At 46.8% G+C, this 71,208-nt stretch overlaps 1 protein-coding gene and 3 long non-coding RNA genes across 5 annotated transcripts; all 4 read left to right on the top strand.

The window, feature by feature from the left end:
* Positions 1-43,394: 43,394 nt before the first annotated feature.
* On the top strand, positions 43,395-50,295 carry Mon1b (MON1 homolog B, secretory trafficking associated). 2 transcript variants are annotated; one of them, XM_048355080.1, is made up of 6 exons: positions 43,395-43,603; positions 43,860-43,999; positions 45,627-45,959; positions 46,191-47,010; positions 47,523-47,670; positions 50,002-50,295. In XM_048355080.1, the coding sequence occupies exons 2-6, from the start codon at positions 43,870-43,872 to the stop codon at positions 50,200-50,202; spliced, it is 1,632 nt and encodes a 543-aa protein (XP_048211037.1). In that variant the 5' UTR covers positions 43,395-43,603; positions 43,860-43,869; the 3' UTR covers positions 50,203-50,295. The 2 variants fall into 2 exon arrangements, with proteins under 2 accessions (XP_048211037.1, XP_048211036.1); XM_048355079.1 differs by having other exon boundaries at positions 43,395-43,658.
* Positions 50,296-56,587: 6,292 nt separating this feature from the next.
* LOC125358019 lies at positions 56,588-58,097 on the top strand. The gene is made up of 3 exons (XR_007212254.1): positions 56,588-56,635; positions 56,899-56,953; positions 58,010-58,097. It is a non-coding gene; the product is annotated as an uncharacterized LOC125358019 (long non-coding RNA).
* A 210-nt stretch (positions 58,098-58,307) lies between these two features.
* LOC125357861 lies at positions 58,308-59,196 on the top strand. The gene is made up of 3 exons (XR_007212244.1): positions 58,308-58,371; positions 58,916-58,985; positions 59,164-59,196. It is a non-coding gene; the product is annotated as an uncharacterized LOC125357861 (long non-coding RNA).
* On the top strand, positions 59,195-59,642 carry LOC125357860. The gene is made up of 3 exons (XR_007212243.1): positions 59,195-59,245; positions 59,348-59,380; positions 59,520-59,642. It is a non-coding gene; the product is annotated as an uncharacterized LOC125357860 (long non-coding RNA).
* The last annotated feature ends 11,566 nt before the right edge of the window (positions 59,643-71,208 follow it).

Raw genomic sequence — 71,208 nt, 5'->3', positions numbered from 1 at the left:
CATATGTGTTTAGAATCCATCCATGCCTATATTAGTGATTTTTTCCCTTCTTTTTGAAGTGTCTTGTCATATGAATGCACGTATTTTGCCAATTCATTCAGTCACCAATGAGATGTTTGGATTGTTCGTAATTCTTAGCTTTCGTGAACAATGCTACTGTTATTCATGCATACGTCTTTGTGTGAACACCTGTCTTTTTTTCCCTTATGTAGATTTTCAGAAAGTAAACTCAACAAACTAGGAAAAGAAAGAACTTGCCTGAACAAAATAAAGGCCATATGTGAAAAGCCAACAGCTAACATAGCCCTCATTGGTTAATATTTTTAAATGGAAGGTTTTCCTCTAAGATTATAAATAAGACAAAGATGCTCAGTCTCACCAAGTCTACTCAAATAGTAGTCCTTGCCAGAGCAATCAGACAAAAAAAATAAATCAATAAAAGGCATTCGAATCAGAAAGGAACACATAAAATCATCTCTGCGCACAGAGAGAAGACCAATAAGCAAATCCCACAGTTAACCCTTATTAAATCAACATGCAAAAAAGTAGTTGTGTTTCTATATGCTAGTCATCCAGCTATTTAAACTTACATCTATAGTAGAATCAAAAAATATAAAATACTTAACAATAAATTCAAGCCAGAGAGTGAGGCACTTCTACACTGAAAAGTTCTATTTGGTAGCAAAGCTGTATAAACAGAGTTGGGGGAGGGGGTGTCCAGATGATCATTCTAAGAACTAGAAGGAGAATTCTTCTCATGTTTGCCCTCAGTTCTTTGTTTTTCGTTTGGTTTTGGTTTTAGTCTTTTCCTCTTCCCATCAATTTTTGATGAACTTATGTTTTCTGGGTGCTCGTGGCATTAACTCATGTTTGCAAAACACCTGCCTTCTGCATTTTCTCACCAGAACAATAAAACATACTAGAAAACAGAAGCAGCTAAAAAAAAAACTAAAAAAAAAAACCAAAGCAATACTTCGGAAATGAAATTACAGGAATTTGCTACACTTGTCAGAGTACAATATTTATGTAAAGGTGAACCTAGAACTGCTTAATTGTAATTTTGAAAATACGGTTTCGGTACATTGCTTCCCATTTTAAGTAAGGGGTTTTTATGCAGGAGCGAAAATTCTGAGTGTCCGGCTCTCACAAATATAATTAGTTTCCAATTGTATGCAAGCAAGGCAAACAAACCCTTTACTAAAAATTAAAAACCTCCCCAAGATATGGAGGGAAAATACGGAGTCAACTGTTTTACAGATATTTTGATAAATTATTCTTCAGCAACACAGCGTGTGGCGTAACAGCTAGGCGTGTGAGAAAATTCACTTAAAGTGTAGGAATACGGAGCACTCTGAGACCTACACGGAGGCTCACTCTGATACGGTCTAGTCCATCTACTTAAGAGAACTCAACAATTATCCTTATTCACTCATAACATCATCTCTGTCCAGAGCTAGCTGCCTTCTTTCAAAGCAGTTAGAAGTGCTTCCAATTCTAGATTCACCACTGAGATGTGCTTTCACTCTATCGCCTGAAAACCCGCATAGGAAAATGGGCACTGGGCCATGGCTCATTAATCTCTCTGTCTCTGTCTCTGTCTCTCTCTCTCTCCCTCTCTCTCTCTGCCTCTCCTTCTCCATCTGTCTGTTTCACTGTCTCTTCTCAACCTCTCTCTATGTCTCTATGTCTATATCTCACAACCTGTGTCACTCTGTCTCACGATCTTTCTCAGTCTCACTGTCTCCTGTCATGATATCTCTCAATCTCTCTCCAATTATTTGGAAAGGAAAGAAGGGGGAACATCTAAACTAGTCATCAAATATTTAGTCCCTCCTTTGTTCATTATCCCCTCTTAAGCAAAACAACAACAAAAAATAAGAATAGCAAGAAGGAAACCTTTCTGCCTGCCATTCCACTGCCTTGCTCTTCAGTTCCAGCTTCAATGCAAATGTGCAGGTGCTCTTTGCCTGGCTGGGGGCCTTCAAAAGCAGCACTTTGAGTCGGCATCTTGCTTCATTTATCTACTTACTCAAAGCACTTATTAGGATGAGGGAAATAAGAGGTGGTGTTTCTTCTAGTAATAAGTACCTGGTAGCTCGGTCTCCTCCCAGGCCAGCCACCTAAAACCTTGAGTGGACATTCAAAGCTATTTTTTCTCTCTATGACAGCCGGATTCCTTCCCAGGAATCTAATTGAAAACTACAGGGTTGCTCCACAATGCCATTCTCTGAAATACCAGTGCCATGTCTGCTGGGTATTTTTTTAAGTCCATCTCAGGGGTAGTAGCACTAACCCTCATTTTGTAAGTGGAAGAAAAGTGGCCTAGAGCGGAGAAAGTAGATAGGCCACTCCACTGAAAACCATGTATCAGCCCGATCAATTTCCAGCTCCGTCAATTTCCAGTTCTCCATCCTCCAAGCCTAATTTTCCCACTGAATTCAAAAGGAAGCTAAAGGCTCTTCTTTTCTAGGACACAAAGAACACCATTCCTGGGCATGAATCTAAGCTAGATTCCTAAAGTGACTAGGATGGCAAAGGCCAAGGGACCTGAGGTGGAAAAGAAAGAAAAAAATAAATAAACATGAAAAAGATTTCTGCAAGGGGAAAAGACCCAAGATTCCTTCAATAGTTGCTTTGATCTGTGCAAAGTTTTGGATTCTTTCTAACAAAGGTTCTCTCTGTTGGCGTTACGTTAAGGCGGGTATGAATGGACACCCCGCCTTAGCCAATAACCATTGCATTTCTTTTTTTTTTTTTTTTTTTTTTTTTTTTGGCCAGTCCTGGGCCTTGGACTCCGGGCCTGAGCACTGTCCCTGGCTTCTTCCCGCTCAAGGCTAGCACTCCGCCACTTGAGCCACAGCGCCGCTTCTGGCCATTTTCTGTATATGTGGTGCTGGGGAATCGAACCTAGGGCCTCGTGTATCCGAGGCAGGCACTCTTGCCACTAGGCTATATCCCCAGCCCACCATTGCATTTCTTAATGTCATTGCCTTCCAAACTGTGGTTTAGAACTATACATAATGAGGTCCATGAAGGCATTCTTCAAATCCATGAGACTCTTATCTCCAGTTCACCAGCAAAGTGCCACAAGTGAAGGTGCAGCTCATAGTAGAGCACCAGCTTTGAATTTTAAAAAGCCAAGGGAGATCACAAGACCCTGCGTTCGAGCCAGTACTCGGACAGAAAGAAGAATTAATGAAGTTAAAGTATTCTTGAAAAATAGGTTGGTTACATTTTTATTGGAATTGGGTGAGTAAATTCTCAGGCTTTTATTTTTTATTGTTGCTGCTGCTCAGTTAAAAGAAGGAGGAGGAGAATTTGGAATCATGATAGTTTAGCAAAACACGGCATTCCAGTGTAGCCTCTGATTCTCAGGAGAACCAAAGGAATTGGGCGCAGAAAGAAGTCAGCGACGTAAGCAGCGCTTCTCTCGGTTTGTACTCCGCAAGCACATGGGCTAAAAACACTATTGATTATAGTCCCACTCTCCGAAAAAATGTCAGGGACATTTTACACTCGTCCTCTGAGGTAGTAAATACCAGGCCTGCCATTAAGCAGGATTGTGATAAGAGACACAGATAAAGGCATCCGCAAAGTGCACAGTGAGGAGTATTTGTGGAAAGGTCAGGCCGCAGCTGTAGCATATCAAAATGACCCTCTGTCTTGGACCTCTGTGGGGGTCCTACGAAGATTCCCCCCCCCATCCTGGGAGGAGCCACCTCCCCCACAGAGAGACCCCTTCCCCGCCAGCCAGGAGGCGCAGACTCCTGCTTCCTCCAGACCTTCCAGAAGCATCCTTTGACATATAACACAGGCCTCACCAGCAAAACAAGACAGCAACCACCCAAGTCCTTCTTTCTGTCCTTTCTTAGCTACAGCCCCTTAGTGGTCTACTTAGCCCCACCCCCTCCTCTAGTACAGTAATCCAAAACTCCTACTTGATTGGATTTCAGGTTTGGCCCTGAGAGTCCGTGGCTGTAGGAATTGTTAATATTCCTGGTACTCAGTGTTCCCCACCTGCCGAAAACCAGCAGGCCCACGTAGAAGGGCTGGTTCCCCTCCCAAAGGAAGAAGAAATCTGAAGTTACTTCTCATCTCTTGGGCTTGATTCACCAGCTACCCACCAGAATCAACAAGATGGCTGGGATCAGGCAAGGATACACTACTGTTGTGACCCAAGCGTAGATTCCTTTGTAATCCTACCAACTCAGAAGGCTGAGATCTGAGGACCAAGGCTCAAGGCCAGATCAACTAATAACAAGGTCCTGAGCCCCCAGTTGCTGGGGTATGTGAATAAGATCACCTAGGAGATGGCCAGGCACGAATGTCACAAAGTAGGGCCTTGCAGAGAGCTGGAGTATGGGTGAAAGCAATTGAAATGCAGAGCTGGGATTGAAATCCTGGCTCTGACTCCACACCCCAGCTCTTACCACTGGGTACGGCCCCATCCACAGCATGACAACAAGGACTCGTGTTCTTCGCTTAAGTTTGGAGTGGAGGCTGGGCACAGCAATCTAACTTACTGATGGGCTGCCCTAATGCCAGATCTTTCCTCTCCTGCATATCTCAACCTTACTAACAACACTGTGACACTAATAGCACTGTTGTCACCACTAAAAGGGATGTGCAGCTCAGAAAGGTTATCTACCACAGTACCAAGATCCAGGTTCTGTGCATCTGACCTTGACCCTTGTGCCCCTGACCTTGATCCTTGTGTTCCACAGGCCCGGTAAGCAGAGGCTGGGATCCACTTCCACAATCCTGCTTCTTGCTATTTAATGACCATCAAAAGTAATTCAAAATAAGATTTTTCCCAAATCTTAAAAAGCTTCAACAATAAATAATTTATGCAGATATAAAAAAACATCAAGTAAGCTCATTAATGGAAAAAAACCCCATAAAATTAAAAGTAACGTAAAAATGAATTCCAGTCTTGGGAACACCTTGGATAATACTAAAACGGGTGTTCTCACTGCCACCCCCAAATCTATATTTCTTTCCCCATGCCAACTCATGCATCAACTGATGAAGTACAACCTCCCATTTTCTACTCATTCCTTCAATCCATCAATCAGTCCATATATCAAAATATCCTCTGACCACCTATTACTATGTTCCAAACATTATTCTTGGGGCTGAGGATATAAGGTCTAACAGGGCGGCACTCCATCTATCAAGGAATTTATAGTCTACTAGGGAACGGTGGGGATAAATCAATAAGTCAATTGTTATAGTACAGCATAATATATTGCTATGTGTTAGGATAGGGTAGACTGGGAAGAAGAAGATAGGAAAGGATAGACTAGAATAAAGTAGGACAGGACATTTCAGTAGTGGCTGAAGGAAAACATTGAAAACCAGGAGAAAAGATGCAGAAGTGATTCCCATCAAGCAGTGGTACCCAATATCTTCTAGAGAGCATGCCTGGACTGAGTTCTTGTGGGTACGTGGAAATTCGATGGGAAGAGCAAGGATAAAGAGGCCAGCCTTGGGCCCAGCTGCCCTGTATCCAAATCTATCCTCCATTCTCTGCTTCCTTCCAACTGTTCCTAGTGCTGACCCCTTTAGACCAGTCACTTACTGGATGTTTTAGCCACTATCTCTGGTGACCCAGGGTTCTTCTTGGTTGTATGTGCGTGTGTGTGTGTGTGTGTGTGTGTCTGTGTCTGTGCTGGGCTTCTGGCTTGAACTGAGGGCCTGGGCACTGTCCCTGAGCTTTTTTGCTCACTGTTCGAGCTCTACCACTTGAGCCACAGCTCCACTTCCAGCTTTTTTGGTGGTAAATTGAAGATAGGAGTCTCGTGGACTTTCCTGCTTGGGCTAGCTTCAAACAGAAACCCTCTGATCCCAGGCTATACATCAAGTTTTATTTCATTATCAAAGAAAGCATTAAAACCATGTTCTTGGTTCTCACACTGATATTAAACTAACAAGGTGGATATTCCATCCTGTTCTGCTTCTTGTCATTGTCGAGCTGCTCCCCTTTCCTACCATCCTATTGAACTTGAATCGCATTAGCCAACCTGGCCCCAGCGATGCCACTTCTACGTCCATGGGACAAGTTCTACTGCCCTTGGGACAAGTTGGTCCTGTGTCGCCCTTTCTACAGTGATGACTGGAAAATTCCACCAACCCTCAAGAATTATCTTGCTCATCAGCCATCACCTCGGCCTGGATATGAGTGCCATTTCCTCGCTGGTGTCCTGGCTAGAAATGAGATTCCTTAAGGCAGACGTGCCCAGTATCTCAGTAAACACTGATGTGGTAATGAGACCAAAGTTCCTAAGCATACCTTCAGATATGACACAAGAATCTATTTGGATGGTTGAGCTACATTTAAGTGTGCCCGGTTTTCCCTTGTGAAGGGAAATTCCTCCTTCTTTGATGTGTTAAAAATTAACATAAAATATCAATAACATAATATTCCTGTAATATTTCTGTAAAAATTAAAAATAGAGCTAGAAATTTTCAATCGACATTTAACTTTCTGAGTAGCAACTGTCCATTTTTGGATCTTGCTCATACCCAATTCCTAACATCTACCAGAGTTTTGAGAAAAGTTGAACTTGTTCTCTCAATTTGGTCCGAATTAACAGTTATGCTGATTACATTCTCCTATTGAGGGTCCTGGTGTGTCTTTTCAATTAACTCTGATAGGTATTTCTAAGTACTTCTATTAATATTTTTGTGGTTTTCTTTCTATAAACCTCCTGGCTATATGTATACCCAAGAATTCGTGTCTCTGTTACTGTTCCAAATGGAATTTATTCTTCAATTTCTATTTTTAATATTACAGACATAAATTTATTTCAGATCTTTTGTTCAGTACATAAATTGTCTTTGTAATTTACACTATTCATTGTACACTTTGGGGGGGGCTTTTAACCCACACATTAGCGTGTCTTTGTCCTTTAATATTTACTATAAATGCTGTACTTTTGTTCACATTATATGAGCTACTGCTTTGAAGCTAAACACAGAATAAGGATGGACTCTACTTCTAGATTTTTTTATAAGAAATGGCCGTAGTGTTTTACCCTCTACTGTATTGTTTTCTGTTTGAGAAAATAGCATTTATTTATTTCAGTACTTTCCTTCTAATTCTTCTTTATAGTTATTCACAATAGCTCTGAATAGCTTTTCAGTATCTACTGATATCCTTTGCTTTGCTGATATAAAATATGGTGATAAAGTTCCTATTTCTAAAGTCCTTGTGTTACTGGAATTAATTCCATTTGCCGTATCATACAGTTCTGTAAATGGATATCTGGATCCAGACATCTAATAGTTTATTTGAAATATTTGCTTTTATATCTGTAATTGGAATCCATCTAATTTTCTCTTGTGGACTGTCTTCGTGCTACTTTATTCAATGAATTGAGGATATTTCATCTTTTCCTGAGGACTGGAATTATTTAAATAACATAAGAATTACATGATGTTTGAATTTAGATTAAACGCAGCAGTAAAGCTGTCTGAGCTGCCACAAATTTGGCTGTGGTTATTGGTCTGTTCAGACATTTCTTTCTCACATTTTGGGTCAAATTGAGGTATTTTTATGTTTTGATAATAAGTTATCTATTTCTGTAAGATTTTCTAAATCTATTGGCTTAAATATAAGTTCTTAAGCTTTTCTGTATTCAAAGATTATAACTCATCATGAAGATTGTGGAATCTCTCTCTGTCTCTGTCTCTGTCTCTCTCTCTCTTTCTCTCTCTCTCCCCCCCACAGAGATCTCCTATGTATCATAGAATATAATTTTAGTATGCCACAAAATTGTAAGTATTGTCTTAAATCATATATTTTTCTCCTTTGTATGAGAGAATCCAAGATGTGCACTCTAAGATAGACATGTCAGCTCCTCACATCATCAGAGTCCCAGACTTGATGGTGGTCATACCTTGCTCTAAGGTCCCTGCCTTCCATGACTGTGGTCTTTGTCACTCAAGTGTCTGTTGGAGCTCAAGTGAGGGATTCATGACCTGGCTGACAGCAGGTGTCAGGAAGGAGAAATAAAAGGATTACCTCACCAATGATGCAGCCCTCTTTCTTACTCTTCCCACAATTTCTAGGCCATCCTTTGTTTCATATCAGCTTCCATACCTTAGTTACAGAGCCAGAACTGGAAGCAAGGATGATTTTGGAATGTACTGAAGTATCTTTCCATAATGATGCCATTTCATGTGTGCTATCAAAAAAAATTCGGTTTTTGAATATCTGCTTTACATTTTCCATAGCCTCAGCCTTCATCAGAATTAATTTTCCTTTCTACTTTCCATTGACTTATTTTTACTTTTTTGATGGTGTTTGGTACTGAGCTTGAGCGAGAGCCTTGCATGTTGTCAAGAACACTCTTTGCCACTGAGCTACAACCACTAACCCCTTGGTTTATTTTGATAACAATTTTTCTTCAAGTTCTGCATTCAAATAGTTGATATATTTGGGCCTTTAAAAAATCTACAATGAAACATTTAACAATATAAATTTGAAATCTAGTGTTTCATAGGCTCCTTTATTTTTTTAGATTCCAGACCCCTACCAGTGGGGCAAGTGTTTATTGATCTGCCTAGAAGGAGCTGGAACTAAGAGCGTCGGATTTTAGGGTTTATGGTCTTTGAACATATATTCCCTGAGCTTGGTAGTTATTTGACATACTAAATATTTCTTCCCAAGCGCGTAGTCTCTCTCTATCATAAGTCACTTAACCAATTGCTTTTTGCCAGACATTTAGTAGTCTCCAATTCCTCAAGATTGTAAGTAATGCAGTATCTGCTTTCCTTATGATATATCTTTGTCCATCTGTGTAATTATTTTCTTGTAGAATTACTTTTTAAAAGTGGAATTGCCGTGTCAAAGGGCATGTGCACGTGCAACCAGCTACTTATTACAAAAACTCCTCATTAGTTTGGACTTGGCTTCCAAGTGTATTTTCTAGAAAACATACCATTTCTTTCTTTCCTGCATTTTTGGTGAGAGCAGGCTTGTATAAAGCTGGTGGAGAGAGCAGCGTGGCAGGGGCAATCAGAAATACAAAGCTATGATCTTCGATCAGGCTGGCCGTAGTGGAGGAGCCTGGACTGGATTGCTTCCAATGTGTGTGCAACTTGTGTCTACTTGGAGATAGAACATGAAGATATTAAAATGAAGTAAAAATACCTCTTTAAGGACGCATACTATACTATAATTCCATTCTGTAAAAAGAGAGAGTGAGGGCCTGGGGATATGGCCTCGTGGCAAGAGCGCTTGCCTCGTATACATGAGGCCCTGGGTTCAATTCCCCAGCACCACATATACAGAAAATGGCCAGAGGTGGCGCTGTGGCTCAAGTGGCAGAGTGCTAGCCTTGAGCAAAAGGGAGCCAGGGACAGTGTTCAGGCCCTGAGTCCAAGCCCTAGGACTGGCCAAAAAAAAACAAACAAAAAGAGAGAGTGAACTGTGCAAACATCAATGTGTATCCAAAATTAAATGCAAAGTCAAAGGAAGAGAATATATATACATATATATATATATATATGCAACCAGTGATTATCCCTGAGGAGGGAGGGAGACGGAGCCCATAAGAGCAAACCCATGGTAAAAGGTTAAATAGATCTACTGTATAAAGAGAGAATATGTGTTTCCTGAGGATATATTTTTACTTAGCTACTAAAGGAATTAACATGTGTATTAAGTAAAAATTAGACTCTAGGCATTCTACATTGTTTCTGGCATTCAATTGTTTAGTCATTTATGTAGAATGAGGTATTTGTATTTCAGTGTCTGGGCTAAAGGACTCAAACCACATCTTAATGCTCTGGCTTGGTAGATGCAACCTTACCATCTCCAACGTTAGAAAGACCTAAGCAAATACAGGGAGACCAAGGCTGACTGTCCCTACGGCTCCTCCAAAGAACCAAGAAATACTAACTGGCAGACAAGCCAGAATAGTCTGTTGTATCAACACACACATCTACCCATATAAACACACCCATACACACACGGACACCTATGTCCATGCAATTGTACATGCATGCATAGCTGCATGGCTGTAACTCTTCCCATGTCCGTTTTTGGGCAAACGAGGAAAAGGAATCCAATGACCAACGAAGGAAGGCATACAAACCAAGCAAAACTAAGGGTCTTTAGAAAGGAAACATAATGCGTGAGAAACCCATGCCTGATCTTCAAGCGAAAGGAATCTCTTCTGCTCAAGGTACGCAGCCTCCCTTCAGGTTTCTCAAGTGTAATTACCCAAGATGAATCTCAAAACGAATGCCCTCCAGTAAAAGAAGTTATTGTGGTGCAATATGAGATGTGATACAGAGCTAATTATAACAAATGCAAATGTGTCTTCAGGTTCTTGGAAGATTTTTTTTTCTTTTCTCAATATATCCTCAGATTGCAAAAATAAAATGAACCCTAGAGATTTTAATGAATTCCAAACTTAATCTGAAAGAGTATAAAGTTTGATGAATACACAGTTGTAAGAATTTATCGATAGCCAGGTGTGGTGGCTCATGTCTGTAATCCTAGCTCCTTGGGAGGTAAAGTAGGAGGACTGTAATCCAATTGGAGGCCAGCCCAAGCCCTCTCCCCTATCTAAAAAAAAAAAAAATTGAAGCAAAAGGTGTTGGAATGGTGGAATGCTTACTAAGCATGAGGCCCCGAGTTCAAACTCCAGTAATGTCTCCACCAGCCCCTCCCACACACACGTCAGATAAAAGTATTATCAATAGGTTTCAGCCACAGTCCTTTTGCCTGGAAAAGTAGCCAACCACAAGACTTGCCCGACTTTGGATACAAGAAGGGAGTTTAGACCACAGAATGAAGTTCACTGTTAAAATTGGCCAAGGACTTACTCTTCTACCATCATATGAGCTTTGACAACTCAAAGAAAGGCTTGCTATACCCTGAACTTGGTCTTGAGGAAGGAGATTATTCTTCTTCCAGCATGTCGAGCTATACAGATGGGTAAATTATTCAGCCAAAAGTTTTAATGACCCAGTAAAGATGACAGGTGGGCCAGTGTGAACCTGTAAGCATTCCTGAGAGATGTAGGCATAAAAAATAGTTTATACCTACTCACAGACATTTTTCTGTAGGTACCACTGAGTACTTAAGAGAGAGATGAAGAAGCCAGGCACCAGTGGCTGGCACCTCTAATCCTACCTACCCAGCAGGCACAGATCTGAGGATGGAGGTTTGAAGGCAGGCTGGGCAGGAAAGTCAGTGAGACTCTTATCTCCGGTGAACTACCCAAGAAAAAGCCGGAAGTGGAGCTGTGGGCTCAAAGTGATAGAGCATTAACCTTGAGCAGAAAACATTCGGGGACGGGGCCCAGAACTGGCACAAAGAAAGGGAGGGGCAGGGGACAGAAAGGTGTGAAGACTCACTCACCTCGATGCTGCTCTCTCTCTCCCCTATGGCACAAAACTCGTAAGCAGTTGTGAAAAAGGAAGCGAGAACTGTCAAATCCAGAACATTGGGGGAGCTCGCTCCCCTATTAACCCTTCTTTCTCATATGTTTTGATTTCCGCTTGTTTATAATCCCATATTAGTTTATCACCATTTGTTGTTCTACCTTTTATTAATTTTTGTGGTTATCCTTAAAATTACAAAACATATACTAGTAGAGCATACTTTTCAACGACTACAACCACCATCTCCTGAATTACATCCAGAGCTTACTAACGTTTAAATTTCATTCCCACTCTTGGGTGATTCTTGTTCTTTTTACTTTGGGTTGTAGTCCTATATTTATTTCAAACTTTACAATATTTGTCCTTGAGACTATTTTATCCTTTAAATGCCTATTTCTATCTGGGGTTACTTACTTTTAAACTTAGGAAACCTCACCTGCACAGCACCTTAGTATTTCTCAGAGAATAGGTAGATATGTCGGTGATCAATTCTCTTTCCTTATGATGGGAAATAGCTCTATATGATCTTCATTTTTGAAAATTATTTTTTTAGGGAATAACATTTTGAAGTTGTATTGTTTTCCTTTGGGGGCCTATAAATATTGCATCCAATTTCCTAACTGTGTGCTAGTGCTCGTATCCCAAGTCTGGTCCAGATCACCCATCTTTTGTCTTAAAAATATTGAAATGTGGCGTCTTGAATCAATATCTGTATTCTTCAATGTCTGTAATCTTATTTCCTATTTGCCTCTGAATCGCATCTTTCTCTCTTGAGCCACTTGAAGGCTTCCAGCAAGGTACTCAAGCCTGCTCTATGATAAGTGGCCTGAACTAGGGGTCCAAAAGGAAAAACAATTAGACTAGCATGAAATAATTTTCTCTGGGCTTATCTGCAGATTCCTCTGGGCTCATCTCTGTTTTTAACAATCCCTTTCAACCTGGCTTATAATTATGCAAGTACAGTACCTCCTAGAATCAGTTGGTCTTCCAAACCTAAACACGTTTATCTTTTTTCTAAATGTAATTTATCTGAAATGCCATGTTGCTGTGAGAAGTCTGTATTACTGCATAGACTTCTATTTTCTTCTTAAATAATGAAACACCCTAATGGAAAATATTCCCTCTAAATAAATTTTAATGAGCACTTATTTGCTCAAATTGTCCTTTCTCTGAATGGCAGAAATTTAATAGGAACTTGAAATTATCAGGAGCATTTTGTTCTAATGGGCATTGGGAATAAATCATGCAAAGTTGAATTATTTTCCTACATCTTCTTACACTGTAAGTGCTTCAGTTACAACTTCCTCCCAAATGCAAAGTGAATGTCAATGTTTTATCTCTCATCTATACAGGAGCGTGTCACTTCAGGAATCATGTCAAGGTGTAAGACATTGCTCGGGCTTGAAGTGAACAAGAAAGATCCCAAATTGCTGTAGACTTGCATACAACCCGGATGTGCCGCTCCGGGGACAATGCATGTGTCTACCACCGACTTTCTGTTCTTAAAAACTATGCATCGAATCATCTACTTCTGAGAAAAGAAAGAAAATGGGATATATTATCCTATATCCTGGGCAGGCTAGAGAATTGGAGCTTCATTGTGCTCACCAAGAATTAACATAGGGACAGATGGAGAATTTGAGTAAGTGCCTTTCCAGAGAGTTCGAGTCCTAGGAAAAAAAATTATGAGTCAGTGGAGTAAGAAGCCAGATTTGAGGGGTGCCCCCCACAGACTCCAGACCTCACGCTAATTGCTCCCCGGGACTTTCTCAGCTGCTGAAAGACTGCCAAAGGGAGCCATTGCCATTTCTGAGTCTTCTTTTTTTTTCTGCTTTATAATAGAAATGACACTGAGAGGGGCCATTTAGCTCCGTTCCAAGAATATAAGCTGCATATCTACTAGGAGCTTCTGAGTATTAAAAATCAACAACCATGCACCACACACACACACACACACACACACACACACACACACACACAGCATTTCCATCTTTCAAGGAGCTCTTCTCGGAAATGAGGAGCTAAAAACACCAGTGAGCAGATACTTCCTTTTAAAAATCCGGACAGTGTCAGCTCAGTGAGAGTAAAAACACACCACAGTCCCATTCTTCCTATGACTAGGAATCCTCTGGGCATGGCTAGAGAACTCAGGCTCTGGAACCCCAAGGTTCCAACAGAGGGGCTCTGACCAGGTCAATGAATGACCTAAAACCCTGTCTCCCTGTCCAAAAGAATGGGGAGAGGCCTCCCAGGGAGCAGGGACTCGGAGGGTGCTGCTACAGTCCCCCCACCACCATTTCCAGTTGCCTTTTCCCCCAGCGGGTCATTAACTTTCCACCCTCGGCCCCTTTCCTGGCTCAGGAATAGCTCGACTCACAGAAATGCCAAACTCAGATCTCAAGGAAGAGATGACGGAAGCTCGAGTGGTTTAGCAGGGGGAAGGGATACGGAAGAAAATTAGAAGGGCTTCCAATGAACTTGTAATCCCTAACGGTAACATGCTTTGGTCTAACAGTCATTTCTACTTTAAAAAAATAAAAGAAGGGCAAGATTTAATAGGTACAGTAGATAACTTACTCATTTAGAAGTTGACCTTCAGAGCAATCTGATGTTATCAGCAAAGCCACACCAATTTTACTACCAATTTTAAGATAAGGAAATTGGAGCGCTGAGAGTTTGTACGGCTTGACCCAGACGCATCGAGAATTGCTAGAAAAACACAGCTCAGGGTCAACCTTCAGTTCTGAATCATATTCATTTTTCAGCAGTTAGACTGCCTGCATAAATCTCACCCAAATAGGTCTGTCCTGGACATCTTATTCCCTATCAGTGTGTCCACTCAACAACTCCACTTCAGTGTCACTTAGGCCACTTTCACTAAGATGTTACCAAGAACTCTCCGCACACATCTTCTTCCCCTTCTCAAGACTTTCTGTCTAGCTTCAGATACCTCCAGATGTTCACACCAATAGCCCTGACGTCATCCTAACACCTTCCCTCCTCATCAATAGAGCATATTCTCCCACCTTGGTGAACCCCACTTGTTACATATCCTCTAACCCGGCTTCCACCATCCTGACTTAGCTACCCCCCTCTCTTCACTGGTTGTGATGGCCTCCCAGAATCCTTTTGATTCCCAGGGAATCATCCATCGTGTCTGTAGAATACAGACGTGTGTCTGTCACTTCCCTGACTAGATGCTTCCTCCTTGGTCCTCTCGGGAGAATCAAATCCTCTACATGTTGGCCAGGATCTGCCGTTCAGTCTCCATCCTCTCCAATGCTCTTTCAGTTCTAGCCAAATGTGGTCCCTCATCTGAACCTCTCCCTAGGAGCCTCTTTCTGGGCCATGTGTTCTTGCTGCTTAGTGTTCCTGCTCCCCACATCTTCCTGATGACATCTCCATTCCTCCATCCCTGTGGCAGGAAGAATAGTGGACTCTTCCCCAGAGACATCTTACATGCTCATCCCTGACATGTGTGGGTAGCCAGGGAAAATGTGGTGAGTTGATGGAGGATGCTGAGATGGGAAGGTGACCCTGGGTTATGGAGGTGGGCCCGATACAATTACAAGGGTCCTTGTCAAGGAAAGGAGACAATGGAGTGACCGCGGGATGTAATAATGGCAACAGAGGTTGGAATGTACACTGGGCAGCCCAGAGCCAGGAACCAAGGAATGCAGGCAGCCAACTTCGAATCTGTGAAAGATACAGCACGCAGTAGGCTCTTTCTCAAGGGCTACCCAAGAAAAACACAGCCATATCGACACATTCATTTTAGTTCCTCAAGATACATTTCTGGCTTCTGATCTCGGTGATGAATTTGCTTTGTGTCTTCAGCCACAATGTATAACGCTATTGGTTGACACCACAATAGGAAATTTATTTATTTTTCTCATCTTTTTTGAAACAAAACTGATTTTCCCTCGACAAATGAAAAGCCAAATTCATATAATTGCCTCTGCATACAGTCCTGTCATCTTCTATACTTGTAGACATTGTAGTTTAGTTTTAAATATGGGGAAAAAAACAGAGCTGCCTACATTTTTATTGGTTTCTTTTCTGAATTCTAGGAATACAGGTGATTTTTATTTGTGTTTGTGATATAGGCATACTTTTTTTCCCTAAATTCTCTATGATTGTATCTACTTTGTCATAAGGAGAAGAAAGGTAATGTTAAACAAAGTCTACAAATAGAGCCAGGAACCAGAGGCTCACTCTATAATCCTAGTAAGTCAGGAGGCTGACATTTGAGGTGTGCAGTTCAAAACCAACATAGGCAGCAGAGTCTGTGAGACCCTTATCCCCAACAAACTACCAAAAAGCCACAAGGAGAGCTGTAGCTCAAGTGGTAGAGCTGTAGCCTTGAGGGGGAAATATGCTCAGGAACAGCACCAGGCCTTGAGTTCAGCCCAGGGATGAATCAAGCAGCCAGTCAGTAAACCAATCAGTCAGGTGCTCCACACTGGCCCATGAGCTAGTAGGAAGATATTCCCAGAGCCGCGAGTGTCTTATAAAAGCAGTTATTCTCCAAGCTCTCCTGAGCCTTCACAAGATGGCATCCCCGTAGGGGAGAGAAGGAACCATTTAGTGTGCTCATCATCCCGCATTTCACCCTTAGACTGCGCTGTTTTCAGCTGTGGCTAGACAGCTGCGTGTTAGGCTGAGGTGGTTCTGAGCTCACTTTCTCTTCTTCCTTGCCCTTTCTTTTTCTCCTCTCCTTTTTTTTTTTCCTGTTGGTAAGATGATCTCTGCCGTCACAATCTGCCGAGCTGCGATCCCCTCCAGTCCCAGCGAGGAGCTGGGGGGATAATTAGCCTCTGTTGTACTCCCCTCGTCATTAGCAACTGATTGACTGGGAAAGCTTTACTCCAGGTAAAATCATTACCTGCCAGTGCGATGTGACTTTCCAGACAGGTTTTGCCTGCCCCAGAATACTTCTCTTTGATTAAGTCAATCAGCGTGCCACAGTCTTCTCTTCTGCAGTAGATTTCTCCGGGATAATCTGATCTGCTTTCTTAAGACTTAAGTCTCAAGGGAAAAAATATCCTGGGAATGGAGCCAGAACAAAGTCATAGCTGAAGCTGTATCCCAAGGAGAGGACGCATGGCTCCAGCTAGTAGATCTTGGAGCTGCCCACTGTAGTGGTTTTCAGGGCTTCTTGTGGTTTCATGATCTACTCTACGGTCTTGCGCATAAGCTACCCGACTCATTTTCTGTTCTCTGTCCATATAGCCCTCTGCATTATTATCCAGATTTTGTGAAGGCAGTCAAATGGCATACAAAGCACTTAAGGACTGATAGACACTGGCTGCAAAGGTCAGCACCAACATGAACAGGATAAGGAGATAAATGGGGTATCACATAGACACCTGCCTTGGCTCTGTTAACTTCAGTGGGCTGGCCTTGACCAGGTAGCTGAGGCTCAGTAGGGCCTGGAAGACCTCATCATACCCATGCCAGGGGCCTGAGCACTGGAAAATAGACATTCAAAGGAATGGGATGACTTGATTTCACCAAAACTTTCCCCCTTTGAAACACTACTATAGAGTCCTTCATGCTACAATGATATCAAGGGTTTTGGGTTTTTTTTTTTTAATTTTGTGCCACCTCTGAGTCATTTTTAAAGCACTCCTTAAATTTGATCCTCAAACTAACACCTATTTCCTCATGACTTGTGTATGCAACTTCAACTACCATTATCATAAGGCAGAATACAAGAAGTTTTGCCTGGCTTTCTGGCTGATGCAACGTGCATGCATGCTTTATTCTCAACACGTACCCAACTTTCCTCTTTACTTGAGGGTTTTGAAGATTTGGTCATTATCTCTCATTGATTTTAATTGTTTCTCAGGTTACCCTCTCTAGTATTTGACAATTGAACGTTAGAAGGGGTCAACTGAAGACTTAATCTAGGATTTGCAGCTGTGCGCAGTGAATGTGCTGTTGCTGAAACGTATGGCACTAGCAAAATAAGTTACCAAGAAATGTACAATTCCTTCATGAACCCTGTATCAGAAAGTCCTATCATTGCTAGGAAAGTCAGCGCCAATCCAGAGATGCAGAGTTAACACTCACAGAGCCAACTCTCTTGATATGTGTAACCCAAGGGTCAAATCAGATTTATTTACTCAAAAAAGGTATATTGGTTGTATGCTAACTCTTAAGCACTGAACTAGGATATTTTTTTCATTTTGAATTTGCAATTTTACAGATGAGGATGCCAAAATCCAAAAACACTTATGTTATCTGGATAAGGTATCCCAGCTAAGAAGTATCCAATAAGGGTTGACAGTCTTCCGATAGCTAAGTTCAGAGCCTCACTGCTTGCATGAGAACTTTTCTTGCATCGTGGCTACTGTGGCTGTTTCATAAAATTATTTTTTAGTGGAAACAAAATGAAGACTTAGTTTTAGCTTTCCTTTTTATGATTGTATATATTTTTTTCAAAGGCTTAGCTTTCAATAAGCATTCCACATTGCTTGGGTTTTACCTAAATGTTTATATTAAACAAGATTATTAGAGAATCTGAGCACTGATAGCTCATGCCTGTAAATCCTAACTCCTCAAGAGACTGAGATCTGAGGATTGCAGTTCAAAACCATCCCAGGCAGGAAAGTCAATGAGACGCTTATCTCGAATTATCTAGCAAAAAGCCAGACGTGGAGCTGTAACCTTTGAACACAAAAAGGTCAGGGACACACACACAGTACCCAGGCCCTGAGTTCAAGTCTCAGGAGCAGCACACACACACACACAAAATAAATAAAAATGTAAAGAAACATAACATGCCAACTTCTACTGTCAAACCTCAACCTCAGCCCCACCTGAGCCTCAGCCCCAAGCTGGCTGGCGCTGGGAAGGCAGCCTTCATCCTTGTTCTGCACAGATGCAGTGGGCGGGGCCCACTCTCTCCAGCTGCTTTCTTTGGCCTCTGGATGCAGTGACCAAGCACCTGCGATTAGTTGAACTACAGGACATTACGTTTTGCGGTTCTGTCCTAATAATGTCACAAGTGTGTTTATCCTGTTATAACATAGAGTCATGTTCCCAAAGAGCCATGGATTATTTTTTTTTTCCTCTCCAATACCAAGCGCTTCTGACTCCAGATAATGTTCCGGCATCAAGTTGTGAGGAAGATCCATTTGGGATATTGTATGTCAAATGCTGATTGAACTTAGCCTTACAAGTCCACTCCAGCTCTTTAAAAAAAAGTTTGTTTTCTACAATCACAGATTACAGGAAGGGACAAAGGGACAGGTTAAGACACTTTCGTAATGAAGGCTGGCATTTCACGTTCTTTTCTTATGCCCCGGACAGAATGAGTCCTCTCTCCTGCATTTCTTGGTGGTTTTATTAATTTTTTTTTATCACAATGATCCCACGAGCTAGATACTGTTATCTGCATTTTATAGATGAGGAATCTGAGCTCAAGAAACTAAACAGTTTACCACGAGGAGTTAGAATTCGGGCCTGAGGAAATTGGCTGAGCATCGTCTAACCCACCACAGCTAAACCTGTTCCCTGGAAGCCTCCAGCCTCACCTGGGTAGCCCTTAGGGTGCTTACATCACATAAAAGGCGGGGCATCTCCCCAAAGCCTGAAAGGCCTGGCCTCAAAAGAGAAGCTGGACCAGTCTCCATCTAACTCCCACAGACGTGAAGTGGGAATGAAGAATTTCCCAGGGGGCACTGGACCTAGTGCTTAAGTGATAAACATCCACATCAACTGGCTGCAAAATACGCAGACAGAGCAGGACATCAGAAATGGGAGCAGGCAGGAGAAAGAGCTGGTGAGGAGCTAGGGAAGAGGGGTGGTGGTGGGTTGGTTGGTCAGCGTGGTAGCTGAGGGACTGGCTCTGCAAGGCCAGCTCTCTGGCGCCCATTCCCCCACGTGCCTCCCTGTCATGCTTAGCAGAACTTGGAATGGCCCCTGAAGATGATGCCCTTCTCCAATCCTCCAAACTGACTACGATGGGTGGGGCAAAGGGGATTTGTGCAGGTGTCATTCAGTTACTCATGAGTTGATCCTAAAGTAGGGAGATTAGTTTGGATTTTCCAGGGGGATGTTCAAAACGTCTGATGCCCATGCGTAATCCCATGAGAGCACTAAGAAGCCTTCGCGGAAGAAGCTGGAGAGACGGGGTGAATGGGAAGAACGAGGGTCACTCTTGCTTCCTTGAGCATAGGGGAGCAGAGTTGAGAGCTGATAACCACTAAGAAGTTGGTTGGCCAATAAACCTAAATACGAGACCCATGGCAGGGGTCTCATAGTTGGGTCCCAAAGACCTTACAGATAATAATAGGATCATTTTTTATTCTTCTGGAAGAGGAACAAACATGAAGAAAGGCAGCCATCCAGGACTGAGGCTGATGTCAATGGGAAATCTTATGCTAGATTCTTATCCTTTACCCTTTTCAAATGTTAATTCAAAATAAATCGGGGCTGGGGATATAGCCTAGTGGCAAGAGTGCCTGCCTCGGATACACGAGGCCCTAGGTTCGATTCCCCAGCACCACATATACAGAAAACGGCCAGAAGGGGCGCTGTGGCTCAAGTGGCAGAGTGCTAGCCTTGAGCGGGAAGAAGCCAGGGACAGTGCTCAGGCCCTGAGTCCAAGGCCCAGGACTGGCCCCAAAAAAATAAATAAATAAATAAATAAATCAAAGATCATGGGAATTCCTAGAAGGAGAGATAGAGGGAACACTTCAAAAAATCTGGGCATAGGTAATAAAAGGCTACAGAATGGATGGGAAACTTTGCCTGCTATTCATCTAACAAATACATAAAGAACTCAAAACATTTAACACCAAAAGAGGAAGTAATCTGATCAACAAATGGGAATAAAGAGTTTTCAAATGGAGAAGTTCAAATGGGGGGAAAAAACAAACAAACATGAAAAGGGTTGACCATCAATAGGTAAAATGAAATCAGAATCTCACTCCAGTCAAAATGGCTAGCATTAAGAAAATGAGCACAACAAATGTTTCATTGTGGTATTTCCATGCACACTCACAACGTGCTTTGGTCATGTTCACCCCAAATGTGAGGATGCACTGTGAGTGGAATGGAAATTAGCCCAAGCAGTATGGAAATCGGCCTGAAGATTCCTCAAAAAAAAAAACAAAAAAATTAAAAATAGAACTTCAACATGATATAGCTGAATCACTTCTGGGTAAATGAACAAAAGAATCAAAGTCAGCATGCAGTAGCAGTGCCTACAATCCTCTATTTATCACAGCCAAGTTATACAATCAGCCTGGGTGTCCATCAACCAATGAGAAGATTTTTTTTTAATTGCAGCACAATGAAGTTACACAGTGATAAAGAAGAATAACATTATGCTATTTGCAGGAAAATGGATGAAGCTGGATATTGCCATGTGAAGTGAAATAAACCAGTCTCACGCAGGCAAGCAGCACATGTTTACTCTCATGGGTAGAATCTCTTGGAGATAAAAAGGGCATTAAAGACAATAAAAGATGGAGCCAGGCAGGGTGGCTCATGCCTATAATCCTAGCTACTCAGGAGGCTGAGATCTGAGGATCATAGTTCAAAGCCAGCCCAGGCAGGAAAGTCTGTAAGACTCTTATCTCCAATGAATCACCTGAAAACTGGAAGTGGAGCTGTGGCTCAAAGTGGTAGAGCCCTAGCCTTGAGCAAAAAAGCTCAGGGACAGCTCCCAGGCCTTGAGTTCAAGCCCCATGATGGACTAATAATAACAACAGCCACAACAATAATAATAAATAGTAGCGGAGGAGAGAAATACTAGGCATGTGGAAAGAAGAAAGGGGAAAGAGAGAACAAAGATAAGAAAGAGAGCTAGGAGGGCTGAGTCTGATCAAGGCACATCATATGCATGTATGGAATTGTCATCATGAAACCCTTGACTTTGTACAGCTAGTATACAGTAACAAAAAGGTGAAGCATAAAATTAAATAATGCCATCAAGAGACATGGTTGACTGGAGATGTTGAGGGCATTGCTGACGGTCCACAGCTCATTGTTTCACAGAAACACACACACACACACACACACACACACAGGAATACACTCTAACATAATGACAGAAACATATGTAAATACATACGTCCCTTAGGATCATCAGGTTTTGCCTACTGTATGCCAATGCATTTCTATATCCAGCGGCACCCTAGGTTTGCTCCAGGGATGGAGAAACATTTTCCTGCCAAGGGCCTTTTGGCTATTATACTATCACCCACAGGCCAGACAGAATGACTGATGGAAACGTGCGGGCATCAGGCAGCTGATGAGAGCCGGTGAGGACCACAGCCACCAGTCCCATCATGCAATGGGCCTTAACCGGCCCACAAGCAAAATGTCCACCACCCCTGGACCAGCACAGACACACGAGCCTTATGTCACCCTCCAGTGACAGCGGCTCTGATGCTACTGGACAATAGAAGATTTTCATTGGTGTTACAATTTATGGGACAACTTTCCAGTGTTAACGGGCTTGTCCTTGTGGGCCACATGGGTGTGTGTGAGTGGTTGCTTCCCTACAGGAACGAGCAAGGCCCATCGTGTGAGTTAGGTGTGAACACCGTGCTCTCTCCCCTCTTCTCCATGCAGCTCACGGCTCCATTACCTGGGTTACTCAGCATCTCTTGCGGATTGTCCATCAATGGGGATGGAAATCAATGAAAGAAAACTATTTCAACTCATGATCAACCAAGCTAAGACAGAATATTTGGGAAACGTTATTACCACTTTACCACTTTCAAAAATCAATCCTTCCAACAATTCTGTAAAAGGAAATCCACTGAGAGAGGGGAAAATCATTATATTCCTAGGGAAATCCCCAAATCTCAACTACCATTACACTAAGTAACCTTTATATATTGTTTACAAACTGAGTTAGTAAACCTCAGGACTCTCGGGATAAGCAGTCAATCACCTGGGAACCCGTGTCTTTTTTTTTTTCTTCAAATCAATGATGTAACAATGAGGATGGCGTAAAGGAGGGCACTTCTCCCTGATGCTGGTCCCAGCACCGGGGTGTACTGTAAATGTCCAGTGGTATGTCAGCCAGCCTACATTCTCTCAATAAGAACCAGTCCTCTTTGACTCCCTTTAAAAACTTCTTCATATTTTTTTAAAAGGAATATCTCCTGAGGGCTCAAGTAACTACTTTCTCTCCAAACCTCTACTCCTACATCACAGAATATCTCTGATGCTATTTCAGAACTTCCTGCTCTTGTTTGTATAGCATCTACTCTTATATTATCAGCAATAGTCTTCCTTATTCCTCTAGGAATACCAACTACAGTGAGCCTGCCTTAGTCGCAGATTTGTTATACATGGCTAGAAACTGATATAATAAAAAATGAATTGATTATACCTAAAGAAAACCCAAGACTGGAAGGATTCATTGCTGGATTGGACCAGACCTTTGAAGAACTCCTCAAACCAATGATCCTCAAACTATTCCAAAAACAGTTAAGGGAAGAAATGCTACCACACCCATTCTGTGAAGCCAGATTCCCATCCTGCATTTGTGGAAAATAAAACCAGTAGGGTGGCTGGGAATGTGGCGTAGGGGTAGAGTGCTTGCCTTGCATGCATGAAGCCTTGGGTTTGATTCCCCAGCACCACATACACAGAAAAAGCCAGAAGTGGCGCTGTGGCTCAAAGTGGTAGAGTGCTAGCCTTGAGCAAAAAGAAGCCAGGGACAGTGCTCAAGCCCTGAGTTCAAGCCCCAGGACTGGCAAAAAAAAAAAAAAAATAGGGTACTCCTCATGGTCACCTCATTCTTCAGTAGACTCTTCTTCATTTATGGGTCACTCTTGGGAACCTGCTCTCAAATTACCAGATTGCCACTGCACTCTTTCCTTCCTTCCCTTCCCTTCTCTTCCCCTCCCCTTCTCTTCCTTCCTTTTCCTTTTCCCTTCCTCCTTCTACTCTCCCCTCTCTTCTCCTCCCATCCCACTCTCTTTCCTATCGCCCTTCCTCTCTCCCTTCCTTCCTCCCTCCTTCTCTTCCTTCCTTCCTTCCTTTCTGCCTTCCTTCTTCCTTCCTTCCTGCTATTGGCATCAAATTCTCTTTCCCACTTCCTGCACCGGTGTCCTATATAAACAGCAATGCACCGAGAGCAAAAGAGATTGCTGCCCCCTGGAGACACCCATCTTTCATAACAGATGATCCTGGAGTATCTCTAGAAGGCCCAGGTACCTGTTCATCGGTAGAAAGATCCACAGCACAGCTTTCTCCCTTTAACTATCATACATGATTGTGAGGAAATGAATGGGATTGAAGTGATGAACTCGGGGATTTCTTTAGGGTTTCAATCTCTTGACACCTCTTTTTTTTTTCTCTTAAGTTTTGGGTTGCTTTATAAACCCTCAGGATTGTGTCACAGGTTACCCTCCTACACGGGGTGGGGGAGGGGGAGATGTGCAAAGGTGAAAGGGCAGTAAGGACAAGAAAGTTGGGTCCAGTGGCTTGCTTCCCTGACCTGCACCTGCTCACTTGCTGAGAGAAATGAGGAGTGCTAGCGCCCCCTGCAGGACAGAGCTCCAAGGGCTCAGGTAATTCAGAGTGACATTCAGAGCCACTTTTTTTTTTTTTTAATCAATCCTAAAAATAATTTTTTAAAGAAGTTTAAAAGTTCTCACAGCTGAGAAGCTGGAGATAATGTTCATTAAAAAGCAACTAAAGCAGTCTCTGCATTGTCAAAGAGCGATGTGACACCTGGAAAAATAGCATTCTGATCAGTCAGAGGAAAAGTAAAGCAAAACAAGTTCAAAGGAACAGGGACAAAAAGAAAAAAGGAAAAAAGAACAAGTCTTCTATCTCAAAAGACACAGATTTCTTCCCAAGGCTGAGAATGCTGAATTACAGCTCACTTTAAAAGCCCCTTGAAATTAACAGGTTGTAATACAAGCCCGGTTAGAACCTTATCTAAAAGTCACCACAAACAGCCCCATTGTGAAGGAAAAAACAAAACCAAACCACAGAAACCTCTAAACTATGCTATGGCCTAAGACAAAGAAATAGGAAGGTCCTTGTATAACAGTGTGTGAATTCTGTCCTGTGGCAGACAGAACAAACGACAGTAAATTGTGCAGGGCAATGGGGAGCTGGAGCTGAACTACAGAGCCAAGAAGAGCTGAGATCAAGCAAGCTAGAAGAATGAAAGGAGAGAGAGAGAGAGGAGTATTGCAAGGGGATGGAGAGAAATCAGAAAAAATAATGCTCAGGCTCTTCCCCATTCCCAACTCCACCACCCTGTCTACCATAGGGTAAACAGACTTCCTGGCCAGCTCTTAAGGAACTAGCTACAACTAGTTCCTTCTATAATTGTCCAGGAATCCTGCTTGGAGACACAGTGCTCATCTCAGCCTAGCTCTTGTCACAATATTTCCTTAAGCATTAAGGTAGGGTCAGCCTGACTCAGAGATCTTCCCAGTGGGCTACTAACGAGACGCTGAACCCCGTGTCACTAGGTCGTGTGAACGCATAAAGCGCAGCCTTGCTGTCATCACGGTGTTAATTCCATGTTACATAAATAAGTGAAAGTCATTAGTCGTGTACGTTCTTCTAACTACCTGACCTCGAGCGTGTTCCTTGAAGTCTCTGACCTCTTATACTTTTCCATAGAACAGATTCAAATATCTAGCATACGGCATTATTGTTGTGATCATTCGATAAGTTTTCCCAAATAAAGGATTTAGCCTGGGGTATGGTAACAGCTCTTAATAAGAGAGAAGGACTTATATACCTGACTGCCTTTTGTGATTAGATTCCAGAGGCAGAATTCTCCTTTGTTGTATATATTCCGCATATATATACACATATATAGTCCCATATATATTCCCATATATATTCCATACATATTCCTATATTCCAATATATTACATATATTCTAATAGATACTGGAATATACTCTAACATGTGGAATATATATTCCCATAGAGCATATATATTCTACGATATAGAATAACAGAGAATATATAGAATAGGGATAGAGAATGTATATATTCTAATGGGATATATATTCCATTTGTAGTTTGAGGTTGTCAAATACTCTCCACCGTGACCCGCCCCCCTGCCAGAACAGCCTAATAGGAAACATGCAATAGTAATGACACACATGAAATCATAAAATAGTAAGATACATGGAATACCTAATTGTCATTCAAGCCTTTTCTAAAACAGTTTTCAAGGTAGATGAGTTCCTCCTAATTGGTTCCGATAAAGAGGAGAATGAGATTAAGTGAAAGGGCTCTTGAGAGAGGCACCGATTTGGAGGCTGTGCGTGGCGCGAGCCGACACCAGGGCGTTCCCTGGTTCTCCGCGGTCACCCAGGCAAAGCGGCTGTCCCGGGAGACGCGCGGAGCCGCGGCCCCTCGGCAGCAGGTGCGCAGGCCCCGCTACGTGGATGTCTTCTGCCATCTAACGTTCAGTGTTGAGAAACACAGCCACCCATGTGAGCAGAAATGGCCTGCCCTGAGTCTAGGTGGGACTCTCACCGGCTCACCCTCTGCAGCAGGCTCCCCGGAAGGTCTCCCCGGAGGAGCCCTTGACCTGGCTGGGAGGTGACCCAAGGCCTGCCGCAGCCTGCTGCCGAGGCAGGGATTGCAGCTGCTCAGTCTCTGCACGGCCGCGGGCCAAGTCCCTTATCCAACCTGATTTCTCATCTCCTCTTGGTCCCTGATGCGTTGCTATTCCGGAGCCCTCTCTGATTTTAAATTTTTATCTAAACAAAAAAATGCCCGCACTTCCTTCATGCATGGAAACCAAATTTAGGGGACATTTTAACCCCTTTCTATGCAAATAAAAATTCCCTAAGATGACTGATGGGTTGTGATGTTTCTGCCATCGCTACTTCCCTTACGGAAGCTCTCTCTCTCTGTGTGTGTGTGTGTGTGTGTGTGTGTGTGTGTGTGTGTGTGTGTGTGTGTTAGTCCTGGGGCTTGAACTTGGTGCCTAGGTACTGTCTCTGAGCAAAGGCTAGCGCTCATCACTTGAACCACCGTTCCACTTCTAGCTTTTTTTATTTTTTTTATTTTTTGGTAGTTAATTGGAGATAAAGTCTCTCAGACTTTACTGCCCAGGCTGGTTTGAACTATGATCCTCAGATCAGCCTTCTAGCATACTAGTATTACAGGCGTGAGCCACTGGCATCGGGCAGGAAGCTGTTTTTAATTGCCTTATAGAGAGACTTCATAGGTCATTAGTTCATGTATTATAAAGTTTGTTAAGTGCAAATTAGCAATGAGCAAGTTGCTTGTTTATAGTATTTAGATGGTTCTGGTCAATACTAGACAGGCTTTTTTTTTCTTTTATTTCTTGATTTTTTTTTTGGTATTAGATTTGAAGCTTGAACTCAGGTCCTGGGCACTGTCCTTGAGCCTCTTTGTGTTCAAGGCTAGCGCTCTACCACTAGAGCCACAGAAACACTTCTGGTTTTTGAATGGTTCATTGGAGATAAGAGTCTCACAACACTTTTCTGCACAGGCTGGCCTCCAAACAGGATCCTCAGGTCTCAGTCTCCTGAGTAGCTAACATTACAGGTGTGAGACACAGGCTTTTTAATCACACTAAGAATGCACAGTTATATATCCATCTATTAGGAATAATTTAAACTATACTTTTTCATTTTCCAAGCCACAGCCTTTCCAAATCTTATCTGAATGACCACAGACTACTCTAGCAGTAAAGCAGAGGAAACCAGGAAGGAAGAGAGGAAGAGGAAGAGGACATACTGCTTGCCATGCAGAGGGGGGAGTTAAGGGGTCCACTCCCAATGTATTATGCTCTGAGCATTCGGTCTGCTTCCAAGAACTTTCCAGGCCTGGGAGGGGAGGAGGGGAAACACAAGCTCTAGGCAAACCCCAATATTGAAATTAAAACCAGTTGCTTTCTAAAGTCTCCCCTATTCTGGTAAACTATTATTTCCTCATGATATTTTGCTAGGAGCACAACTCAAGTGTTACTACCCTTTCTGAGCAAGTGCAAAGCACTGAGTTGTATCCTCGATGCCACCAAAAAAAAAAAAATGAATGAATTGGGGTTAGTGACATGGCTCAAGTGGCAAAGCACCTAGTGGCGAGAATGGGGGAAAGTGAAGGGAAAACAATAATCTAGTAAGTTCCAGTTAGATACGAAGAATGAGTTCTGCAGTTTTCTGTTGCACAGTAAGATGATTATAGCTAACAATAATGAATTACAATTTCCAATTAGCTGAAGGAGATTTTAATGTTCTCACCACAATGAAATACTTGAGATGAGGGATATGCGGATCATTCTGCTCTGCTCTACCCACAGTGTGTGGAAATACCCGTTGTAATCCACGAGTATGTGTGATTACTATGCATCAACCGAAAATAAGGTTAAAAACCAAGACCACTCCTAATTGTGACTTTATACCTGCTTCCGTTCAGCCAGAACACAAGTCAATGTGATTCTATTGCGATCTAAGGCACGGGCTGAGAAAGAGACAGCTACTTTGCTACCTCATGCTTCCTCTGATGACATTCAAGATGGGCTGACTGAATGAAAAGGTGACTTTGAACCCCTCTGCCACACAAATCTAGACATTGGTTGAATTGTTTGCTTGTCTGTGCTACTAAAGGAATTCTTTTCCAGGGGGTCGAGGGTGGAGCAGTCATAGGGAAAATGTCTCTTTAAAGAGGAAAAAAGAAAAACCTACTATCCACAATTGTTTCGAATGTTAACGAGGAGGAAATTCTTCAAAGGGAAAGTATGATTTCTAAGTGCACTGTTCCATATGCATCGGGAAAAGAAACTATGGCACAACCTGAGGCAGATTTCTGCCAGTGGCCGGGGATTTGCATGAAAATGATCAAAGAGGACTCTTTGCTCCCCCTGAGACACAGACACCTCTGTCTGTCTTCCCTAAGAAGCTCTCTGAGGAGGCAAGTATGGCTAACTATCTGTACCTGGAGATATTGAAACTCTCCTGACTGCTCTTAGGAATCTCCTAGCTGTTGAACAGGAATCACTGGAAACATCAGGCCATCCCTCTACATGCCGGTGACTTAGCACTCACGCTGTGCCTAACCCTTAGGTGCTGGCTGTCTCCCTGACACCCACGGGGAATTATATCGAGAACCTGGGGGCCTGTGACATCCCAGGAACTCCTCCTGCATCATCGCCACCACCACCACCATCATCATGATGTAATAGTCACCTTTTGAATTTTGGGGGTGGCCAGAGTTGGTTGATCTAGAAGAATGCTGAGGCAATGTTGGTCCTGCAGGCTGGGAACTGGCTGGATTTTGCATGTTAATAGACATAGTCTGAGGAGGAGCAGAAGTAGGGTGGAATAAAAGAGCAGGCATAGAATTGGTGGGGGGGGGGGGTGAGTGAAATGTGAGGGGAATAATTGTCCTCTCCCGGCCTTGTCTGGTGGCCTTTACTTATGTGGGTATCTGTGATTGCTGGATCGTACCCTTGCCTTGGGAGGGACATGTGGGGAGGAATAGCCTAGTAGTTCCTCATAAACCGGAAGAGAAAGAAGATGGAATCATCTGTTGACCGCGCGTTCCAGTGCTCTGTCAGCAGCAGCCCAACGCGTGTCCACGTGTGTTGCTCGCTGGGTCTGACCTGTTGCTGAGGAATGGGAAGGACGGATGGAGGGAGGGGGTTGGGACATCCCGTGGCATTTTAAGGACACACAGAACCAAAGAGCACCACCTTCCCCCGCCCCAACCCCTTGCCCACCAGTTGGATTGCGAGAACCACTCTGGAAGTGAATTAAGCATTCCCAACAAGCAATCACGCAGGGGGGCAGCCAAGCAGCCTGGGGGGGGGGGGCAGTGGGTGACAGCAGAGCACCCGGCAGTACATTTGACTTGCAGGGCTCACGTTCCGTCTCCCCCACGCAGGCTCCATACCTGAAGATCACCGGTCATCCCCAGCCCAGAGGAAACCAATGTTGAACCTTTAAGATGACAAATATCCCTGCAAGGATGAGGAGAGGAAAAGATGGAAATCCCTTACAGGCCCTGAGTACGTACATGATCCTGGGCCTGAGAGACACACAGACTGACAAAAGAGGGAGAGGGAGGGACTCAGGGAGGGGGGAGGAAGGGAAAGAGGGAGAGAGTGAACACAGAGAGAAAGGAGATAAAACGGAAAGAAAGAGAGAAAGAAAAAACAAATGGAGAGAAGTCAGAAAACAGAGAGAAAAATCAGAGAGAAGAGAGAGAGAAGACACATGGAAAAGAGAGAGCGGCTTGCTGATGAATCGATGCTTTTAGGGGTGCCTGAATTCTCCAGGCTTGTCTCCTTCGGGAACTCTGTGTTGGTGCATTTAAAACCGTGAAAGCAGTCACCAGGCCCCGTCTGCAGTCCCCACCCAGTGTGGCTTCCATGGCCCACTCAGGTCAGTAATATTTGGACGTATACCCCACAGGGAAGTGGTCACCAGCAGGCATTTGGGCAGGATAGGCATCTGATCCACGCAGAGGTACTGGGAAACTAGAAACTGGGTAACTAAGTGCTGCCTCTGGCCTAGGGAAAATCCAACCAAGATTCAAAATGGGTGATGAAGCAACATGAAATGATAAGGCTTGACTATGGGGTGTCATTTGTCTAACATAAAACTCCGTGTTTTGTAAATGTATACAGCGTATAGCCATTAAAACACCGGGATTTAGAATCTTTCCAACACCACAGAAGGCTACCTCAAGCCTGTTTTCCAATTAATCAGCCATAAGCAAAAACCTGCTCGCATTTCTTTTGCTTATTTATCAACCCACTTATCATTTATCAATCATCTATCTATCCATCCATCGAGCATGTATGTATCATCTATCTAATCCATTGTCTATTATTAACTCTTTTGGAGATTTTGCATAAAAGGAGTTATGCAATGTGAAGTCTTTTGTGCCCACCTTCTTTCACTTACCCTGTTATTGAAGTGCAATGATGCCAGAGCATGTGTTGCCATTAATTGATAAAGAAACTGCCATTGTACAGCATAGCACATTTTAGCTGCCCAGTTATACAGCAGGCTACATCATGGCAACCCAAAGGCAGAGCCTACAAGTGACCAGAATTCTACAATGAGGACACTGTGGTCAGTCACTGCCTGTGTTATCTACAGGCTGCCGTGTCTCGACATGGAGTTTGAAGTTCCTGAGGTGCAGAATCCAGATTCTTTGGTCTGGGGTCCAAATGTGGTCCAGATGTGTTCTGTAGAGGCCAATGATGTGGATTCTGTGGTGGGGATGGGCACTGGGGTCCCCAACACCCACAGTGGCACTGGGCTGCGACTTTCATGTCACATTAGATGCCCATCCATTCCACACACCTATGAAAGCAAACAACACGGGTCATTTCCACAAGGCGGGAACATGGAGACTAGAGTTCCACCTACTGAAATTCTTCTTAGCCTTTCAGAACCTGCAGAACCTCGACTGGTATTATTCCTATAAAATGAGAGCAATTCTCTGAGAGCAACTCAGCTCCCAAATGTCCAACAGCCCTCACGCCCAAAACACCTCAGCCCTCCAAGGGATTGTGGAAGGAACGCCCACCCCACCCCACCCCCCACTCTGGAAACACAAACAGAATTGTTACACACGTGGAGAGCTCACCAGAATAAATTGAAACTCGCATGGAACAATCAATATTTAGTAATAGAGCCATTTGTGGAACTAACGTATAAAAATCCATACACTGGATACATAAAAATGTACACCAATAGGGTATTTCGTTGAAGGTGTGTTCTCTATTTATAATCATTAAGCCCATAAGAAGACAGATTTTTCTTAAATGCTTGGGTATACATGTACAAAGAATGGGCCAATAGTAGAATGCAATTACTTTAAGCTTGTTCTTGGAAAAATGAGTACTGCATACAAGCATGGAAAATATCAGATAAACTGAGATAAAAGGAAGCTCCTTGCAAAGAGAGAACAAGAGAGAGAGAGAGAAAGAGAGACTCTGGAGGCGTAGGCTTGGGGTACAGGCACAGAGGCGGCTGCATATCCCCCATACCAATTACTCCAGGACCTTAGGCTTCATGGAGTTCAACCTTCCATCTTAGAACCAGAGGATTCTGGGAGTTCAGCGGTGGGGAAGGCAGCCCATTTTGCACAAGGAGATTTCCTGTCACCACCATGCAGATACTTTGACTCTTTTACTCAAAGATGGAAAAATGCTGAAAACTCGAGAGAAAAAGAAAGGTCACAGAAGTCGCCTTTAACGGTTCATGAATAAATCCACCAGCGTTTCCCCATCCATTGCATTCGCTTAGGAGAGCAAACAGTGCAGTTCTTCTCTACAAGGCGGGGAAGTGAAGACTAGAATTCCATCTGCTGAAATTCTTTTTAACCTTTCCTCAAATAATATTATTTCAGAAGCCTGGGAAACGAAGATTTAGATCTCAGCAAATGACACTTCAATTCTAATTATTTACATTCACCAGGGAGAGAGCGCAGTCAAGAATCCCTTTTATATTAAGTAGAAGATCATCAAATTTCCCTGAAAAGCCTTCCTGAAGTGACAAATATTAATGAAGTTAAAAAAGAAAAAGTTACACAAACGCTCTTCACAAGAAGAAAACATTGGGGTATTGGATGGCATCCTGAGTACAGTGTCAGTGACCACTTTTTTATGTGAAATGTCAGAAATACTAACAAAAATGACCAACATTTAAAAAGGATTGCCTTTTCTTTCCCAATGATAAAAGTCAATGCATGCTTCATTGCTGGCAGAAGAACATGGGAAAACCATTCTCCACCCTGTTTTGATATTCTAGAAAGATAACTACTCTCAATGGTCTTGTCTTTCATTGTTATTCAGCTCTGCCCTGCAACTGTTCTATACTGGGGGGCGGGGGGGGGGACAGGCTAATTCACCTGTGACTTCTGAGTTCAAAGCACCCTACCCTATTGCTGAGCACAAGAATCATCATTCCTGATACCAGGGAATCTAGCCAGAACATTGCCCTCACTCGCTATGTGGTCCATTCAGTGCGCAACCGGCACCTTCACAATGACTCCTCAGACCCACAGCAAGGCACCCACACTTTCCATCACTATTTATAAACAGAAAAAAAAAAGCCAAGGGAGAGGGTAACACTGTTCAAAAGGAAACGTACGCATTACCTTACTTACGTAACTGTAACCCCTCTGTGCATCACCTTTATAATGATTTTTTAAACCAACTTACAAAGGAAGAATCGGCTGGTGGTTTCCTGGAAAAGGGATAGAAGGAGAAGGCCTGGGGTGTGACTCGGGTCGTAGAGAGTATCTGCAGTATCTGCCTAGCAAGTGCAAAGCCCTGAGTTTGAACTTGGGTACCACAAGGAGTGGAAGAGACCAGGAGAGAGAAAGATAAAGAGAAGGGAGTGGGAGGGGGAGGGGGAGGGGAAGAGAGAGAAGAGGAACTGAAGGGTGGGAATGTAGCAATTAAAGGACCGTAGGAAAGAGACTGCATGGATGCAATTCCGTCACACGCTAATTGTATCACTGTCCATTTCCTGGTTGCTATGCTCTATGTTCACGTGCCACACTGGATAAGTGGCAGGCATCATTATTACTACTATTATACGATAGTTCTCATTCTGTTCTGAGGACTGGGAAGGCCATGCAACTCCTGAGCGCTTTTTCAGGTCATGTCCTGGCAGTTGCAATCACAGCCATAAGCTCATGCTTCCTCCACAGCCCACACACACAGGGGGCCTCGGCCTCCTCTGGCAGGGACCTGGCTCCGAAGGGAGAAGTCAGCGGGCTGCAGCGGCGGGCGCAGTGTGTACGCGTGTACCGCAGCCGTGTGCACTGGCTACTCCAGGCCCCACTGAAGGACTTCGATGTCCTTCACTCTGGGGAATAATCGTCCGTCCGTCTGCAAGAACATGGTTCGGAGCATTCTGACACGAGCCAACTGCCTGAGAAAATGAAATTGGCAAAGCTCACTGCTGACAATCACACCGCAATCAACAGGAGAGAAGCTCGTGAGAAAGTCCTTTAGTTTTTTAACTTTTCCATCTTCTTTGAAACAGAGCTGCTTTCCCTTGGACAAATGGAAACCTGACTGCCTCTAGTTCTCTGTGCATGCAAATCCCATCATTTTCTCTATTTGTGCAAAGTACACTTTAGTGTTTCAGTAAAAAAAAAAAGAGAGAGAGAGAAAAGACAGTGATGCCAAATTTTGTACCTTAGTGAGCTGAACAGTTTCTCTTCTTATTTCTCTGCAGGAGTCATCAGCACAATGGGGTATCGTGAATTTCTGCAATAGGCCAACAAATGTATCTGGGAAATAAAGCTAGTGAGAGAAATATGCATATTCCTTGTTGATGGGAAAATAGCATAAATTGCCTCCTGGTGCTTGGGAAAGGGAAACGCGGGTCTCTCCGCTACCTTGTCCTCCATCTCCTCCTCTTCCTCTTTCTCCTCTGTTCATCCTCCTCTCCCCTCTCTCTTCTTCCTTTCTCTCTTCCTCCCCTGAATTTGTCAATTACACAATAGATGATGATGATAGGTAGATAGATAGATAGATAGATAGATAGATAGATAGATAGATAGATAGATATACGTCTTAATGACAACATTCAAAAAAAAATCATGCATACCTCTTATCTAACCCCACAGCACGCAGGAGAATACACAATGAAAGTGTTGATATAAGTGAAAGCTGGGAGGATATCTTGTGAGTTCTTTCCAAATGACTATTTATAGTGATTAAGATCGAAGCAGTGCCAAAGCAAACAAGACAAAAGCTTGGTATATAGACACTGTGCTCCGGCTCATGTAGAAAATCCTAGCAAAGCAGAGTTGGAATGAAGACAGGAGAAGAATGCTGGGACACACACAAGGGGCATAGAGAACAACACGAGAAGATGGGCAGAACGTAAGGCAAACAATGGCAAATATAAGCAATCAGCAGACAAAACCAAAGAGAAGAGGTTCATGGTATTGGAAGAGCAAAATGAAAGAGAAAAACCAGGATCAAGGCAAAGGTAAGAGAGACTGAAGAAGAAGCAGCAGCTAGATTCAGGAATTAAAGAGTAAGCAAAGACAGTCAGATCTTTGGCTTAACCAGGTGCGCTGCTCATAAAAGAATTAACACTTGTTCTGGGATGGCAAAAACATCTCCTTTTCCTTCTACTTGTGTGGGGTTGGGTTTTTTTTTTTTTTTTTTTGCATACACTGCACTTCATTCTCTCCAAGTTAATTTATTGATATTCAAAACTTGTCACAGAGATAAAACTCATACTCTGCTTGTGAGTACACGGTACCTTCTGGAAGGTCTGTGTACATTCACACACACAGCCAGAGGGAGGATACACTGAGCAGACGAGCCACGAGGAAGAAATCGGGGAATCACACCAGCCTTTGTTTATGATCTGTTAGCCAAACATTGCTTGCTCTACATACAGGATCAGAAAAGCAAGAGGATCCACCTACAAGGAATGCTTTTTATGGAACATACCACTCACGAATGTTATAACCATAGGCATTAACTGCTCTTGTTATTGGTTTTTTTTTTTGGGGGGGGGGTTGGTTTTTTTTGGCCAGTCCTGGGGCTTAGACTCAGGGCCAGAGCACTGTCCCTGGCTTCTTCCCGCTCAAGGCTAGCACTCTGCCACTTGAGCCACAGCGCCACTTCTGGCCATTTTCTGTATATGTGGTGCTGGGGAATCGAACCCAGGGCCTCATGTATATGAGGCAGGCACTCTTGCCACTAGGCCATATCCCCAGCCCTCTTGTTATTGTTAAGGTGAGGTACAGAGGAGTTAGTTACCTAAGTCAGGTGATGAGTACATTAGGTTTTGAACCCTGTTACCCCTTCCCTCGTTTTCTCCCAGTTTTTCCCTCCGGACTCCACAAGTTCATTTTCAACGTAGTGTCTAGTGAGTATCTCTGCTGCATTTGTTTACCCTTTGTCCTACCATTTCTGTGCTCCCCCTTACCTTCCCAAAGACAGATAAACAAACAAGACAAAAAAAAAAAAAGGAAAGAGGGGGCTGGGGATATGGCCTAGTGGCAAGAGTGCTTGCCCCATATACATGAGGCCCTGGGTTCAATTCCCCAGCACCATATATACAGAAAACGGCCAGAAGTGGAGCTGTGGCTCAAGTGGCAGACTGCTAGCCTTGAGCAAAAAGAAGCCAGGGACAGTGCTCAGGCCCTGAGTCCAAGCCCCAGGACTGGCAAAAAAAAAAGGAAAGAAAAACCTGTTTCCATTTCCTGGAGCTCATTTTGATAAAATATCACTTCATATAATCATACGCACATAGCTATTAAGCCTTTGAGATCCTCTCCTAAGGATATCCTCCTTTAGTTTCACTGTGGGAATCATGACCATTAATTGTATAAATTCAACTCCTCAGCAAGCACTTGGGAATGTTTGTGAGCTGGGGTGTGTGTGTGTGTGTGTGTGTGTGTGTGTGGTGTGTGTGTGTGTGTGACATCTTGGTGTTTAGCATGCTTTTCCATTCCAACTGCCCTCCACACTTCCCCACAGCAGGTGTAGTCGTGTGTTTGGGTGAGGAGATATGGAAGGAGAAGAGGTGGCAGGTTTACCTTGGCATTGTGCTCATACATTTTCCTGTTGACATGGCCAGCCCCTTGGAATGAACGCATAGAGTTCAAGAGGATGGAAAGAGAGGTGTAGGGACCCTCATGTTTGGGTCTTCAAGATACAACTTATATTCTTTCAAATAACAAAATAAACCTCTCCCAGGGACCCCCAATCAAGCCCTGCAGGGAATAGGACTGTCTGTCACCCACTTCAGACCTTTCCCATTGCACTAAGATGCCATGGGGTGACATTTACATTTCTGAGACTCATCAGCTCTCCCATAATCCAACTGGTGGGGTCACAGCACACAGTAGGTAGGCCTCACCAGGCACTGAACAGAGAGGATGGATGAACAGGAGAGCCAGGTACCAATGGTGCATGCCTGTAATCCTAGCTTCTCAGGAGGCTGAGATCTGGGGATTGTGCTTCAAAGCTAGCCTGCGCAGGAAAGCTCATGAGGCTCTTATCTCCAATTAACACCAGAAAATAGGAAGTGGCTCAAAGTGGTAGAGCACTAGCCTCAAGGTAAACTGATCAGGCCCTGAGTTCAAGCCCCACGAGGGCTGGATGGGAGCCCAGGGAATAGGAAAGTACCTAGGAAAAGACCTTCCTGGCTCTCTGTCTTCCCTGCCATAACATATTATTGGAAAGGAAAACGTGGATAAACTGACATAATTCCTTAATGGCCATAGAATTTAACAGAATAGAGCTTGGGCTCTTGGCACTTGGGTTAAATCCAAGCGCTTTCTGTTTGTGGCTGTGGTACCTCAAGGGGAGTGATTCAGCCTTGAATTCCTCAACTGTGACAGGCTAAGACCCAGATTAAACATTTAGCACACAGAAGACATTGGAAATACTTTAGAAACCAAGTAAGCACTCGATAAGTTTTGTATTTGTATTGTATGCATTATCATTACTTATGGTTGGTATTTATCATCACTAACACATTAGTAATAATTAGCGGTGCTTTAATGAATTAGACTCTACTTCTTTCCAACTGCACAGTACCCATTAAAATATGGATTTATCCTCCTGTTTACAAGGAACTCTTCATTCTTAATTACGGTATTAGTTTTAATTATACTGTTAATATAATCATATGAATGATGTATCATAACTATCCCAATAGATTAAGAAGGAACAACAGGAACCGCCAGGGTCATATTAATCATGATAATAATATTATGTGAATGGAAACTAGCAATGTACTAAGGGCTTTCCCAAAGGAAAACCAATAGTCCCCAAGAGAAATTTACCAAAGGGAAAAGCAATGCTCTCATGACTATTTCACTGGCCTTGAAAGGTCCTGGGGTATGAAAGCAAAGCCTGAGGGGTCATCGCGAAAAGCCCAGAGGTTAGTCTCTGCAGTCGTTACCCTGCTTTGTCCTTCCAAGGCGTCCATCCTTCTTCTTGGCCCCGGGTCAACTCATCAGGGTGCGCAGGCCCGTCATAACCATAATGCTGCAACTTACCTGCAGATTAAGAGCCTAATGCAATGGCCCCAACACAATCCATCTCCTTGCACACAGCTATGCTTAAGCTATGAGTCGTGAGCCTAACCACATACCTAGCCCCTGACCTCAAGAGCATAAAACAAATAGATCAGGGCCACTTGCTGTTTCCCTTAATGTCACCAGAGCCTCTTAATGTCCTTCTCCAATTCTCCTGTCAGCAAGAGGGAGAAAGGCTGTATTCCATTCTCCGATGATGATGTACGGTATCAGTACAGCAGGGATTCATTTACAATTACTCTATATTGGTTTGTTATTGTAGATCCAGATACAAGTGGGCATCAATAATTATAGACATTCATGGGTGCAAAGATTTTTCATAGATAATAAGATGACCCTGTGGCTTTTCGTGAACTTGCTGTGCGACCTTGGGCAGGTGGCTGAGCCTCTCTGTCATTCACCTCTATCTCGTATGAAATGGGTGTGAGCCGCGGTCAACTTACTTCCCCGTAAACACATCACTCTCATCTTTGCCCACCAGGTTTTCAAAGACAGGGCCAAATCATACACTGAATTTTAATTTCACAAGATTTCGAAGTGGGATATTGTTCTGAAATGGCGTGATTGGGCGAGTGGAAAGTTAAATTGTGTAAAATGCCAGGCACCATATGAGGCTAGTACATAAAATGTGTGTGTGTGTGTGTGTGTCTTGTTGAGAAACTTGATCACAAGTAGGCAATAAAGAAATTACTTTTGAGGGCTGGGGATATGGCCTAATGGCAAGAGTGCTTGCCTCGTATACATGAGGCCCTGGGTTCAATTCCCCAGCACCACATATACAGAAAACGGCCAGAAGTGGCGCTGTGGCTCAAGTGGCAGAGTGCTAGCCTTGAGCAAGAAGAAGCCAGGGACAGTGCTCAGGCCCTGAGTTCAAGGCCCAGGACTGACAAAAAGAAATTACTTTTGAGATCATTATTACATTTGAATTCATACGCTTACCTAGAATCTACTAGAAGTTAATCTTATGGTATAAGAAAGAGGCTTTATAAACAGCAATTGATTGTCTATGAAGATCAAGACTGCAAAAAGACAACCCAGCTCCTATTCAGGAGCTTCCTACTGCAGCATGTGACACACACACACACACACACACACACACACACACACACACTGCTTCAAGCTCCCTCCGCCTGTCACCTTCCTTCCTTCTCGCTGCCGGTCTCTGTTCTCTCTCTGGCTCTTCCAGCTTGTTCCCTGGATAATCAGATAGATATCCTTCCAGGGCATGAAATGGCCTATTTGTCTTTCTGAAGCTCCCTGGTTTCTATCTAATGTATGGAGCCTCTACAACCAAGACTCACGCCGGCTCACTGGACAAACTATTGGGGCGGTTAGATGGAAATCACACTGAAAAAAAAAAAAAGCTGCAGCATGCCCAGCCCATGTTTGCCATCCTTAGCTTCTCCAGGCTGCACGGAGAACGAAAATGGAATAATGACTGAAGCAGTAGAAACCACTTGGAGACTTCCAAGGGTATGGAGCCTGACCCTAGCTAGCTGTTTGGTTTCTGCCTGCCTTAAAAAAAAAAGTCAGTCTTGGGGTTCCCTTTACCAACCTCCAGTCAAACAGCCACACAGGACAGACATCCACCTGCCATTATGCTTGGAGACGTGGAAGGAGCAGGCAGAGGAGAAGGTGGGGGAAACCATTAGTTGGAGTCTGGGGCGTGCCAGCGCCCCCTGCAGGACAGGACCTGCAGGGTTCCCGCGTTTTCTATGTACATCTCACAAGAAGCTTTCAGTCAGGGCAAAACATAAAAATAAAATAACAGTGTCTCCAGCTGCTCAGCTGGAGACAGTGTTCATTAGATATAACCAAAGCTGGCCGTGTACTGTGAAAGTACCTGAAAGGAGAGCATTGCATGATTTTAGGAGACACAAACATAATAATAAAAGTAAAGAAGGAAGGAAAGAACCCTTCTATCTCAAAAGGCACAGATGTTTCTCAAGTCTAAAGATGTGGACTGCCAGCCAGCTCTCGAAGTCCCTTGAAATTAACAGGTTATATTGAAAGTGCTGATGCAGCATTTTCTAATAAATAAGAGTAACACCCCCCCCCCCACCCCATGACTGGTAAAGCAAAGCAAGAACCTCTAAAATCTGAAACAGTGAAAGGTAAGTCCGTGTAATACTACAAGACACCATCTACCTTGATTCTTAAATCCATACGTAGAAGCCAATGAGGTAAACACAACAAGGAATTTAAACACAATTAAAAAGGGCCATCCATTAACTGGAAGACCATAGAATATGTAGTGTAATGGAGGGCAAGAAATGACTAATACATTTGGCTCGAAAATTTCTGTGCACTTATCCCCCTCGAGTTTAAGCAATTATCCTTATAAAATCATTTCATAGCCGGGCACTGGTGGCTCATGCCTGTAAACCTAGTTGCTCAGGAGGCTGAGATCTGAGGATTGTGGTTCAATACCAGCCCAGACAGGAAAGTGTACTAGACTCCAGTTAATCAGCAAAAAGCTGGAAGTAGAGCTGTGGTTCAAATGGTAGAGCACCAGCCCAGTGTGGGGGGGGGTAGGGAGGAAAAGCTAATGAACACTGCCTAGGCCCTGAGTTCAAGTTCCAGTACCAGCACAAATAGGTAGGTAGATAGATAGATAGATAGATAGATAGATAGATAGATAGATAGATAGATAATGTATGTAGCCGATTAGTTATGCCATCTTCTTTGAAAATCTTTATGAGTAAACTAATCTATCATTGACAAAATGTTGAAATGGGGCCCAGGGAGATGGTTAGCACACATGTTGTGAGCCAAGGCTTGGGATTAGAAGTACAGTAGAGCAGCCTCCAAGTAAACAAGAGACTTGAGTGGCTCCTTGTCTTTATGCAGAAAAAAACCACAGAGATGCATCATCAGAGACTGTAGATCTGCACCGGCTTTCATGCTGACATGGCAGCTCTTGGTGTATCTTCAGCTCACAGCCTTTCTGACACCATTCTCCACACAGTCTTCCTCTGTTTGAATCTACTAGGTTTGCATCTATTAGTTCCTCCACTAAAAAGAGCCTTTTCATTTTTCAGCCAGCAAAAAAACAAAAAAACAAAAACCCTCCCCAGGAAGTCTCTCATTGGTCCACTCAGGATCACATGTCCTTGCCAGGACCAATCACTACGGCCTGGCTGGGGTCCTCTGATCGGGTGACTCAGGCCTTCCACTCCAGGGTCCGGAGAAGGATGGGATCCAATGGTTGGTCTTTGGGTGTGGTCTTTGGTTCTGTGAGTGAAAGAGAAGTTGCTGAAAGAGGAAGAGCAACTTTTGGGAGACAGGGTGGAAATGACCGCTCACTCAAGCCATCCCACGCTGTACTGTTATCTTCCCCAGAAAGAATGAGGTCAGTGGGAACATTCCACAGGAGTCTGGGGGAACCACCCTGGTAGGCTTTAGATACCTCCTGCTGCGCCTTTCTCCCAAAGTAAGGTCTACCCAAAGGTAAACTAGGAAAAGAAGGACTGAAGGTGGAGCTCAGCGGTACAGCATTGGCCTGGCATACAGAAGGCCCTGGTTTGATCTTCAGCAATGCCAAAAAAAAACAACAAAAGCCTCCATCAGATACATGCTGAGAGATTTGGAATCAGGGTTAATTGTGCTCTTACCCTACCCCCCCCCCCTTTGATGTTATAGTTGTTGTTTTGCCTTTGAATGGTACAGCGGTTTGAACTCAAGGTCTGCCACTTGCCGGGCAAGTGCTATGCCACATGACCCAAGCCTCCAACTCTTTATGCTTCCGTTAATTTTTTTTTTTTCCAATAGGTTTTCCAGTTTTCCCCCAGAGCCAGATTTGGACTGTGATTCTCCTCCCCATGCCTTCTGAATAAACTGGATTATAGGTGTCATTTCCCCCATGCCCGGCCCATGTAATAATGGCTTGATAAACGTGTACATTACATTATGTTCCAGCCAGAGTTTTGGATACTACAAGGGGCCCAAGCTGATCTCAGAAAGTCTGTTGGTTCTCAAAACTCCAAAATGTTTAAAGCACCTAAGCTGTCACCCTACCAAAAAACAAAACAAAATAAAACCGGGTTTCGTCTGCCATCTACTGGTTGTGGGTGAAAACGACAATCATCTTCATGTGGGTAAAGACCTCATCCCTCCACTTCCGGTGTATGGGTCCCACGGAGGCTCCCAGGCATCTTCTTCAACTTACACTTTCTAAGGCATACTCCCCAAATCTCCTCTCCGGTGAGCAAAAAAAGTGGATTCTCAACAGGGCTTTCAAGCCCTAGGCTGGTCCCTGTAACAGGTGTTTAAAAGCTGCTTTTGCTTAAGAAAGCACCAATTCCTGACTTGGACCTACAAATGAACCGAAAGCCTGATAAAAGTATAACATCTCAAACTGAAAGCTGGTTTCTTACACCTGTAATCCTAGCTACTCAGGAGGCTGGGATCTGAGAATCATGTCTCAAAGCCAGTCCATGCAGGAAAGTCTATGAGATTCTGCCCTTCAATTAAATACCCAAAAAGCCTGAAGTGGAGCTATGGCTCAAGTGACAGAGCACCAGCCGGAGTGAAAAAAAAAAAATCTAAGGAATAATACCTAGGTCCTGAGTTCAAGCCCCAGTACTAGCACTAAAAAAAAAAAAGAAGAAGTAAATATGAAATCAGGTTTAGTATGCCACTGGAATGACTGCATGCTTCCTCTTTCAATCCTGCTGCCGGTAATCTTTCTCCCCTCTGTTTTATCATTTAGGTACAAATTTGATTTATTTACTGAACTTTTTTCAAAATAAATATTTTAGTCTGACTGTATCTCTTGGCTGTATGTTTCTTTTTACTGGATTCTACTGCTTTCTTTATGATTCCCTTATTTCTGACATGCTTTAGGTTTCATTTCTCTTCATTTTCTAGCCTCTTCCACAATGAAGGACATTTCATCATATCTATGGGGCACATGTAGAACTATAAACTTCCTTATGAACACTAGTTTAGGCTCTGCAATTTTCATCTGTTGTGCCTTCATGTTCACACAGTCGGGAAATTTTCTAATATATCTGAGATTTATTATATGATCTGTGGGTTAATCTGTAACATATTGGTTTAATTTACAATATTGGGATCATTCCCAGACAGCTTTGGTGAACAGTGTTGATTTTCATTCTATTGTAAACAGAGAACATATTCTGATTTACCGTTTTAAAAAAAAAGTTACATGGTCCAGTGTATTAAGTATAATGTAACTGGTAGTAATGTCTTCATGGATGTCAGTTAAATCAATTTAACTAATAGCTGTGCATATCTTCTGTATCCTTGTCTCTTTTTGCCTACGGGCACTGCCAATTTTTGGGCACTGTGTTTTGATTTTCGCATTTGTCTCCTGAGCTTTGCCAACTTGGGAGTTATATACAGGCACAGGGGCTTCTGCTTGGCCATCGGGTCGCTGAATTTCTGAATTTCTCCCTGTAAATCAAGAGTGGATCCTCAACAGCCCGGCGGCTCCCGACGGAAACCCACGGATAAGTCCTAGTTCCGAGAAGCCCGCCTCCTATTTCAGGATCGGAGTCCTATAGGCTGGGCAGCCTGCGCGCAGCACTCCGATTGGAAGCGGCGACTGCCCGTCAAACTTCCACCGCACCAATCCCAACCCTTCCCGGAGGATTAGCCTGAAGGGTCTCCAGTCTGTGGAAGCACACTAGCGGGGGGCTACAGACCTCTGCAAAAATCCTCCCGTGCAAAGAGCAGGCTGGGACCTGTGGTTAGGAGCAGGGAGATGTCAGTCCAGCCGAGGGCGGCTGCACACCGCAGTCCAAGCGCCGGACAAGTACAGACTGGGCCGGGAGAGAGGGAGCGGCCGGTTCCTCTTGATTGGTCCAAAGAGGAGGTGGTCCCGCCCTCTCTACTCCGGGATTGGCCGGCCGCGGGCCACGCCCCCCCACCCGCACGCCGGCAGCCCTCCGGGCGCGCCGCGGCTGGCGCTGGGCCCGCTTCCCGTCTCCAGCGGGCTCCGCGGGAAGTGGCTTCTGGAGAAAGGCGTCGGGTTCCCGGCTCCGCTCGGACGCAGCTCCGGGAGGAACGCGGGGAGGCACGGTCCGCGGCGGGCGCCGGGCGCCGCCGGGAGCCGGGAAGGCGCCCTGGCCACCGGAAGTGCGTGCGGCGTGCGGCGTCCCGGCCGGAAGTGTGGCAGATTCCCAGCAGGACCCGGAAGTGTGGAGCAGGTGCGGCTCCGGGAAGTACCGGTGGCCGGCCGGCGGCGATTCGCGGGGAGCACAGGTGGTTTTATGTCTTGATCTGCGAGCGCCGGCCCGCCCGGAGTCCCCCGTGTCCGCGGAGGGTGTGGGCGGTGCGGGTTATTGCGAAGGTCTCGCTGTCTGGGGAAAGCCTGCGCTGAGAATGTGCTGGGGGGGGGGGCTCCCCTGTAAAAAGCTTCTAAGAAGTTTCTTTTGCCGCCCCTCAACCCCCACCTCCCCCCAGGGATGTGCAGATGGAGGCCGGAGAAGACACTGCTGCCCCGGGCCCCGGGGGCGCCGAGGACTTGGAGGAGACTAGGGACGCTGGCGGGGATCACCCGGGCCCACCGGACCCCGGAGACCCGGCGGCCCTGGGGGAGTCAGGTACAACCCGCAACACCCCCCCTCCCCGCACACACACACACACACCGGGGTCGTAGGAGCAACCCCCAGGGCTTGTCCTTGTTAGGCGAGGTGGGGAGGGGGAGTTGGAGGGAGACCAGTGAGGGGCGTTCGGGACTGAAGGAGCTGGAACCCCAGTTGGGTGCGGAGGAGGTCGAGGTAGTAGACTCCCTGAGAAAGGAAAGGGAGTGGGGGCGGGGAGGGGGGAATCAGTGTGTGGTCAGTCGGCGTTCACTTCCCCCGCACAGTGTCACAAGGCCCTGCTTGGATCAGTGAGTGAGTTAAAGGGATAAGGACCTAGGACCGACTACAAAGTAAGTGTTTGGGGAGGAGGAAGAAGTGAAGTCATTGCAGTGGGACTAGGGAGCCCTCCGGAGGTCGGGGACAGTCATTCATATTTTAACATCATTTGGAGCCATTGGGCGCACGTTAGCGAGCGTTGGTGGTGATTGAGGGGAGAGAAGAAATGTGAGCCTATCTGGATATTAGGATGATCCGTAGGGGAAGTTCTGGCCTGCTTAGTGGATGGGGACCAGTTGTCGTTGGGGAAATCAATAGGAGTCTTTGGGAATCCTCGCTCATATATTATTTTGGAGTTCGTGAATGTTGGAAGCTCCTTCAGAAATTGGGAATTGACAGGTAATGGCAATTACTGAGGGGAGGTAATTGGGATTTTTTTTTTCTTTTTTGGTAACAAGTTGTCGGTGAATGGCATTGAGAGAATGTGAGGTCATTGGGATTTTGGGGCAAATCATAGCGACATAGCTTCAAGTGAATAATAAATGACTGCCCTTGATTAGGCAGTGGGAATTCAAAGCGGCGGGTTGTATGAACGCTGCTGACAGTCATGGAGAAGGGCCCTGCAGGTCATCATAACCCTGTATATATATTAGTGGAAGTTCATGGTTGTCATTAGTAGAAGAAGGAGTAGATACGGTGTTAGATAATTTGTAGATCAGGGCAGTCATTGAAGGTCATTCATATGGGTTTGTTGGGATGTTGTAGTGTGTCTGTGGAAGCAAATAGGGGTAAGTGACCAGGGATCGGGGGACCTCGAAGACCTGGGTGACGTCAAAAGAATTAACTAACATCACTGAAAACATATAAATGTTTGGCTTGCAAGAGTCAGTGGGAGGAGAGTCATTCATGATCAGTGGGAATAAAATGGGTTTAGGGAAGTCAGAAGTTGAGATGATATGAAGAGAAGGATAGTAATGGTAGTAATTGAGAGGTATTGGTATCAGGAGGTTAAGGGGTCACAGGAGTGACTGGGGGACTATGGAAGGTGAGGGAATCCATGTTCATTCAGAAGCAGTGGAATGTTTTGAGGACTTGGGAGTGGCCCTTGTTGACAAGGGAATAGTTAGATTGTAGACATAGCAGTCCCGTGAATGACAGTGACAGCCTATTGGGTCCCTTGGCTTTAAGAGGCACCACTGGCACCTTCAGTGTTAGTGGGCATCATTTTGGAGCCCTTGGCCACTGAGTAGCAAGGGAGATACCCGGCATGCAGAGGTTGGTGGGAGACTGGAAATAACTTACAGATTTGGGGGGACATGGGGTTAGTGGGAATCCACCAGTAGATGATGCACCAGGGGCTCCCTTTCAGGGGCCACAGCCAAGGACGAGCTGTCCCACCTCCTGTCGCCACTGCCGGTGCCGGAGGCCCCAGCAGACACCTGTGAGCAGTGGAGGACTGTGGCCTCAGACGGCGGCGGTCCCGCTCACGTCCCCGACAGCGGCTATGGAGGCCAGGGTGGGGACCCCAGCGAAGAGGATTGGCGCTGCCAACGGAAGCACGTGTTTGTACTGAGCGAGGCAGGCAAGCCCATCTACTCACGGTACGGGAGCGTGGAAGCTTTGTCGGCCACCATGGGCGTGATGACAGCGCTGGTGTCCTTTGTGCAGAGCGCCGGAGATGCCATCCGTGCCATCTACGCCGGTGAGCAAAGGGTGGGAGGCAGTGATGGGGGCCCAGGGCTGAAGGGGGGGGGGGGCGCTGGGGGCCTCACAAGCCATGGCTAGACCTGCCTGCCCACCTGCGCCCACTGTCGGGCCACCAGAGGCGAGTTGGAGTGAGTAGGTCGCCCGCCAGGGGTGTTGCCTGAAGAGGCGCGCTCCCCACCTTAGGCCTTTCCTGATCTCTCTCCCCCCAACCTCCTTCCCTCCCCAGAGGACCACAAGCTGGTGTTCCTGCAACAGGGCCCACTGCTGCTGGTGGCCGTGTCCCGCACGTCTCAGTCAGCCGCGCAGCTGCGGGGGGAGCTGCTCGCCGTGCACGCGCAGATCGTGAGCACGCTGACACGCGCAAGCGTGGCTCGCATCTTCGCGCACAAGCAGAACTACGACCTCCGCCGCCTGCTGGCGGGCTCCGAGCGCACCCTGGACCGGCTTCTGGACAGCGTGGAGCGGGACCCCGGCGCCCTGCTCCTGGGGGCCGTGCGCTGCGTGCCCCTCGCCCGGCCGCTGCGGGAAGCGCTGGGCACCCTGCTGCGGCGCTGCACGACGCCAGGCCTGGCTCTGTCGGTGCTGGCAGTTGGCGGGCAGCTGATCACAGCGGCTCAGGAGCGCAACGTGCTGGCCGAGTGCCGGCTGGACCCCGCGGACCTGCAGCTGCTGCTTGACTGGGTGGGGGCACCCGCCTTCGCGGCCGGCGAGGCCTGGGCGCCAGTGTGCCTGCCCCGCTTCAACCCCGATGGATTCTTCTACGCCTACGTGGCCCGCCTGGATTCCATGCCAGTCTGCCTGCTTCTGCTCGGCACCCAACGGGAAGCCTTCCATGCCATGGCTGCCTGCCGGCGACTGGTTGAAGACGGCATGCGTGCCCTCGGGGCCCTGCGAGCCCTCGGGGAGGCTGCCGGCTCCTCCAGCACCCACTCGCCCGGCGCCCCGGCCTACAGCGTGCAGGCTGTGGGGGCGCCCGGCCTCCGGCACTTCCTCTACAAGCCACTGGACATCCCTGACCACCACCGCCAGCTGCCTCAGTTTACCAGGTGGGCCGTGCGCAGGTCTCATGACTCAGGGGAGATGCCTAGCCGTGTCCTGGGGTTGGGAAACCTTTGGTTTGCAAGGGACTACCATCCGGATATTGATCATGTCAGTTACGGGCCATGCAAAATTATCAGTCCAGGCAGACAGCCTTGGTTAACTGACAGGAAATTTAAAATTAAAAAAAATCAATCATGTGTCTGTTCCGTCATGCACCAAACAATTTCTGGGGGTTTCCCTACCCTTGCAGGAGGCAAAGAATAGTCCTCTGGCAATGGAGGTTCATCCACCACCCGGGAGGAGTCCTAGTCTAGTGGCACAAAGGGCCCGGTACTTGGGAATCCCCTAGTTTCCGTGGGGAAAGCTTGGCCTCCGGACTGCTGAGAATCTTCAGGTCTACTGGCAGAGGCTCAGCCCCCACCCCCATACTTAACTAAAGCCCCTACACAGAGAAGACGCCAGCCAGCCAAGAAGGCCCTTGGCTCACCTGGCCCGCTCCCTCCCTCCATCTTGGCAGCCCCGAGCTGGAGGCCCCCTACAGCAAAGAGGAGGAGCGGCAGCGGCTGTCCGACCTGTACCACCGCCTGCACGCCCGCCTCCACAGCTCCTCCCGACCGCTGCGGCTCATCTACCACGTGGCCCAGAAGGAGACGCTGCTGGCCTGGGTGAGTGGAGTAAGAGCCCCACACGATCCCCGGGCCCTTTCCCCGCGTGAGTGACGTCATCCAGACCCCACCAGCACCACCCAGCATGAGCGCGGCCTGCCCACACTGTCCCCACGACCACAGATTCCCAGCCACCCAAAGCCTGCCCGCTGCGTGCAGCTGTCTGTTCTGATTGCTTCCCCCCCCCCCCCCCGCCCCGTCAGCAGGCAGAGACCTTAGAGCAAACATCACTGTGCCTGTCAATTTTCCCAGTCAATCCCAGGAATCTTCCCATTCCATTCCATGAATGAGTCACCCCGCGCTGCTTGACTCCTGCGGGGTGTATCTCGAGCTGTGTCCTCTATCTGGGGTGTCCTTTCTGAGTTCCTGCCTCCCTTTCTTGTGGGTCTGTTTAAGAGTAGTTCCCGAGGGAGGCCAGTCAAGGTAACCCCATGGGAAGTGAGGTCTCTGGTAGTTTATTAAGTACCTCATTTTACAATGTGTGTCTGTGTGTGTGAATCAGGCATTGTGTTAGGCTGGGAATCTTATTTTGAACTTTTTAAAACTTTCAAGTAATTTTCCACTTAAGAAGTTGCCAGACTAGTTTAAAACAATGAACATGAAGAGGCGCTTTCACTTCGTTTCAGCATCTTACAAAATCACAGTTAACTTACCCAACCAGGAAGTCCCCATGGCCGCAGTAACATTTAATCCACACACTTCATTCAGATTCCACGACTGACCATTCGTGTCATTTTAATGGTCCAGAATTTAATGGTCCAGTATGCGATCACATCCTGGGACTTAATTTATGGTGCCTCCCTGTGTCTCATTTATTCTGGAGCAGCTCCCCGGTCTTTTTGTCTGCTGGCACTGGCACGTTTGAAAGACAGTTTGTATTCGCATATTACGTCATGGTTCAGTGGAGACCTGCCTTTGGGGCGGGAATACCCCCAAGTGATGTATATCCTCATGTGCCTCACATCAAGAGCCTGTGACGTCAATGTGCCCTGTGGATGAGGTCAGGGCTGACCGCTTAGATAAGGCTGTGTCCATCGCGTTTCTCCACTGCAAAGTGTTTTCCTCTTTGTAATCAGTACATGCTTATCGATTATGATGCTTGTCTTTCCTCCTACTTTCACTCAGTAATTATCATATCCATTACTGATTTGAACTTGAGACAGATAATAGCCTCATGTTTCCCCTGTGGTGCTTTTTCTAACTCCATCCTTCTTTCTAATTTTGTACTTGGAGGTTCTAAGAAGGAAGAATTTTCCTTCTTCTGTTTATTTGTTAAGATTTTCACACTGTATAAATGTGGTCTCGTGGATTTGTCTTTAGTAGGCTAAAATATTTTTTCTAATGTGTAGTTTGGTGCTGAATTTGTCTCCTATTTAGCTAGTGGGAGTCCTGAATTCACCAGAATGGGTCCTGTGTCTCTTTAACACATTCCTGTCGCCACGCCAGTTCACTTACATGCACCCTACACCAGTCCTAGACTCTGCCATTTTTCCAAGAAATCTTCTTTGTTTAGTGGAGGATAACACTTAAAAAGCAAGGTGTTCAATCGGGTGGTCAGGGGAGGCCTCCCTAGTGAGCTGGCCTCCGAGTGGAGAAAAGCCACGTGGGTATGTGCGGGAAGAGAACACCCTCGCAAAGGGAAAGGCCTCTGCAGACGCAGCCAGGATGGCCGAGGCCGGGTCTGCGTGAGGGACGGCAAGGAGAGGATGAGCTGCAGCAGGGCAGCAGGAGTGAAGGGGAGGACAGGTGAGTGGGGGCAGAGAAAAGGTAGAAGTCAGGAAAACATAGACACATGGAGCTCGGGACAAGGCTTTTTTGTTTGTTTGTTTTCCAGTCCTGGGCCTTGGACTCAGGGCCTGAGCACTGTCCCTGGCTTCTTTTTGCTCCAGGCTAGCACTCTGCCACTTGAGCCACAGCGCCACTTGTGGCCATTTTCTATATATGTCGTGCTGGGGAATCGAACCCAGGGCTTCATGTATGCAAGGCAAGCACTCTACCACTAGGCCACATTCCCAGCCCCGGAACAGGACTTTTATCCCCATCTCACAGATAAGCAAACAAAGGGCTCTCGACAATAACACAGACATGCAGCCAGCCTCATTCCATGGTTCCAGCTTGGCCCTGGGCCCAACTGAGAGCCCCTGGCTTACTCTTGCCACAATATTACCCGCTGATCTGCCTTAGCTTAGCACCCAGTCAGCACCAGGTAGGAGTTGATGCCGTCGCCCTCTCCCGAGCTGCAGAAGGCTAACCTCAGGCTGGGTTTCGGGAGAAAGGACTGCCCATGGCCAGCTCTAGCCCATCTGATTCTATCTCCTCCAACCCCCTCAGGTGACTTCCAAATTCGAGCTTTATACATGCCTCAGCCCCTTGGTGACGAAGTCGGGTGCCATCTTGGTTGTGACCAAACTGCTGCGCTGGGTGAGGAAAGAAGAAGACAGGCTCTTCATCCGTTACCCACCCAAATACTCCACACCTCCAGCCCCTTCTACAGACCAAGCTCCGCACAATGGCTTCTTCTCTGGACTCTGAATGACGGAGCTCCCAGACTGTTGGAAGTGACCACTTTTGTCTGTTACCTTCTGTCTCCTCCCTGGAAAAATGTGGGTGAGGGTCTCTCTGTGACTAGTTTCTCTCTCCATGGGCACTAGAGGGGGCAAAATTTGAGGGCCTGCCCGCAAATGGGAGATGGGCACAGGCTGCCTGCCTCCTGGACCCTTCGTGTATCTTCACCCCTGGGAAAGTCTTCGGTCCTTTTCCCCTCTCTCTTCCGAGATCTCCGGGACTTGGATGTCATTCCCACCTATCGGTGACTGCGCCTCCAACTTGCTTCGGAAGTCTTCCTCCACGTTGGACTTTGAGCCAAGCTGCCCAGGAACTCTGGGGGTGGTCCACAGGGGCTCTAGAAGGGGTTCGAACACGGGGCCCCGAGAGTATTTTAAAGAGAAAATGACACACAGGGCCTAAAAGCCAACCCCCACTGAGTTACTCCCGGCCCTTCCTGTGTTTCCGTTCGTTTCTACCCTTCCACAAGGACGGGGGCCCCGGCGGCGCTGGGCACCCGTCATCTTCACGAGGGGGAGGCCCAGGGCATCGGCCTGGAGCCCAGGACGCCGGGCGGTGCAGGCCGCTGGCGGAGCGGAAGCAGCTCTGTTATAAACGGTTGGCACTCTCCCGAGCCGCAAGGTCCGTGCGCGCTGTCCCCATCCTAGCCATGAGCAGTCCACAGAGGGTGAGGCCTTCCCGGCCCTGTGCGTGGGCCCAGCTCGCCCCCCACCCTCCTCCCCGTGCCCGGGCCGGGCTGGTGCGCATGGGCACTGTCAACCCCGGCGCGGGATGCGCTGCGCCTGCGCAGAACACACCACCGGGTCCCCTTCGGCCTGCATATGCGGGACTGCAAGCGCCCCGGCACGCATGCGCGCTGCCTGCCTCCGTCACGTGTCCCGTTTCCCTTCCCCCCCCCCCTCCCCCGGTGCCCAGTGCGTGGAAAATGGCGGGGAAGCTGGAGCCTTCAGAGGAGGCGGCCCCAGGTACCGGACGGCGGAGCGGGCGGGGGAGGGGGGAGGAGGGGGCGTGGTCTGCGCCCCTCCCCCGGCGGGCAGGGGGGAGGAAGTCGTGTTTTTGTTAGCCATCCCCACCGAGTGGAGCTGAGGCCCCGAGGCCCCGATCCACGCTGGCCAGCGCCGCCGAGTCCGCCGCTCACGCGCGGTCGTGTGCCTCGGCTTGAGTGAGGCAGGGCAGGGGTGCCGCACACTCACGCACACCCCTGAGAGCCCGCCCCTGGGTGGGCACAGAGAGCCCGCCCCGCGTGGGGGAGGGGGCGGGGGAGAGGGCATCCACAGGCCCGCCCAGCCCACAGGGCCTCCCCACATAGGGGACCCCCGCCCTGCCCGCCCGCCCGCCAGCCAGCCAGTGTGCTCCTCACCCAAGGCCTGCTTTACCCCATCGGCCACGCTCAGGAACTTCGTCACGCGTAAGTCATGACGTCACTCTGCTCCAGAGTTTGTCTTGGATTAGAGCCACATGCGGGAAAACCGTCAAAGAGAAAAACCCGAAAACAAGGATATAAATGAAATACAAAGAGATCCCATTGGATGGCTCGCAAATCAAAGTTGGATGCTGGCCTTTCAAGTTCTTCACAACCCGTGTTAGGATTCATTTCCTCGGCAATAGAGGGAAAATGCACATCAAATTACTATTACGAATCCATCAGATTGGTGTTCTATACAGGGAAGGACGATACCAGCTCTGATGACTGGGGGGAAACAGACCTTCTCTTGCCTTACTGAGAGAGTTTCACCCAGTGAAATATTTGCTAGGAGCAGGCTGGCCGTATTTCTTTGGTATCTGAAATGCTACCCCACACCTGCAGTCACCATGCTAGGCCATCCGGAGAGTTCACAAATGTGTGTGTGGCCCAGGTGTGGTCCTTGGAGTGTCAAGACAGCCTCGGTACAAAGAGGAACCACAGAAATGGCCAAGTCTTGGTACACCCATCCATGCCGGCTGCAGAATATCTGTGAGCTAAACATTAAAACAAAAACACAGGGGCTGGGGATATAGCCTAGTGGCAAGAGTGCCTGCCTCGGATACACGAGGCCCTAGGTTCGATTCCCCAGCACCACATATACAGAAAACGGCCAGAAGGGGCGCTGTGGCTCAAGTGGCAGAGTGCTAGCCTTGAGCGGGAAGAAGCCAGGGACAGTGCTCAGGCCCTGAGTCCAAGGCCCAGGACTGGCCAAAAAAAAAACACACACACACACAAAACATTTAAGTGGCTAAGCCGCGAAGAATTCATTTTTATTAGTCAAAAGCTAGCTGAGATTTGAGAAGAAAATAGAGGAAGAGAGAGAGGTTACCCAGTATGGCCTCTAGTGTGTTACACAGTAAGGCGATCGTGGCCTGACAACTATGGACAGCAGACAGAGATGGGGAGGAGGAGGACAGGACTGAAGGCATTTTTGTGTGATGTATTGTTCTATTTTTCCTTAAGGAAAAATATGGGTACTGTTATGTACATAACTTAAAACTGTAAGAGGGACGTGGAAATTTTGCCATCTGAGGATTATAATAGCAAGTGACATTAGCAATTTGATTTTGTTGTTTGTCCTGCTGTTGCTTGGTAGATTTCCCTCTGTAATAGGAAATGCACAACAGTAAATTAAAGAATAATTAATGAACCATAATGTCTGCAACTTGTGGTTAGGGACAGATGGGGTATCTGTTCTGAGGCTGAAGGGGAGCATTGAAGCCTGTTTCTACAACTTTTGTGAACATCTGAAGTTATTTCAAAATAAAATGTTTAAAAAGGGACTTGTACTCCACAAGTCGTTTGCTTTTGTAACATGGAACTTGAGAATTGTTTTTATCAAGATGTTAAATTTTTTTAAAGATGTGCTCATTCACCCATGGCCTTATCTCATGATTAGATAGACCAGAAGGAAAAGCTATAGTAGAGAGGAAAAATACAGAAGGAGCTTTTAAAGAAGTAGTTTGAAAAGCTAGCTGTAAAGGACAGGTGTGGACAATCCGGGAACTATATATACCGTCTGATGATCATTAATCTTTCTCTGCTGGTAAATGACAGGAAACACATGTCCATCCATGGGAGACTGCTTTTAAACTATTGTATATTTGTGCAATGGAACATTGTGTTGCTGGTAAAAAAAAAAAAAGTAGAACTAAAAATGTCAGTGGTGTACACGGTCAAGTGTGAAATACAAGGTGAGATGTGCACAGTACCATTTACATAGAAGGAAAACAGCTGAGGAACTTGGGGACAGGGAGACTTTCCCTGTACACAAGCACTCATGCAATCACATTCGTGACTGTATGCATTTGTGAGGTCTCTCTGTGCCCAATTTTCACTGGAGTGGAGTGAGTCATTGGAATTTGACTTTCCATAACTTAATCCAACAGTTTATGATGTTCCTGTGTTTTGTGGTTTGGATTTCAAAAGTAACACGGGCTTATGTTGTATTTGGTTAAAATGTACATTGTTTTCAATCAGGATTTAAAGAAGACCCATACACCATAATTAGTTGATGTACGCCTGAAGCCTTTTTTAAATATAAAGGTCTCCTTCTCCTCTTTTCTCCTTTGCAGTTTCTTTGTTGAAAAAAAACAGGGTGCGATGAACACTTCCAATGGCATAATTTCACATGTTCACCTGCCCTTTGTATAGTATTAAGATGAGGAAGTCTGGCATGATTCCATTTTTTGTTGTGTAGAAATGGTATCTTTTATAAGAAGTATCCTTATTCTTCCATCAAAAAAGCTTGTAATATCCAGTTTCCTTTTTCTTGTTATCTATCTATCTATCTATCTATCTATCTATCTATCTATCTATCTATTGCTGGTCCTGGGCTTGAAATCTGGGCATGGGTCCTGTTCCTGAGCTCCTTTTGCTCAAGGCTTAGCACTCTACCATTTGAGCCACAACACTATGTCTTGGCTTTTTCTGTGATTAACTGGAGATAAAAGTCTCGTGGACTTTTCTGGATTCAATCTGTGATCCTCAGATCTCAGCCTCCCGAGTAGCTAGAATTATAGGCATGAGCCACTGGCACCTGGCCCTTTTTCAATTTTTTTAATGTTAGCAGCCGGGATAACCATTGGCTAGATCTGTCAGTTCATTAGAATTTCCAAAGGGCTATAAAATATTTTAAGAAATAGGTGTGAAATCTGTCTACCCTATTGCATTGGTAAGAGCTTCATATTGATCTTCAGCAATGACAGCAGCAACAATGCATCCTCTCCCCTCACCCCTGAGTTTTATTAAGGAGAGTCTGGGGGGTGTTGTCTTTGGAGCCCTCCTGAATGATTAGGAGCCGGATTCATCAGTCATACCATGAACCTCAGACAACAAAGGGTGAAGGTTCTACAAAGGCCCTTGCTCTGGCTGGAAACCAGATTCTTAACGTGTCCTGAACTCTGCCATCATTGGGACTTCCTGCTCTCCCCGGGGGACCTAGGTCTTTTCCTCTGTCCCTTCTCATCCCCATGGAGCCCTGTAATCCTGGTTTTCCTCTCCACAGGGCAGGCTGAGTCTTCGAAGATGACTGAAGACTTGCTGGCCTTGGTGAAAAAGCTGCAGAGAGGTCCTGTGTCTTGTGTCTGTGTCTTGCACTGGGGTATTGGGTCCAACAGATTAAAACCCAGCCTCCTCAACTCAAATGCAGGGGAAATGATCCCATTTCCTTTACTCCCTTATCATTTCATCCTGTAAGCCTAAACATAGACAGTCTCATGGGTCCTGATGTCTAAGAGGATGGAAAAGCATACGCTGCCTTCTTCCTACACACACACACACACACACACACACACACACACACACACACACACACACAGTGGCTGCCTGTGAAAGTGCATTGGGACTCTTGCCTGCACTAGAGTTCACAAAGACTTTGCAGGACTGGAAACCCTCAGGGACTCACCCTGACCACCATCAGTAAAACAAGGACCTGGGATTTTTGTCACTCATGGTCGGCACCATGGACAGAGCTCTGTCTTTGGAAGTATGCCGAGTTGGTAACCTGGGAAAATCCAGGATGGGAGCTGATTAACAGTGAGACCCAGCAGGAGTAGGGTGGCTTTAAGCCCCAGCTCTGCCACCGACCTTAGCTTCAGGGAGAGACAAGGAGAAAAGCTTCTCCCTACAGTGACATCTCTGTCACTGGGGAATACACAGCGTGCCACCTGCCACGTAAAGCCGTGCTTCCTTCATTTCAACCAGACTCCACGTTGTCCAGATAACAGTGGCTCTGCCCAGCTCTGCCCGCGTGGGGGCGCAAGGGAGGTCACTGCCCCCACCACGATCTGCATCGATCTGTGGCCCAAGAGGCCCAGTGTGCCCTCCCAGCCAAGCCAGCCCCTCGCCTCGCGTCTCAGGAGGTGCCCGGCACCCCCCGGCTCCTCCTCCCGCCACAGCGGGCACCGCCACCCGGACTGATCTCCACCTCTCCATTGGACATCCATCTCCCCACCCAGCACGCAAGCCCTGCGCTGGCCTCTGCCAGGCTCCAGCCCACAGCTCAGTAAATGCCGAGTGGTTGATGGCGGCAGAGCCCAGCCCCAGCGTACAGCCCGCCCGCTGCCCGAGCGAGCACAGGGCCTCTGGCTTTTCTGGCTCAGTCTTCTTTCTTTCTTCTCTCCAGAGGGAAGCCTGGAGCCCCAGATCAAGGACCTGATTAATCGCATTAATCAGCTACAGCAAGGTAAGCTTGCGGACTCCAGACTGGCCAACAGGAAGGGCCAGGACTTTGAATGCCTCCAAGTCCTCACCTCTAAAACCCAAGACCCCGTCCCTACCCCCGGCTGTTAGAAGCCGATGGCCGCACCGTGTCAGCGTCGTCCCCACGGAGCAGCGAGGCCGCCAGGCCAGAGCCCGTCCCGTGCTCACTCTGTCTTCTTCCTTTGGCTCAGCAAAGCAGACATCCAACAAGGAACTCGGGGAGGGCCAAGCTCTCCAGGGCCAGCTAGACTCCTGTAAGTGAAGAAGAGGCAGACGCACCCCGACCACTGCTGACGCCTCTGTGGGGCTGCCCCTCTCCCTGCCACGCCCCCAGCACACACCCCACAAGAGCCTCTGGGCCATCGGCTCAGCCCTGGCAGGGCTACTTTGATGATCCCAGCTAAAATCACAGTCCCACCTCCTTCCTGTCTCTCCTCCTGCTTGCTTTCTTGTTTCCTGTCAGAACCTCTTTCTTTTTCTTTTTTTTAAAATTTCCCCCAATGGGACATTTATTTCTTTTTAGTCATCTCAGCATAATCTTTGTGTATTCCTCAGGGCATTCACTCCTGGCAGGGAAGGGTGGGGGTGATGGGGAGATGAGGCAGGGGTGGCAGAGCATTCGGGATGGACTTTGACCCCTTATACCAAGTCCCTGGGGGCTGAGTGTGTCACTGTGTTCTGCAGTAAACGGGGAGGAAGAGCACCTGGAGGAGGTCTTGAGAAAGAAACAAGGTACTGAGCCACTTCCGGTGTCCTACCCTGCACCTCACAGGAACCCACTCTCCCCGGGCAGCCGCACGAGGACCCCTGGAACCTGCGCTGGGGGGCTGCCCTCTTCTTAGATGTCTCCTTCAGAAGCCTGTTCGTGTCCAGGCCACACCCAGGCTCTCCCAGGACCCTCCAGTACCCTTCCCCATGCGGGCCCCTTCCTTTCGCCCACCGCCTGCCTCGTCAAGAGCTCTCACAGGACCGCCTTGGTTTCCCTCTCTCCACAGAGGCACTGAAGATCCTGCAAGAGCACTGGCACAAAAAGCAAAGCAAGGCTCCCTGGTAAGAGGCCCTGCCCAGGCTCCTCCCACCTCCCGCTCCAGCCGAGAACACGCCTCATTTCCCGCTCTAGAAAACAGAGGGGGAAATTCATTCAGGCCAGACGCTTGCCCAGTTGCCTCTGGCTTTAGGTGGTGGTGAGATTCACCCAAGAGCTTAGTCACTCATTGCTGATCATTATTTATAACATCTTTCCCCATTGACCACCCAGCTTCTCTGTGCCCTTCGTGTATCCATCCAGTTTAGGTTCAGCATCCACTTGCTTTCCCATTCATCTGCTCCTCCACACACCCATTTATCCACTCGCCTACCCATTCATCTGTTCATCTGTTCACCTAAGTCACCAGGCAAGGAAGCCATATCTTAGCCTTCCATCTATCCAGCCATGCATTCGTCTTCTCTCCATCTTTCTCCTTTTGTTCCCCTGGTAGTCATTCTCTCTTCTCTAAACATCCATCCAGACATGTGGCCATCCTTCCGAAAGTCCTCCCATCCTCTCCCTACTCAGCCATCATGCCTGTAGCCAACCACTCCTCCAGTGAACTGTTCATCCCACTGTCTGTCCATCCTCCTCTTCATCCTTTGAGCCTTTGCTTAGCACATTTCTATGGCCAGCGTCTCATGTCCTCATGATCCCTAACTTCATGTGGGGAACGCTGACGAGAGGTAGTAAATGTGTGTATATGCTTTTAACCACGCACATGCGTGGTCTGATGGATGTTTGTGCTCACGTATTTACTTTGCCCTCACAATGACCTTCAGAGGAATGTCACCCTCCCATGGATACACCATTTTATGTTTGAAGAAACTGAGGCCCACTGGAGGTGTGGCCACAGAGGATTATAGCTAGGCTTCAGGTCATGGCTGTAGAATCCATGATGATAACACATCACACCTCTTAGGAAGTTTTCTTGGGAAGGCACAAGAGAGAGCAGTCATCTCACAGGCTCGCGATCACCTGAAGAAAGGAGATGGATGGAGATTGTGAGCCAGGCTCCAACCTCCAGTCCCTCTGGAGGCTCATCAGGGTGTGACTGAGGCTGGTCTTCCCCTCCCCAGGAGGCACACAGCACAGAAATACACGGAGAACCTCCCTGAGCAGACCACTCAGACGGCAGAGACCCACGGAGAGGACACCACCGGGACAACCCCCGAGCCTGGGTGTGGGGGCCAGCGGGGGGGAGAGCGGGGATGGCGCTGGCATCCGAAAGAGCTTGGGGGAAAGGATCTCCGTGAGGGCTGTGGCAGAGGTTGAAGAGGGCGGGGCCCATGAATGAGGAACCCCAGATTTGGCCGGCCTAAGGGGCTGTGTGCAGCTCTAAAACGTGATGTTTCCTTCTCGGATGCGGGGCCCCAGGTTGGATGTGGGAGAACCGCTGGAGGATACGGTGGGCCAGCACAAGGACCTCTGGGAGTTACAGGTGAGCGCTTCTACACGTGTCAGCGCTGGGACCCCTTCGGGTCGCCTTTGGCCTTGAATCAGCCCCTCCCCCCCAGCTTGCTGACTGTAAGATCCTTCTTCCTGCGCTCAGAGTGTCCCCTCGCAGTGGCAGATGGAGCCCCGAGGAAGCCTTCCTCGTTTACAGCGGGGAGAGGCAGCTGTGGCCCAAAGGGCCCAGGGGTTAGGGACGTGGGGAGGCAAGCCCAGACTGGGCAAGAAAGGCTAGGGCGATGCTGTGGCCCTTGAGGAAGGCCTCCGAGCAGGGGAAGCAGTGCAGGGCGTGGGTGCCGGGTGTGGCTTCGGCGTTTCCCCAGAAGCTGCCCCAGACGAGACGGGGAGCCTTGGATGAGGAAAGTGGGGAGAGGTAAAGTCTGAGGAGCCCCGAGCCGCCGCAAAAGCGGCGCCTGAGTTCACAGTTGAATGGATGCGCCGACGTGCGATTGCCAGAAGGGGCAAAGGGGGCGGGCGGGCGGTGGAGCCAGCAAGACAGACGGACGGACAGCCCAGCAGCCTCTGCCTCACAGGTGCTGAAGCAGCGACTGGCCCAGGAGATAGAGGCCCTGGAGCGGAGCCAGGAGCACCTGCTGGCTGAGAGTGAGGCGCGCGCGGGACCCGCGGGGTCTGGGGACGGGCGGGAGCGGAGGGGCGTGGCCAGAGCGCCCGCCGAGCAGCGGGGTTGGGCGGCGGGAGGAGTCGGGGGCGGGGCCCTCGCTCTGGAGGCGGGGCCCGCGCCCGGGTGGGGCGGGGCCCCGCTGACGCCCCGCCCCCGCAGGGCAGCGGCTGCGCCTTCGGCTGCAGGAGATGGAGAGCTCGGCGGACTGGGACGGGCGGGACGCCCCTGCGGGCGCCGACAGGTGAGGAGGAAGGGCGCGTCCTCCCGGGGGTTCTCCAGGCCGCTGTGGCTTCCTCCGAGCCCCCCTCGACCCTCGCTGTCTTCCCTCCGCGCTTCTCCACAGGCTGCACGGGGAGCCGGAGTCCGCAGAGGGGAGGTAGGTGCCCCGGGGACGGGACGGCGAGACGCGCGGGATCCCGGGCGGGGGGGGCGGGTGTCCCCGGAGGGAGGGCTGGGGGGGGCAGGGCGCCCCCCGGGTCGGGCCCCGGCCCCCCGCCTGACCCCGCTGCCCGCAGGCCGGTCGTCGGCGCCCCCGCGCCGGCCTCGAGGAGCTCCTGGAGCCGCCGGTGGAGCTGGCCCTGACGCCCGCCGGCGATCCGCCTTCCCCGCCCGCCGGGAAATAAAGGCCGTGATTTCCAGGCTCCGAGTCCGTGCTCCCGCGCCGCTGGGGGTGGGATTCGATCCCGACGTGAAGAACAGGAGGGGCGTGGGAGCGGGGAGGGCCGTGGGGACCCGAGGCCCGCGGCGCCCGGGCCTGGGGTGGCCCGAGCGGGGCCGGGAGGCGTGGGCTTCCTTAGGATCGAGGCTCACACAGCTTGTGTTGGCCTTTGCCACCGACCACAAGGTATTTTCCCATCCCTGTAACCCCACACAATACGCAGCGGGTCGTTTTGTCACCTTACGGTTAAGGAAACAAAGCAGGGAATGAATGTTCAAGATCTTGAACTCCTTCCCCTTCTCCAGCCCACAGCACACTGAGACAACATCCCAAGCTGGCCCTCACCCCACCCCTCTTCATTTCCTTTACTGTGGTTTTAAATGGAAAGCAAAGTACTCGAGGCTGGAGAGCTTTATAAAGAGGAAAGGTTTGCTTTGGCTCCCCTCTCTCTCCATGTGCAGGTCTGAGAGGCCGCATCTGGTGCTAGTGCTCTGCTGGCAACAATCTTGTGGTGACACAGGACATCACATGGCTAAACACAGGGTCTGTGTCACTTCTAGTGTCAGCCATACCAGCATTCAATTGTGGGATCTCCACCGAGAGGCCCCACCTCTTCACACTGGTCAGAGTAAGTCCTTGCCTCTTGCTACCTTGTGATGGGGAGAGTTTCGAAGCATGAAAACTTGGGGGATATGCACACCATAGCGGTCCAATCCACTTCACTCTTCCCAGTCAGCTAGCATTTGTCGATGATTTACCCTGGCCTTCTCACTGAGAAAGTAGAAGAAAATCTTAGGTTCTGCTATCAGAACTTAGTCAGGACACACTATTGGGAGAAAAGACTAGCTCAGTAAATAATAGCAGACACAAAACTTGCCAGCAGAAACTCCTAGGCCGGAACTCAGGCAGTTCCTATTTGTGTATGACTCAGTTCTGGTTCCTTGTATGACTGACCACCTTGGGGAAATTGAAATCCCCTACTAACCCAAGAAACCTCTCTATGAAAAGTAGAAAACAAAGAAGATTCAAACACAGAAGACGAAGAAGTTAGAATGACCAGTAGACACCCAAAGAGATGTTCAACATCTGGCCATAAAAAGAAATGCAAATCAAAATAACATTGAGATTCCATCTCACCCCAGTTAGAATGGCCATTATCAAGGAAACTAACAATAACAGATTCAGGCAGGAATGTGGCCAAAAGGGAATGCTATTACACTGTGGGAATGTAAATTTGTTCAGCCACTCTGGAAAGCCCTATGGAGGTTCTGCAAAAGACTAAACACAGAGTTTCCTATAACCCACCAATTCTACTCCTGAACACTTATCCAGTTGACCACAAGCCAGGCCACATCAAAGCCACTAGCATAACCATGATCATTGCACCATTGTTTACTGTTCATTGCAGCATTGTTTACCATAGCCAAGATACAGAATCAACCCAGATACCCCTCAGTGGATGACTGGGTCAAGAAAATGTGGTGTATATACACAGTAGATTTCTATGCTTTCATCAGAAAGAATGATATTGCTCCGTTTGTAAGGAAATAGAAAGACTTGGGAAAAAATTAAGCAAAGTAAGTGAACCCCAAAGAAGCATAGGCTGCATGGTTTTCCTCACTTGTAATAATTAGAATATGCCTATAAGTCTACAAGTAAATCCAATGGATAGTACAAGACAATCACACTTGGACATGATGAATGAAACAGGACTCTAAACATTCACACAGAACAAAGGAGGATGTTCTTGGAAGAGGATCACAAGGGCTCAATGGCTATCATATAAAATGATATTTATCAAAATGAACTCCAAGAAATGCCAACAAGAGTTTTTTTCCTTTTACTTTATGTGCTGTTCCCCCTCCCCCTTTTATCACTGGTTTTGATTTCCATACTTTTTGTCTTGTATGTAAGTTTATCTGTTTTGGGGAGAATGGGGGGGCACAGAAATGGTGGGACACAGGATGACTAATCCAGTAGTGATACTCACTAGACACTATATTGAGGTGAACTATACAACTTGTGGGGGAAGGAAGTTGGGAGGGGAGGAAATGAGGGGAAAGGTGACACTGTTCAAAAAGAAATGCACTCATTACCTGACCTGTGTAACTGCAACCCCTCTGTACATCAACTTTACAATAAAAATAAATAAAATAAAAATAGCAGAACAAAAAACAGAACCCACAATCTGAGCCCACTGTGCTCACAGTAACTTGTCCTGAAATAAGCAGACTTGGCACTGTCACACATAATTCACCCCAAACTGGGGCAACTGTGTGAGTTTGCTTTATCCCAAGGAAAGCCACATGACAAAGGGCAGCTCTGAAGCAAGTCACCTGCTGTAGGTAAGTTTCTACCCCTCCTTGGGCTGGGGATGTGAAAAACCCTTGAAGAGTTTATTTCAGAGAGATGGTTTCTTGGTCTGTAAGGGGCTTTACTGGCTCAGAACGGTTGCAAGAGGCTATTCGCTTTTGAAAGCAATCTATGCATTTGAAAGACACAGAAGGAAAGAAATTAAGGAAGGATGGCGTAGGAAGGGACTCTTAAACAAGAATTCAGCCTTTTCTAGTTAACATTGCTCTTACAGTCATAGTTAAATCAGGTGCTTTTGAGGCCTCTCCTTTTCTCCTTTGTAGAAAGACTGACTGCAGTGTATCTCTCTGTTCACAATTCGACACTCATTTTCAGGCCTGACCTCCCACCTTTGCTCTATCAAAGCTTCTCCTCCCTGGGTCATTGTTTGTAATCTGGCCCCCAATTCTTCCTTCCACTGATCCCAAACTCAGTCCCCTCACTGTCCGGACCCCAGCAAAACCAAACGGTCAACAGCGCAGTCCCAAGAACCATTTCTTTGCTTTGCACGTGTTCTCTTTGGACTGACTCGTGGGAAAGCCGAAGGCCCGCCCCAGCCTTCCCATGGGCCTCTGTCTCCCGCGTGCACCGCAGTCAGCACCTGAAACCACTCTGGGAGTCTCTATGCTGTTTCTTTCTGTATCTTTTGGCAAACTCCCCAGAAGTTACAAGCCCTCCTGAATGTGGCTCTCCTAGAGAGTGGATACCTTGGAGCCTCCTGGTCTAGAGTAGAGAAGTTTCTTTTGTGAGAGAGAATTGCTTATGGGTTGGATATTTAGCCACAAAGCCATCCATCCGGACAAAGAAGTATCCTGAAAGACGTACTGTCTTGAGATTAGGATGAGATAAGGGTTAAAAGGAAAAAAACACACGTTTTAAGACTTCCACCAGTCCCCATCACAGGAGGGGGAGAAATTTTAGCCACACGGCGGCTCTTCCACAGGGTGCTGGATAAAGACTGAGTTAAAGAACACCAGTTGTTCATCTCCGCAATAGGGCCCAGGTGTTTGCTCCATCCCAGGTCTTCACACGGGTTTCTGCGGAGAGCGTATTTCAGTCCGTTTGGGATGGTGTCCAGATGTGAATCTGTGCATTTAAATTTCCTTCTGGTTGATCATCTACTCTCAAACCACCTACCCCTGAGATAAGACTTGAGTCTTCGCTCGGGGAAAGGGGTGTGGGATGCCCAGCTCCCTACCTCCACATCATTTAGGAACTTACTAGAAATGCAAGTGATGGGCCCTGCCCCACCCATTGAATTGGACACTAGGTGGAGCCAGGCGGGGTATAAAAAGGCCACCAGCTTGTTCTGTTGCTGAAACGTGACAGTCCATAAACTATCCCAAGGAAGAGCTGCTGAATGTTTCCTTTTTCCTTTTGTTTTCTTGAAGTCCATTCTTATGGTAAAGTTAAGAAAAGAAATGCCAGGTTCCGGCCTAAGATTCTCCTGTCCAGAAGTGTGAATCCAGACACATGACCTTTCTTTCTGACCTCCCAATTATCTCATTGCAAATGCAAAATTAAAATACTATTTTCCATAAAGTTTTAATAAAGCTTCTGGGTAAAATAAGATGTCAGTTTCCTTCCTCTTCTTCATTGAAGGGACTAAGAAGTCTATACTCCCATAGGAATGATAAATGCGTCTGTTCATCCTCGATCACAGCTAGAAATACTAGATAACTGTAAAAAGGGAATGAGCTATCATTTGCCGAGATCTCTTTCTCCAAAGTGTGGCAGGTATTACATGGGCCATATGGGCTCTGATTGGCTCATATAACAATCAGTTGTGAGAGGGGTTATTTCTTTTCAGATTGTAAAACAAAATGTTTTTAAACCCTAATTTTGGTTTAAAATTCCTGAAATGTGTGTCTAAACTTCTAATACCCCCTTTTAAATGAAGTTTGGGATGAGCAACTCTATTTTCTCCCTTAGAATATAGCATGTATTATTTTCTTTCTGTCTTTTTTTTTTTTTTTTGGCCAGTCCTGGGCCTTGGACTCAGGGCCTGAGCACTGTCCCTGGCTTCTTCCCGCTCAAGGCTAGCACTCCGCCACTTGAGCCACAGCGCGGCTTCTGGCCGTTTTCCGTATATGTGGTGCTGGGGAATCGAACCTAGGGCCTCGTGTATCCGAGGCAGGCACTCTTGCCACTAGGCTATATCCCCAGCCCTCTTTCTGTCTTTTGCATTCTCCTTCTCATTGGCCTTAGGGTTTCATGGGTGGCCATAAAAGGACTTTTTCTCATGAAGTTTAAAGGATGAGTTTCTGGGAAGATATTTAAAATCATATGAATGGGTCTAGCAAGGTCAGTATTTCAAGGATCCTCAAAAGAAACTACAGCCTGAAGTCATCAACCAAGAGGTCAGGGGAACTTCTGAACACAGGTCAGAATGAACATGTGGTGAACACGAATCATTGCTGTGCTAGGCAAATACCCAGGTCACTCTACAGAGATCTCCGCAGAAGTTCCTGTGAACGTACATACAGAATGCTCAGATGACGTTCTTCCAGAATGTTTATTTTCCTTTAAAACCATCTTCAGAACTCTAGCATTCAGAATGAAGAGGTGGTGGCCTGCTCTTGTTGGCCGGCTCGGGGCATTTTATGAAGACCTCAGGAAGCTCAGTGTGCGCTGCAGTTTAGGCAGTGGCTAACAAGTGTGCGGACTAGATGTGAGCAGTGGTTGGGGTGTGAAGAGAGGGGCCTGGTGGATGAGTGAGTGACTCTATGTCTGTTGGGAAGGAGGCGTGGAAACTGAATTCGAATGGAAAGCATTTGCTGTGTTCCAGGCTTATTTTACCAGCCCTGTCACCCTCTTAGCCACAAAGAAACTGAGACACTGAGGCTTTGAGAAATGTTTACAACACCTGAGCTTCTTATGGCAAAGAAAGGACCCATGTAAGCTCAGCCCTGTTGACCTGAAAATCAGCGTCAGGCTTTCTTCTGAACTCTGTCCACTTCCAGCTTTGAGTTATAGCTTCTTCATGGCCTGTGACCTGTAGCCACTGCAGTACAACAGACGCTGGGACTTGTTTCTCCTATGACTTAATACCCATCAGCCCAACCTTTCCTCTATGCCTCTCCTCTCCCCTCCTCCCCTCAGCTGGCGTGGGGATTTGTACAGAAGAGGATGGGTCCGGAGGATATTTTGGAGCCACCGGGGCATTATTTGTGCTGACTGCTTGCTTTTCTCTTTGAGCTTTCACACTCAGAGCAAACTTAGGATTCAGGCCCCTTGAGCTCCCCGCCCCCGCCCCCCCCCCCCCCCCCCGCCCGCCTCTATTCCCACCCCCTTCGGGCTCCTAAGTGCATTATTGAGCATTCCACAGGTTTGTGAAATGTGACAGTGACCAGCAGATGGCAGCATGGGCTTAGAGATGCTCCAGCCAACCTTGACTGCCTCCTGGCATATGCTGTGTGACCAGCAGGGGGCGCAGAGGCTCCACTCCTGGGTGGAGAAAGGGTCTGGCTCGGAGGCTCTCCCTGTGGGTGACATCTGCATGCCAGTCTATGCTTTGCAGGTGCACGCCATCCCACCTAAAATGCTCATGCCAAGACAAAGCTACCGCGCCACCAAAGTTCAGGGTCCAGAGACAGCCGTTTACTTATTTATTTTTTCTGCCTTCCCTTTTACATCTCAGCCATGACAGGAAACGTCCCACATTAAGTACAGATTTTGATGGCAGGATTTATTAGACCTCAAGGTCCTCCAGGATAAAAAATTTGGAGGAGAGTTAATGGTAGCCAGTAGAAAACAAGTAAATAAAGAACTAAGCTGCTGTGCATGCTTCCCTGGGCCTGGAATGGTGAGCACGGATCTACATGTCAAATGAACCCATCACTCTCTCAATATGTGGTTTAATACACTAATCTCCTCTGCCTCTGCCTTTGCCTTACGCTTTACTTTACTGACTAGTTGGTGCCATAATTTGTAATGTGGGTGTTTAGGAAGGAAGTCCAATCCTAGGCCTGGGGATGTTACTTAGACTACCAACTAGTATGCATGAAGCTGTGGGTTGGATCCCCAGCAACAGAGAGAGAGAGAGAGAGAGAGAGAGAGAGAGAGAGAGAGAGAGACTATTCCAAATGTGTCTGAGCTTCCAAACCCCTTCTTTTCCATAGCCCCAGCTTCTCCCCCATCCTCAGAACAACAAGAATATTCGTTTATCTGAAAGGAATTTGGGGTCGCTTGTAATTGTGTTTCTTTTTTTCCAAATGGAATACCATTGGATTAAACAATACTGCCAAGTGCTGAATACAAACTTTTCTAGAGGCAACTTCTAGTTAAGTGGAATGTAGTGTCGACTTCTGGCCTGAATGCTAATTCTCAGGAGCATTGCATAACAGGGTTTTTTGGTTTTGTGTGGGTTTTTTTGGTAGTCACAGTGTTGAATAAATACAAATTTTAAGACAGGGCTAAATAAAACTCACCCTGCTTGTCACGTAGGATGTTAGTAAGGTCAAGTGCACACTCTCAGGTTAAGGTGACATGGGAGCAGATGCTGTGGCCCGGAAGTCCTCCAGCGGGCTACGGAAGGCCACGGAACCACTGTGAATCAACATGACTGCCACGTGGCTTTGATGAAAATACGATTCCAAGTCAAGTTATGAAAACAATCGTTTTCTCTGCTTTGCTTCGGTCACACCTCTCCTACTTGTACTGGTTTGATGTTGCTGTTGTCGCTTTTCAACATTTTGCACATATGTCCGGGCACCTGGAGAATTCTTACAAAAGAAATGGGACAATCTGTTACTATGCTGAGCATCGTAGCGAGACCGTCAGCTGATGGCTTACATGCGTCCCGTTCTATAGGTCAAAGAAGCAAAGGTTAAAGGGAACATTGCACCTGTCTGTGCCTATGCAGGGGGCAGTTTTTGTTCAGCTCGACGCTTATTCACAGAGGCAGAGTCTCTGAACCAGACCCATTCACTACACAGGCAGAGTATACCTCATTCTAGAACCAACCTCAACAGCACGGTCTCTTCCTTGAAGAGTTCTTCTCCTGGAGAGAAGACTGATAAACTCCCTGACAAGCAGAAATCCTTCCCACATAGTCGAGACAGGTTCTAGTCCACCTTACCGAACTTTCTATGCAGTGGGGGAAACAAGCACAGCAACCCTGGGGCCTGAAACCCGATAAACCAAACGGGAAAGAGCAGGGCGCCAAGGAGTCCCACAGAAGGGAATCAACCCAGCTCTGGCGGGTTGCTCTGTTGAAGCCGGTGCAGGACGCTCATCCATGCCAGTAGCCTCTTACAAGTTTTATTTGACAAGACTGAATAGGACTTAGCTGCTCAGTGTTGCTGCCTAATGAACGACCCCACGTCATCCCTTCAAACCCTGAATGTTCGGTTGAGCTCCATCAGATGCTTCTTCTGCTGATGGGCTCGACCAAGGGGCATGATCCAGCTGGCCTCTCATTTTGGGGAGACATTGATTCTCTTCTGTCTGGACTCCTCCCCTGGCAGGATAGAGGGGTTTCTATATATCATGGTTTCGGGGCTGCATTTCAAGAGGGGCGCAGGCTGCTTGGGAGCCACGGGGAGGCCTCATCTTGAGGCCTCTACTAGCTGTGAAACACACAGGCACTTGCATTACACAAGTTCTATTAACCGAGGCACAGCCATGGCCGGCCCGTATCTGAATAATAAAGAAACGAAACCCTACCTTTTGGATGAAGAATTGTGGCCATGTCTTTTCCTTTCCACAACTGTGCTATAAAACCAGGGTCAATTTCAGGTGGCTTCAGAGATGGGAAGTCTTGAGGGATAATACTAAGGCGAGCTGTTGTGGCAGACTAGCAGAATACACTAGGCGGATCAGAGAAGTCAGTGTTTGGTGTCAGGGATGAGATTGTGGGGGCGGGGAGGGGCGGGGGAGGAGACACAGCAGGGAAACAGCATTGTCATACCTGGCAATGTCCCATCTGGTCACCAAGGAGGTGAGGAGTCATGAATCATCTTCTCCTGACACCGGATCGTGAAGGCCTTTATAGGATTTATGAATCCAAGAGGACATTTATGCCAAGGCACTTGGACAAGGAGGGTGTTGGTTTTATTTATTTATTTTCTTTCTATGTCTGACATTTCATTTCAGAGGCCCTTCCATGAGGTTGCCATGAAATTACTTCATTCCCATAGTCTTGGCCAGAACCTTCAGGATAGGCCCTCAGTGGGTCCCCTGCTTGTGTCCTGAGTCCTGGTTCCGGGGTGGGGCACATTGTTTCAGTGGGAATAAAAGAGAAATGCTGCCTGTTTAGAAGCCTGCAGAGACCCTACGGGGCCCCTTCGTCATGGAGCTGGAAATTAGTGACTCTGAGGACCATGGTGAAAGCACTGGGGATTCAGAATATGTAAACGGAAGGCATGGAACTCAATGTGTGTATGTGTGCGCACACACACACACACACACACACACACACACACACACACACCCTGCAGTTAGATGGCCATAGGATTTTTAATAAAACCTATTTATCTTCCAACAGTAGGAAAAGAGGTTTTACTGCTGAATGGCCAAAATGGAAGAATTTAAATAGGAGTTGACTTTGTGTATGAGTGCTAGTCCTGGGGCTTGAACTCAGGGCCTAGACACTGTCCCTGAGCTTTTGTGCTCAAGGCTAGCCCTTCACCTCTTGGAGCCACAAATATACTTCCAGCTTTATGGCAATTCATTGGAGATGAATTTCATGGTCTTTCCTGCCCTGGCTGGCTTTGAACCATGATCCTCAGGTCTCAGCCTCCTGAGTAGCTAGGGTGACGGGCGTGTGGCTGGCAACCAGCCAAAGCAATCAACTTTATGGCAAAGCCTAAATGGAGGTCCTTTAGATTGCCCAAGGTTACATACTGGCATGATGATCTAAGCCGGTGGATGGATAGCACATTTCCTCTGTGGGCAGGAACAAAGCGTGATTTCAAATGCAAAGTATAAACTCCTCTGAGCAAATCCTTCTGTCATTTTGAGCTGAGCTGGCAGCCACCTAGCCTTTATGTTCCGAAACCCCTTTGAAAATCAAGCGGAGGCATGTTCTTGGAGTAACAGCTAGCATAACAAGTGCCCGCCATCCGCTTCAGAAGTCCATCCCTTTGTTTCGTCAAGCCAAAGCAGAAAGGTGGAAACACAAATCAGGAAACCAGCAGCTCTGCAAAGCCATTCGTTGGGATTTGTCATTTCACTCAGCCTCAGCACTGACGCCGGCTACTCTGGTTTTGTTCCGAGGGAAAGTAGACACTCTTGGAAGCAGCCGGAACCCCACAGACTTGCTGATTCGAGCACTTTGTGTGAAGAGTAGCTTGACTCCATAGAATGACAACCTCCCCTCCCCAAGCCTCAGCGGTTGCCTCTGTTTTGCTAAGATAGGACAGGTCCTCTCTGGGACAGACAGGCCTGGGGCTAATTAGGGTACAGACTGAATTCATCACTAAAGCTCTCACTAACAAAGACAAATTACCTCATACCTTTAACAAGGCCCTAAGAAATTAGGTGAGCGAATCCAAGGTCCAGCCATTCGACAGATGGCTCCCTGCCAGAGAGACTTCTCACTGTAGGTTTGTTAAAAGATGGAAATAGGCAACTCTTATCAGGACAGAAGGTTTATGGGATCTTTCCCAGACCCTGATCTTCTTTGGTCCTCACTTACAGCCATCGAGAGAGAGGCATACCTATTCCCTGCCTCTGAGAACAACTAAACGGTGGCTGGGGAGGCTCAAAGCGCTTGGGGCAGGGGGTAGGGAGTGCAACATGGATTTACAGCCCTTCACTCCAATTCTGTCTCTACCACCCATTTGCCAATGTGTCATTCTGCAGGATTTTTAAAGGCCTCTGAGTGTCTGGCTCTTCATCTAAGGATGGAGATGATAAGTTGATTCTGGATCAGGGCTACCTTGGGGTCTAACTCTGTGCAAAGCTGCACATGGAAGGAGCGAGTTGATCCGTGTGTGTGTGTGTGTGTGTGTGTGTGATATTTTCTGAGTTACAAAATGTAGGCAGTCCTCGCAACTCCCTTAATGTGCTGTGCTGAAGCTCATAAGGGTAGAAGGAGCCAGTCACCACGGGAATGCTGAGGGCAACCATTTCTCGCAGCGGGAGGGAGGGCATGCTATGTCCACAGGTACACAGCACATTCGGTCCAGACACCGAGTTCAGCCCTGCAGCTTCTCACTGTGAGACAGGGACAAGGGTGGCAATACAATAGGAAGTCTATTGCATAAGTTTCTGGGATGGCAAGAAAGACTTGAGCAATTTACAAGAGGCAATGAGGTGGGGAACTTGAGTTGATATTTCCACACAGCCAAAGATGGCTGTGATCTCCAGCTCTGATCAGGGAATCTCAGAAAGAGAAGATGGGGGGAGACCTACATGACGTTTCTCGTCTGTGCACAAATTGTGCTGGCCATGAGGAGTGAGGGTATGTAGCTGCAGGATCTGGGGTGTTGATGGCAGAGCTTACAACATCCCCCCCCCCCACACACACCCCTTTTCCCTATGGCTTTCTCTTTCCGGGAAGGTGTTCATGGAGGTAGTTGCTTCTATCTATAGTACACAGTATCTTCTCTTGAGTTACTGCATTCATTCACCCACTTGTTTATTTTCTTAGCACTACCATTGACCAATATCAAACAGCTGATATAGTAAGTAGTATTATTAGTAGATAATAAAGTATTTCCTTAGGATTGTAACGAAGACCATAGAAGATAACACCGGTGAAGAACTTAGCTACTCTTTATTAGCCACGGCTTATTATTTATTTCTAAGTCTAGGGATAGGGCAGCAAGAAAGGAATTATCTGAAGGCCCGGCTTTGAGTGTGAGTCCAGTGACCTCTGATGGCTCCCACGTCTCCTCTTATTTCCTTAATTTGGAAAAATAACACTATTTCAAGACTCTGTTGTAGGCAACATTCATCTGTGGAATGCGAAGGAAAGCCTCTGTCTTGTTCTTGTGGAAATATCAATATGCATGTGCATAGTAAAGACTGTGAGACGTTACGTCTGCAGGCAAGAATCATTTTGATTTGGATGCCTCTCGAGCTTTCCGTTTGACCACACTCTCTCTCTCTCTCTCTCTGACAGCAAAATCTCTTTCCCATGGCTTATTCCCTTTCTTAGACAAATAAAATACCTTTAGTTGTATTAAGATGTTTCAATTCAATGAGTCAATCTGTAAGTACAGTGCATGGTGCTCATGCTACCCCTT

Source organism: Perognathus longimembris, chromosome 10 (assembly GCF_023159225.1).
Source record: "Perognathus longimembris pacificus isolate PPM17 chromosome 10, ASM2315922v1, whole genome shotgun sequence".
NCBI classification, from domain to species: Eukaryota; Metazoa; Chordata; class Mammalia; order Rodentia; family Heteromyidae; genus Perognathus; species Perognathus longimembris.
The sequence above is the reverse complement of the archived record's forward strand: the minus strand, read 5'-3'. Positions and strand labels throughout refer to the sequence as shown.

What these genes read in the sequence shown, in the direction of transcription:
- Mon1b (XM_048355080.1), top strand. Translation starts at nt 43,870, where the DNA reads ATGGAGGCCGGAGAAGACACTGCTGCCCCGGGCCCCGGGGGCGCCGAG. An exon ending in GGCGGCCCTGGGGGAGTCAG is followed by an intron (nt 44,000 to 45,626) that starts GTACAACCCGCA and finishes GCTCCCTTTCAG; the next exon opens with GGGCCACAGCCAAGGACGAG. An exon ending in CAGCTGCCTCAGTTTACCAG is followed by an intron (nt 47,011 to 47,522) that starts GTGGGCCGTGCG and finishes CCATCTTGGCAG; the next exon opens with CCCCGAGCTGGAGGCCCCCT.